A 61,204-nucleotide genomic window follows, 5' to 3' on the forward strand; every position below is an offset into this window, starting at 1 on the left:
TTGCCTCAGTGGGTAAGGTGAGGGGGAAGAGAATGCCAGGTGAATAAGCAGGTAACTTGGTGACATTCTCCAAATAAATCTTTATGCTGGCATGATAAACTGGAAATATCCAGAATGAACTCAGTTTTCCTGTATTTGATGTAAGAATAGGCAATACCTGTGCTCAGCTATTTGTGATGTTGGAGAAAGAGCTCTGGAGTTGAAGTCAAGGGAGATCTGAATTTAAATCTGGCCTCTGACACTTACTAGTTATATGGACCTCGACAACCAGTCAATCAATAAAAAAGGATTTATTAAGTACTGGCTGGCAGTTGGGTGGTGCAGTGGATAGAGTACTGGGCTTGAAACCAAGAAGACTCATCTTCCTGGGTTCAAACCCAGCCTCAGACACTTACTAATTATGTGACCCTGAGCAAATCACTTAACCCTGTTTGCCTCAGTTTCCTCATCTGTAAAATGAGCTGGAGAAGGAAATGGCAAACCACTCCAGTACCTTTGGCAAAAAACAAAATAAAACAAAATGAGGTCATGAAGAGTCAAACATGACTGAAACAATTCAACAATAAACAATAAAAATTTTTAGCAAGTCATAACCTCTCTGAGGCTATTTCCTCATTTGTAAAATGGGTAGAATAATACCTGGGGTATTTCATCCACACAGTTAGGTAAGCATAGAAATGAAATTTGAAAATGAACATAAAGCACCTTTAAAACATCAAAGCAATATGTGTGTGTGTTTTAAAAAGCAACTATTCTAGTAATAACCTGGAAACAAAGTCAATACTTACATATTGTATGAATAGTTAAATTATGATAAATTAACAAAATGGAATATTGTTATATCAAAAAGTGATTATGAAGAATTCAGAGAAGTGTGAGAAGATATATGAATACAGGTAAAGTGAACTAAGCAGAACCAGGAAAACAATATACACAAGGACAACAACAGTGAAAATGGAAAAACAACAAATAAAACCAAATGTTATTTAATTATAATAACCACACTTGGCCCTAGAAAAGGCAAAGAAAATACACCTCTCTCTCTCCATTGTGGATGTGTAAGAATATGGGTAAAGAATATTGCATCTACTATCAAAGTAGTTTATGCATTGGCTGGCTTTGCTAAACTGATTTTTTTTTCTTTTCCTTCTTTCTTTTAAAAAAAAATCCTTGTTACAGGGGATTGCTCCCTGGAAACATGAGTAGGAAGAGATATATTTGAAAATGAAAGCAGTGTAAAAACTGAAGGTATCAATAAAAATGGAAATGCATTTCAAAATAACCACCACCTTTCGGTTACTAAGGTTTACCCTACTACCAAGGTTGCTAAGCGCTGGAATAACTTAGCCCTCTCTTGCCCTAGGCTGCTTACTCTTATAGAGTGGCAAAATCCCAAAAGTGTCCAAATTATGCATAGTACCTTACAAGGAAAAGAGGAATTTTTCCCCTCTGAAAGTTGTATCAAATCCTCCTTTGCTTTAATCACCAGAGACCATGAGCACATTAGGAAATCCCTTTCATAAATGGTTTGTCAATGACAAGACTCACTCCTATCCCATCGTCTATTGTGAACTAGGGATGCACAAAAGAGATAAAAAGGGTAGAGTCTACTCTCAAGGAAAATGTTTGTCTATACCAAACTAATTTGTTTTCACTGGAGAATGTATAGTCATACCATGAATCATGCTCATGAAACATTAGAGAATTTGAAGAATTTAGAATGAGTATCATTCAGATGACAGTAGAAAGATTCATAGTGGGCATGAACAAGTTGCAACATCTAAATAAAAAATATCATCAAGGAAATGTATTTCAGAAAATAAAATGGTCTGCTCATGTACAGAATATCTCTACATCTAACATGTAGAGATAACACGTGTACAACACAACATGTCCTACTGGTATCCTCTCAATATCAAAAGATAGCCAGGAAGGAGAGTCTGGCACATTAAGTTAATTACTTGGAATGAACTTATGGGAGGAAGGGCATGAATAAGAGTTGATGGTATGAGAAGCCATTGATGGGCTATAATTAGCATCACTGGAGAAAATATCCAAATGATGAGATCATAGATCCATTTTGGTACACTGAAGAAGAGAAAGCTTAGAGGGTCATTTGGGCAGTCCATTGTTGATGCTGTGGTGGTGGTGGTGGTGGTGGTGGTGGTGGTGGTTTGTCCTTCATTCTCAAAGAGGACCATGATATCAGGAAGGAGATGTTATGACCTGGAAGTGAATTGGATTTAAGTGAGGGGAGGTTGTGCAAAGTCACCAGCCTCACTCCCTCCTCTGGAGTCCTCTGGGTCCAGTAGCAAGACATGGATCAAGAGGACTGAAGATGGCCCTGAATGCAGTGGGAGACCTTGGCCTTTTCAAGCTAAGAAAGACCTTAGCCAAGATCTTCCCCAGGTCTCAGTCTGTTTGAGGCAACACCCATTCAGTGATTAAGGCAAGGTAGAAATGAGTCAAAGAATGGCCTCTTCTACCTAGTCAAAAACAAATAAATAAAATCAATCTGGGAGGGGAAGATCCTCAGGGTTTCTGGCCAAAACAGAAACAATTGCTATTTATAATAACTTATAATAACTATAAATAAATAATGTAATAAGTACTTCATAATAACTGCACTACAAATCTCACAGAGTTTGTGAGATCAAATAATGACATATATGAAAGCAGTCTAAAAATTGGAAACATAGTATGCTTTTTTTCCTCTTCATTTCCTACTATTTCTTACTTGGCTGCACTCTGGAGCCCCAAGGCAAATATCTTTGTTTTCCTTCCCATACCCTTTTCAGCTTCCCTTTGTGTGTGGTCTTTCATCTGCAATTTTTACTTCAATAAAGTCACTACTCCTTCACTAAGGAAAAAGATCACAGATTTAGAGTTGGAAGCTTTTAAACTTAGGTGTTTAGGTTCTCTTACAGTTTAAAATAAAGCAAAGTAATGAAAATTATATGTTGGTGACTGATTTTTCAAGGTTATTGTTTATAAAGTGAGAAAATTTAAAACATTTATCCTTAAAAGTCTTACAATTTATTGTTGTAGATATTCCTTTCATCAGAACAGATTTCCCTATTCTTATTCCTTACCTTCCCTTTCCCTATCTTAGTGATGTTTTTTATGAGTTGATCTGACCAGATAAATAGATAAATGAGTTTAATATCATGCTTTTGAAATTAATATCTTTAAATTATGAAGTTTTTGGTCTAGAGAGGCCTACTGAGGTTATGTTTTGGTTTGGTTTGGTTTGGTTTGGTTTTTTAGTGAGGCAGTTGGGGTTAAGTGACTTGCCCTGAGTCCCACTGCTAGTGAGCGTTATGTTACTGAGACCGAGGTCCTCCTGACTCCAGGGCTGGTGCTCTATCCACTGTGTCACCTACCTGCCCCTTGGAGGTTATGTTCTACTGGCATATAAATAACCTTGGAGAATCCAATGCCATGATGAAACATCACAGTGCCAGCCATCTTTCTTATGTGATGTCGGGAAAAGAGTTTTGGATTTGGAGTCAAGACCTGGGTTCAAATTCCAGGTGTGTTTCTTACTACTTGTGTGACCTTAGAGAAATCATTTCACTTCTATGGACTGTAGTTTGCTCATCTGTAAACTTAAGAGTTGGATTAGATTATCTCTAAGGTCACCTACAACTCTAAATCTGGGCTATGTCTATACATGAAACACCTCCACTTAAAGTGGAAATTTCAGTCACTCAAAAAACTGTTTAGTCTATACACACTAAACAGTGGGCCTAATAGACTTTAGCATTGACTTGACCATTTATTTCTCCTTAAAAATATTCTTTTAAAAAATAAATAAATAAATAAATAAAATATTCTTTAAGTACAGGCAGTTTATCACACAAAAGTCAATGAACATTGGGTTGTTTGTTTTCTTAAGTCTCTGGCAAGGACTAAATAATAGTAGCTTAAGTTGGAGTATGAAAAATTTAGGGTAGGCAATAAAAATAGAATATTGAGATGAACAGTGTTAAATGCTGAAATGGGCAATTAAAGGAGGTTTTTTTCAAAGATAGATTTGAATGGAGAAAAGAGAAGTATGTGTATGTAAAGAGTAAAGGAATGGGAAGAAAGCAGATAGGTTGTTCTTACCTTGATGAAGCTTTACATTCCTGTATTATGTGAATGCTGTGAGTGGTCATACCCTTTTGGCACTCTAAAGTTCGAGACTTTGTGCTTAGAATGAAATGTATATGATAATTGAAGTCAATCGCACTTACTATGTGTCAGGACCTATGTTAAAGTAGAAAAGTGATTTTCATTGTTTTTAAAGTGGCATTATAATTAGGATACTTAACATTCCTGCCTTAAAGGAGCCCTAATGGAGGAGACAACATGCAAATAGCTATATACTAAGGAGATATGTAGGGCAGATAGCTGGTGCAGTGAATAGATGCAGGGTCTAGAGTCAGGAAGACTTGAGCTCAAATCCAGCCTCAATTACTTACTAATTTGTGACCCTGGGCAAGTTATTTAGCTGTTTGCCTCAGTTTCCTCACCTGTAAAAGGAGTTAGAGAAGGAAATGGCAAACCACTCCATTACCTTTGCCAAGAAAAGCCCAAATGGAGTCATGTAGAGTCAGACATGACCGAACAAGATACATACATATATGTGAATATGTATGTATGCATATATATGTACACATATACAGATATACCCTATATATGTCTATGTGTATATATGTGTGTGTGTGTGTACAACTTGGAAGTAATCTTAAGGGAAGTAAGGTCAGAAAAGACTTCTTAAAGAAGGTGGGAATTTTAGCTGAAATTTGAAAGAAACCAGGAAAACCAGGAAGAAAAAGGGAGAAGAGAGAGAATTCTAGGCATGGGGAATAAGAGCCGATGAAAATGCCCAGAATTGAGAGATGGAGTGTCTTGTCCAATGAACAGCATTGAGGTCAGTGTCAGTAGATTCTAGAATACATGGAGGGAAGCAAAGATTATGACTGGAAAGGTAGAACACATGATAACTTCAAAAATGAGCCTAAAAATTATAGCAGCACTTGGTATGATGGAGAGGGACGCAGAATCAAGAAATAGAAAATAGCGATGAGAGATGTGTCCACAGTCTAACGATTAGGTTCTGTGATCAGAATCTTCCACATAGATTGTAGATAGCTCAGACCTACCAGATAAAAACCAACCTTCAGTTCACTTTGTGACCGGTAGACGTGATCTTATCAGGGGAGTGATCTGGCTGAGCTCTTTTCTAGGATGGATGAGGAGTTATTTGTAATTAATAGTACTCTGTTAACATAATATTTTAAATGGTGTTGTTAGATATGCAATGTATAACCAAAGCGTGTGATGCCACTAAACTAGCCCCCCTTTCAGTTCTAGATCTACGACATAGGAAATCTGTCTGGTCCAATCTCATTTTACAGATGAGGAAAATGAGGACCCCAAAAGTTAAGTAAATACCCAAGGTCAAAAAGGTAGTAAATATCAGTAGTGAGGTTTGAACTCAGTTACTCTGACTCCAGAGCCATTGTTATTTCTGCTTTATAATATCTCCTCCCTTCCATGAGATGGCAGGCATACTTCATCAAAGTCATGATTGATCCACTAGTCTTTTGTTCCTCCAGTTGAACCTTAAAATTATTTTTCTATTTCTATAAACAGCCTCTTGGTAGTCTGAGATATGTGACATTGTCTATAAATTAATTTCAATAGTGTCAGCATTTTTAGTATATTAACATAGCCTAGACTTAAATAATTATTTCTACAGTTATTTGTCTCCCTTTATTTATGTGAAGTGTATTCACACTTGTTTTTAAAAGGGCATAAAATATAGCATAAAGCAAATCATTGCTGTAACTTTTAGTTATTGACTCTAAAAATATTAATTTTGTTAATGTCTTTTGTTTTTACATCACAGAAATCTCTAGATATAAACCACTGACCATCAAGCCCATCCTCATAACAACAACAAAACATTAAGCAAGACCAAACTTCTGACAGGGCATGTGACATTATCCACATCTAATCTCCCACCATTCTCAGGACAGGAGGAAGTTAACATTTGTCATATGTTTTCTGGGACCAAGACCAGACATTTTTTCAGTTGTTTTTCAGTCATGTCCAACTCTTTGTCATCCCCTTTAAGGGTTTTCTTGGCAGAGATGCTGCAGCAGTATGCCATTTCCTTCTCCAGCTCATTTGATGGATGAGGAACTAAGGTGAATGAGGTTAAGTGACTTAGCCAGAGTCACACAGCTGGTAAGTGTCTGAGGCTGGATTTGAACTCAGGAAGATGAGTTTTTCTGACAGCCCTGCACTCTATCCATGCACCAGCTAGCTGTCCCAGACTGGACATTACAATTGCTCAAAGTTTGGTCTTTTTTTGGTGTCATTTTGTTTTTTTTAATATGTTATTATGATCACTGTGTACATTTTCTCCTGGTTTTGCCCCCTTCACAGCAACATCAATTCATGAATGTCTCAGCGCATTTCTCTGAATTTTCCCAATTTGTAGTCATTTCTTACAATATGACAGCATTCCATTGTGTTTTTAGATGCTACAATTTGTTCAGCCATTCCTCAACAAAGGGAAATCCCTGTTTCTGGTTTGTGTTTTTTACAACAAAAAAAAAAGTGGCACTAACATTTAAATGACTCCTTTTTCTGGGAAATAAGCTCATATAGAGTAAAGCAGCATGCTTTGTGAAATACTCTGTTGTCAAGCAGTGATTTGAAATCTTATCTTCGGGCCTATCCTTATACTAAAACATCTATAAATTTCTAATTACAGGAGACCATTGAGCCTGTAAAAGCAAAGCAACTAAACGCATCAGTACATGAGCAGTGCACCCAATTATAAGAGGTGGAACAAATGAATAATCCAAAGGCAAGTGGTATGGCGCACACACACACACACACACACATACACACACACACACACACACACACACACACATACACACAGAGCTGTAGAGTGTTTTCAGATAGCCCACACGCAGAGATCCTGTAATAGCCTTCCTAGAAAACTGTTGCTAACTGCTCTTGGTCACAATATGAGCACCAATAAGTAATATCCTAGTGAATATGATAGGTAAGACTTTGGTAAATCTTTCATAGCACATGTGCAGAATTGTGACTGCTTCACACTCTGGGTGGCATTATGTTGTCAGTGCTATGGGATAAAATCCCAATTCTGATCCTAAGAAATACCAGAAATGTTCGGGGCTGGAATCTTCTACATAATCGTGGTGGTTAAAGCTATGAGACTGAATGAGATCTTCTAGGGTGAATGCATATACAGAAAGAAAAGGGAAAGGGGATAAGGATGACAAAAGCTCAGCTTCCTTCAAGGATCATCTCAGGTGCCATAGTCTTCCTTTCCTGTACCCTTTAGTTAGCCTGCAAATCACATTACATTCACTTTGCATACATTTTGTAGTATCTATGTATCAGTATTCTTTGTATCCCCAAAGCCTGGCTTAGCACGTTGCATATATGTTAAGTACTAAGTAAAAGCAAGTTAAGTGAATGCACTGATCTAGAGAAAGATCTCTAGCAGCAGATCTCTGTCCTTGGTCCTACTCTGCTCAACTTTTTTTTTTTTAATCAGTGGACTGGATAAAGACATAGAAGGCATGGTCAAAACTGGATAGCAGAACTGGCAAGATCTTGAGTACTGATTCTAATAAAATGACATGTAATGTGAACAAAGATAAAGTCTTATCCTTAGGTCCAAAAAAATCAATTAAACACACATATGAGGTGGAAAATCTGACATAATAGTTTATGTTAGAAAAGGACTATTAGTTTTAGATGCTTGAAAATTTAATATGTTTTAGGATTATAATGTGGATAACTAAAAAATCTAATAATAGCACAGTGTCTAAAGGTGATAGTTATACTGTATTCCAAACTAGTATGACCACATCAAGTCTGTTGTATTCAGCTCTGGTTTCCACATTTAAAGAACATTGACAAGCTTGTGATGTTTAGCCAGGAAAAGAGAAGACTTAGGAGGAGTATAGACTCTTACAATAGGAAAGGACATGAAGAATCACTCAGGCCAAGCATTACCTCCAACATGAATAACTATCTTCAAATACTTGAAATGCTCTTCTATAGAAAAAAAAAGGCTCTTATGAGGTTCTTTGGGTGAAGGGAGGGCAGATCAAGGACTGATAGGCAAAAGTTTCAGGGAAGCAGTTTATTTTGACTCAATATATGAAAGAACTTCTTCAATTATTAGAGTTATTTTTAAATTGAATGGAAAATTATAGTAATTGCCTTGTCACTTAGAGGTATTCAAGCTGTAGCTAGATGACACATCTGCCACATCATTACATTTTTAACTGCTGGAAATAGTGTAGTTTCCTAAAAGAAGGTTGAATTAAGTAAACCCTAAGATTCTATGAGTCTATGATTCTCCCATCTTTTTCTCTCTTTGTCAAAAAAATTACTAAATAAGAAGTAAACCTCAGAGATTTTTTTAGTATCAGGCAGTATTATTCCTTATAAATCCCTCTAGCTTTTATCTGATAGCCCACTAAGTCAGATTACCTTAGAACATAGATGTATCTCATGATAGAAATTAGATACTCTGTAAATTGCCTTCACTCTCTCCAGCTAAAGGTAATAGAGAACTAATTCAGCTCCCCAACGTGTCTTCTTGGTACCCAAAGAATAGCCAAAGTTTGGAGACATATTTAACTAAGTCAAAGAGGGAGAATGGAGTTGGCATTTTGCCAAAATGTCTGACCCTAAAGTGGGAAAAACTTGAAATTTTAAATCAAGATAACAATAAAAAGTTCCATTCTGTAACATCAGCATGTGTATTGATTTTATATATTTTATATAGTATTTATATGCATAAACATATGTATATGTGTATAATAAAATTTTCTGAATTATAAACTCTCTATATAATTTTTGAATTCTCTTAGAAACTCTGAGAATGAAGAAAAATTTTCTGAATTATAAACTCTCTATATAATTTTTGAATTCTCTTAGAAACTCCGAGAATGAAGAACTATCTCTTGAGAAAAATACTGAAAGCTGTTATCCCACTTACCCTTACAGATAGCCAACAACCTCAACACTTCCCTCATTCTAGTCAGAAATAGTAAAACAAATATAAATTGTCTTCTGAGCCCTGGAAATAGCTATCACAAGCATCAGGACTGAAACGAGACACTTTATTCAATAAGACAGGGTATAAGCTCTCATTCAATCTTATTGATCATTATTTAATATATACTTCCAAATGAGCTTGATTAATGATTTTGCCTGCTGAAGGGAGGTTAGAAGCAGCAAACTGGAAGGGGAGTAAGAATTGAGGGGCAGGCACAGTGACACTATGAGAAAGGACAGTTAATAGTTTTTGATCTGATAGCCCCCTATGTCAGATTCCCTTCATACATAGGGGTGTGTCTATGAAGAGGAGACAGGAACATTAAAGAGCAGATAATCAAAACAATAACCCAAAGTCATCAAGCCAAAGTTATGTTTATAATTTTCTGCTTCAAAAGTCAAAGTGTGCACCAGAGAAATATTTTCACCAAAAAAAAAAAGGCTCAAATGGATAAAGTTTGAAAAAAATAGTCTTCACTTATCTGGACAATTTACTTATGTATAGCATTTCATTATCCAAAGATCTCAGAGAAACGAGGCATCACTAGGGCTTATCAACATATAATGTCTTATTTTTTAAAAATACTTATTTCCTGGCAGCTTTGAAATCTCAGTGTTTCTTCAAACTCTTGCCATGATACACAGCATTGAAGTAATCAATAATTCCTCACTGTTACCTGGAGTTAAACTTGGGTATGAGATCTATGACACTTGCACTGAAATCACAATAGCAATAGCAGCCATGCTGAGGCTCCTCTCTAAATTCAACTGCTCCCAACACGTTGTGGAGTTTCAGTGCAACTATTCCAACTACACACCAAGAGTTAAAGCTGTCGTAGGAGACAGCTACTCAGAAATAACCATGGCTGTTTCCAGGATGTTGAATTTACAGCTCATTCTACAGGTATGTCTTCTCTTGAAATCTGTCTTGCTTTTCTATTTGTATCTACAGTGGTTGGCATAATGCTTTGCACACAACAAGCACTTAATGAGTGCTTTTTCATTCATTTGTAGTTTACTTTCGAACATGCATGATATAGATCTTCCCTGGGCAAGAGGACCTATGAAGAATCTGGGGAAATGAGTTAGCCAGTATATCATTTTTTAGTTAATGGAAATGCTGATTCCCCATTAGTTTAGAAAGGTACTTGTGTTGCCTTTGCACAATGTAGTATAAATTTGGAAGATCTTGTTTCCAAGTCTGTCTTGGCCTCTTACTAGGTATGTGGCCTTAACTGAGTCATTTCATGGCTTTTGGGTCTCAAATTCCTCATCTACAAAATGGTGAGGATAGATTAGGTGCTCTCTTCTAATGCTAAAATTCTCTTCTAATTTATGAAAACTATACACAGCAAAGGCTTTCTCTTACTCCCAAGAGGGCCAAGTAGCATGAAGCATGAAGATCAGAGGATTTTGAAATTTAAATCTAGAAAGGACTCTAGAAGTCATGAATTTAAAATATATTACACATAGAAAATGCTGAAAGATCTGTTCCATTGTTCTTCCACTTTTACAGTTTGTCTTTAAATAGTTCTGGCTATAAAAGGTCATAAATAGTTACCCGTCGTAATCAGATGTCATGGCAAGTTTTCTGTAAACTTGTTTGCTCTTTCACTGTTTTTCCCTCTGAGCTTATAAGGGGATACTGTTCATAGTTTTCCATCCTCCTCAGTAAAGTTTTTAGTGAACAAACTTTCATTCTAACCTTGTTTTGCCCTTGTTTTTCATGTCCCTTCTTTTGATAAAGATCAAATATTTGCTATAGCTGCAAAGCTTCACCTCCAACAAGATTTCTCCCACTCTTGTTTTAAGATCATACAAAATTCTTTGATAGACGTAACAAGGATTTTTTTTGGTTCAGTGGTTCTCTAGTTAACAATATCAAGTGAGATACAAAATAGAAAGACATATGCTCATCAAAGGTATTCATCATTGTCATGAAGGATGTCTAACATGAAGTCCAAATGTATGATGTACTGCCTACAGATCATAAATTCACCTATATGCTGTTTGCTTTGTGTTAATTGCTTGAAGTGCCAAAATATTACAGAGTGTACTAAATGAAAGACACAAACACTCGAGAGTTCAGTCTAACAATCCTCACAGGAAAAAAAAGTAAATAAGGAATAACTATTACCCAAATTATGAGGTCCAGTTAGAAGTACAATCTATTAAGCTAGTTGGTCCATCGATACAGCTTAGATGGATATTGTATTGGACAGATATCATACAACGGGCTGAGGCCCAAACTGAATGGAAGAGAGAATGATAACATGATCTGACAATTGACATTATCAGTGATGATGGGAGGCAGTGTAGTGCAGTGGAAGCAAAAGTTTAAAACTCATTTTTCAAAATCTCACACAGAGCATTCTGGAGCAGCAGCTTACGAAAATCAGGACATGGAAGAGTCAAAGGAATTTCTAAAATAATAATAATTACTTGAATTAACTTGTTTGAGTCCTTTGTTCTCACCTTATAAATATAAGGCCTTTAGGAGAATGAAGTTAAAAATTACAAGGAATTACTAAGGCTAGAAGCCAGGGTCATTTTTTTATTGCACACTAGCAATTCTCAACTTCTTTTTGTTTTGTTTTTGCTAATGGCACCACATTCTTTGCTACAAGACATCCGGGTACACTAAACATTTAAGCTGGCAGCAAAGAAGGATTCCCAGAAGTCTGGTCTCTAGACCCATTACTGAAGCCTTGAGATTCCTCTTCTTCATTTATTTCCCCAGGATTCCCAGCAGAGGAGGCAAATTTACATACTGATTTGCAGCTGTGAATCAAGGTAGGACAGGAAGCAAATTACAACCAGAGTGAAAGTTGGGAATTATGGAAGTCTTAAGGTTTGAGGAGGAGTTGAATGGCACACCTGGAGAAATTCAGGACCTGCTAATGTGCTGTGACACATGATTGTATGTATATAGAATTACATATAGATGATAATTATTTGAAGTATCATATTGCCAACACTCTTGAGGAATTGGGCCTATAATAGGAAAATAACTTGAGAAACAACTTCTTATAATACAGTAATAGAGCCCAAAAGGTTTTGACTTCTACCTTTACCTGTTCCTTCATTTATTCCTTGGTGCTTGTAATGTGTGTAGAGTTCAGACTATAGCAAACAATGTAGATGTAGCTATGTAGCTATGTAGCATAGTGTGACAAACTTGGAGTTAGAAAGACCTGAGTTCAAATGTCACCTCAGACACTAGCTGTGCAGCCCTGGACAAGTCATTTAAATTCTTTCAGCCTTAGTTTCCTTATCTGTAACATGGAGATCACAGGGTGGTTATGAGTATCAAATAAGATTATATATGTAAAGCACAGTACAAATGTTAGCTATTATTACTATACATTGCTTTCAGGTAGATTCAGCTTTTCTCTCTGATGGTATCATTAAAGTGTGTATGTAAGTTCATATGTACATGTGTGTCCATGATTGTATGTAGGTATGTATATGAGTATGTAAAAAGATGAATACTTCGAAGCAGCATATTTGGAGGTATTTAACTTTTGAGGAGAATGGCGTCAAGTGCTAATGATCTAATTTAGTCACTACAATTCACAATTTCCCAATTTCAGTCGAATTTAATCCTGGACTTGCATAGTTCAATATAATTGTCTTAAATCGATGTGTTAAAGAGCAACACACAAAATTGAAGAGGAAAGTAGCGTGAAACAATCTATCCTTTTACACTAAGGTATCAGTGACAAATAGATTTCTTAACCCTCCCAGTGGCATATGCATTTTGTTTGTACTCATGTGTGTTTGTCATATTCAAAGTGATATTATAAACATATCTCTCCTATTAAATTATAAATTCCTTGAGGGCAGGGAAAGGCTTATTTATCCTTTTATTGCCTCCAACACTAGCACAGTAGATCTTTAACAAATATTTGTTGAATGAATCAGGATGCTAATGATTCATTAACTCAAATGAATCTCTAAGATGCCTGGCAGCGTAACAAAATAACTTGAAAAAAAAATAAGACATATGGGAAGAGCACTTAACAAAGCATTTAAGAATGAAGTCCACAACAGATATGTGAACTCACAATATATTGATGGACAAGATGGAGAGATATGAGCCAAATGATGGCACAGCTAGGTGAATTTGGAACTGGTTGAACAAATAGACCCAAAGAAGGTTGATTAATAGATTAATGTCATTCCAGAAGGAGATCTCACCTAGAGACACACTATGGGACCTAGTCCTTGACCCTATCCTTTTCAATAGTTTATCAGTGAATTGAACAAAACTTTGTCAAGTGTGGAGATGGCCAATGGAAGAATAGTTACTATTCTGGATGATAGAATCATAATCCAAAAAGATCTTGAGGGACTATATACCCATGTACCAAATCTAACATACCAATATACCAAACAATATACCAAATCTAATAAAATGAAATCCTAAAGATAAATGGAAACCCTACACTTTAGTGAAAGAACTCATGAGGGAGATAAGGCCAAATAGCAGCTTATGTGAAAAAAGAGTCATTTTAGTGGTCTAAATCTCAACATGAATGAATACTATGAAATGGAAACCAAAAGAGTTAATGTAGCCTTAGGCTTCATTGATGGAAATACTTTGTTTAGAACAGGGAAATAGATAATCCAGTAAGCAATAAGTATTTAATGAGCACCTACTATGCTTCAGTCATCATGCTAAGTGATGGGGTTATAAAGACAAAAATATAGCAATCCTTGATAACAAGGAGCTTACAACATCAGAAGAGAACATGTACACACGTAGATATGCAAAACTATATATCAAATTGACCCACCATGATTTTTTTTCCAGGGGGAGAGCAGTAACAGGTGAGAGAATAAGGACAGACCTCATGTAGAATGTAGGATTCGAGCTGAGTCATGAAGGAGACTAAGGATTCTAAGAGAAAGAGGCAATGGGCAGTATATTCCAGACCTGGGGGACAGCCAGTGAAAGGCATGGAAAGAAAAAATGGAGTTCCATATATGGGAAACAGCAATAGGCTAGTTTGATGAAACTGTAGAGAAAATGAAGAGGTGTAATCTGTCATTTAGCTGGAAAAGTAGTCCCACTGTTTCTTTGCACATTAGCCAGCATCTTTATATATTAAATTTGTAGATCCTGAATTTAAGCAGTACATAGACAAACTTATGTATATCAGGAGGAGACTGACTAGGAAGAATCAGGGCCCCAAAACATGCCTCTTCCTAAATGACCATAAGTATAAATTATTATTTTAATGGTGGTCACTTTTATCATGGTCTAATTTTAGAATGCAGCAAGTCCTGTGTGGTTAATGCAATTAATGACTTCACCTGAAGTGGTTGCATGTGTGCAAATTTGCACCATTCAAATTTGCAATTATATAAAATATGATCATTGATTCCAGCCCAATGGAAATAGGTGATGAGAATTTGGATAATTCAAAAACTTTGAGAAATTCATTATTTGAACTAACTGAGACCTAGCTATAATGGTACTAGAACTCTGATGATATTAGTTGGAGACTCTCAACTCTAATAGACTTTCTCACTGGGACTGCTTACAATAGCCTCTTAAACAATCAATAGAATTGTAGATATTCTTTCTCATTCTGTGTGTTCTGTCTTGGGCCTGACTCAGGCCAGTCAGTCCCCTGGTAGTTTATGTTCAATATTGGGGGAAAAATTAGATACTTGTGGATTATTAAACACTTAATGAGAGGAGATTCACTTAGCCATAACAAGAGAAGAATAAGGATAGGTATTGGTGAACCCTTGAGCTGAAGCAAACCTCTCATCACATCCACTAGTCACACATCTGAGGACCCCTCCAGGTGTTCCTCATGGCCTCTTCATACTGAGGATAAGAAAATGGTGTCAATAGAGTCATTAGTCTCCTGAGCAAACTAAATCTCGAGAAATTTACCTTTTAAGGAAAAAATTAGTTTAATGTGTATGTAAGAGGGGTCAAATATATTGCTCATACCACACTGTGTGATTCTGGAATTCTCCAATGTGCGTAATGGAAACAAAGCACCTGGAAGAATCATCTGTAAATATCATCTCTGACTGAGATCATCTAGCCTAATAGTATAGTATAGTAGTGTAGTGTAGTATAGTATACTACATATAGTCTGGTATGGCATCGGCATGGCATGGCATGGTATGGTATGGTATGGTATGGTATGGTATGGTATGGTATGGTATGGTATGGTATGGTATGGTATAGAATGGTATAGTGTAGTACAGTACAGTATAGTACAGCGTAGCCATAACTTCCATTTATACAACACAATTTCCTATTATCTCATCTTATCCTCACAGCAATTCTATATATCCTCATGACAATTCTGGAACATAGTTGGGTCGGGTCATTTTATTCCCTATTTGACTGATAAGCAAACAGAAGCCCAGAAGTTAAGCCCAGAAGTTAAGCAAATTGACAGCTATTATTAGCAAGTATTAGCACTGAGGCTAGATTCCAGGTCTCCAAGTATCCAGTCTCTGACTCTTTCCATTTCTCCACAATGAGCTCTCTCTGCCTCTGATGAAGACAGCCATTTTATGAGAACATTCAGGCTATAGTGAAAGGGTCCCAAAGTAACAATAGAATTTCTGGTAAAGTGCTGCTGGAAACAAATGTATAATGTTACAATAATGGTATGGTTTGAGATTCCCTTCTCTCTTTAAAGTGCTAATAAACATTGATATCCTCTGACAATTGCAGGAAGATGAGGCAGAGAGCCAGAATAATGTACAAACTAGATAATTAACCAATCAACAAGTATCCATTAAGCACTTACTATCTTCCAGGCACTGTGCTCGGTGCTGGGAATACAAGTCCCTGGCCTCAAAGAGCCTAAATTCTACTAGGGAAATGTAACATGCTCTCAGATAAGTAAATACAGGTTACATATACCATGAAGAGGGTAGCGTGGAGTGGTAACTGGAAGAAGCAGGAAAGGAGATACTTGAACTGAGCCTTGAACTGAGCTAGAGCTTCCAAGAAATGGAGGTAAGGAGGAAAAGTATTTTAAGCATGAGGAGCAACCTATGGAAAGGTATGGATGGAAGAAATGGAATGTCATGTACAGGAAATAGCAAATTGTCCAGGTCACCTGGTGCACAGAGTATATGTGAGAGAAATGCTTAAGCAACCTGAAAAGATAGGATGGAGGCAGATTATGCAGGACTTTAAATTTCAGACTAAGAAGTTTCTATTTCATCCTATAAGCAATGGGGAACCATTTAAGTTTCTTGAGCAGAAGAGTAAAATGATCAGACTTATGCTTTAAGAATATTAATGGAACAGCTGTGTAGAATACAGTTTACAAAAATTGAGATTATAAATAGGGAGACCAATTATTATTGGTACGCTATTAGAGACCAATTGGTGTTGGTCTATCTATTGCCACAATCCAGGAAAGGAGTGAAGGGCCTCAGTGAGAGGAATGGAAGTGAGAGATATTGAGAAAGTAGAATCTATGACACTTGACAACTAAGAGGAGTTAGTGAGAATAAAGGAGTTGAGTATGGCTCTTAGGTTACCAACCAGGAGACTGGAAACATGGTGGTACAACTGACAGAAACAGAGGAAGGGAAAAGGAGAAGCAGCTAGGTGGATAGAGTGCTGGACCTGGAGTTAGGAAGATCTGAATTCAAATCCAGCCTCAGACACTATGTGGCCCTGGGCAAGTCATTTAACCTGTTTGCCTTCATCTATTGGAGAAGAAAATAGCAAACCATTCTAGTATCTTTGCCATGGAAACTCCATGGAGAACATGGTCCACCAGGTCATGAAGAGAGGTGGGTTTAGGGAGAGAAAATAAGTTCTGCTTTGCACGTGTTGAGTTTGAGATCGATATCCAGCAGTTGGAGATGTGGAGCTAGAGCTCAGGTAATCAGATGATGACTGAATATGGAGATCTGGGAGCAATGCTCAGAGAGATGACAACTAGGTCCATGAAAGCTTTGAGCTTCCATGAAATCTCTGAGAATGTAAACAATTTGTAGCCCATTAAAATCACTGATTTTTTTTTGTAAACTGTTTTCCAGCTAGGCCTTCCCAATCTAGTACTTACTTATACACTTAGTTTTTAAAATCCAAATGTATAACTTTACAGTTATCTTCATTAAATGTCATCTTATTAGATTTAGCCCATCATTCTTGCCTTATTCTAGTCTTTTTGAATTCCAGTTCAGTCATGCAATGTAGTAGATACTCCTTCCAGTTTTGTGTCATCCACAAAGTTTTAAGCATGACACTTGTAAGGTACTGTCACTTTAAGATACTTCCTTTTCTATATGCAACTATTTAGGGTTGGGGGGGCAAAAAGAAAAAGTGCTTTGTGAAAAAAAAAGAGTTATACCAACTGGTAAAGGGTATAAGATATTATTGTCTCTGACATAGATGAACATTTTGGTGTCTGAAAGGAATAGGAAAAAAAAATTGGTTTAATAAAAATTCCTAAAACATATGTAGGAAGAAATAGTTTTCAGATGGGATTTGAGCAGTTTGGAACAGAAAATAAACCATGGCATAAATATAATGACTCAATCACTTTGTAAAAGTTGAAAGATGATGCCTTCTTTGTATGTGAACAATTTAATGGTTTAAAAGGGAAGAGAAAGAACATATTTATTATGAGCTGGATAATGTAAGTACAAAGACACACAGTTTCAAGGACACAAAATGAGATTGAGGGTCATGTTGAGAACGTAGAGCTTCAAGGCATCATGGTCTCTCAGAACATTTATATAGAGCTGCTTTTATCACATCAAAGGGTAAAAGACAGACAGGGAGAGAGAGAGAGACAGAAACAGAGAGACAGAGAGAAACAGAGAGAGAGATCATAAGATCATACAATGTCTGAATTGTAATCTTCAACAGATTGTTGATTTCTTAGGAGAATTTCATGACTCACAAAAGGTGAGTCATTGAGGACCAGGGAGTTCTGATTTAAGCCACTGATAACAATCAGGGATAGGAGACTGAGACCGAAGAGGGAAGAAGTATGAAAATGCATATTGAAGAACCAGCAGGGAATCAAAAGCAGCTCTGTCTAAGATTTTCATTAAGGCACTGCATCAGGAAGTCAACATATAGAAGGCTTCACCTATATGATTCTTCATTGGTGGAGAGAAACACAACCTCATTGGACAAGAGCTTCAGTTCCAGACATTGCATTTCACTATCACTTAAAGTTTAAGAGAAGTAAAGCAAATGTTGCTATTTGCTGCCCCCATCTGGTTTGAAAACAAAAGGCAGAAAAGTGAAAAATATTTTTCAGTCACTTTGCTGATGCTGACAGTACAAGTACATGATACAGAATCTTGGTGAATGAAGAAATGGTTAGGCTTGTTTGCCTTATGCAGAGAGTCTTCTTGAGCTGTTTGCTATGAACTCTGTTCAAACTGGACAATTCAGAATCCTGGTTGGGCTGGTATGTTTAGCCCACAAATAGCCAGCCTAATGAGCAGTTCTTTGACTTAAGGGTAACTGCTATTAAAATTAAGAGGTAACCTTTATCAACACATTCTTAAGGGTGATTACAAGTTGTAAGAGTTTGCAAATGCTGCATCAGGTCCAAATATAGAAGAGAGTGGTGAAGACCCACAGAAAAGCAGCTACCAGAGAAGTAGTTCCAAGTGAGCAGCTGTTCCTGAATAGACCAATGACATCAAAGTCTGAAGTTCTGAGTTGTGAGCACATGGGTTTTCCTCTTTTATAGGCTTCCCTGATGGGTTCCTGTGTGTACCTACTCTCTCACACCGATACTCAGTACATTGATGGGACAGTATGGTCCAGATTTATGTATACATTGTGATGCATTTTACTACTCATGCCATTGCTTAATACACAAGTGCCTGTGATGTTGCAATTATTTCTTTTGCTTTATTGGTGGGTAAATTGTTATGTTTAAGACCTAAAATTGTCATCATTGTGAGTATGTGGAAGTAGAAATGCATCAGTGGGGGCTCCAGAGCTAAAGTGGTATGTAAGAAAAGTACATTCTCCAATAATAGGGTTATTCTGACCCCAAGAAAATTTGAATCTAACCACAAGGTGATAGTCCTTCTCTGGGAACACAGACCTGCCATCATGAGAGCAAGTTGAAGTAAGTAAGCCAACCCAGTGAACAAGTTGTTATCTCCACATCTAGGTAAAACATGTGAGGTGCTACACTGTAGATAGCCACCCTACTTGGGTATAACACATTTCTTTATCCAAGTCTTTCATAAACGTGTTGAACTGCCCAAGTTCAGGGCAAAATACCCATGTTAATCCCTCCATGTTAATGTTGATCCATTTTCACCACTATTTGAATCCGGTGATTCAATCAGCCCCTGAAATAAAATACCTGTTTCTTTTAGGAAACGATTATGAATGTAGCGGGGGGAAGTAGCATAAACTAAACCATTTATTGGAGTTATTTCTTGTTTGGTGAGGCATTTGGGGTTAAGTGACTTGCCCAGGGTCACACAGCTAGTGAGTGTTGTGTCTGAGGCCAGATTCGAATGCAGGTTCTCTTGACTCTAGGCCTAGCTCTCCATCTACTGTACCACCTAGCTGCCCTGGATTGGAGTTATTTCTAATTCTTCTCACTCGGAGAAAAGCAATTTGTGGGGACAAGAGGTTAACGTACTACAGTAAATCATATAGTACCAGAAATGTACATTCCAAATCTTCATATCTGTATAAGCCTTATGGTTTTGAAATACATAGTCCAAGTGTTAAAATATGGTAGCAGAAATGTAAGGGAAAATAACTACCTATAATACCTGGAACATTAATAATCAGGATTTACGATAAATAATACTGTGTGAGAATTGATGAGTAATATGTTTTGTTCACCTCAGTATTTTTCCCCATGGAATAAACAAGAACATAATTGCTCTAGTTTATTTATATTACACAAATGTTATCATTATTTATAGAACACACAATAATCAAATCTTTACCGCTTTAAATCTAATTAAATTAAGGTAAAACAAGTAACTATTACAGTTCAAACATGAATGGAAAAGGATATGATTAGTAATGAACTAAATCAGTGGACCTTGTACCTCTTTATTAAGAACAAAAAAGAGGGGCATCTAGGTGGTGCAGTGGATACAGCACCAGTCCTGGAGTGTGGCCCTGGACTAGTCACTTAACCCTAACTTCCTCCAAAAAGAAAAAAAGGAAGAAAACTGATGGACAAATTTTAGCAGGTCTTGAAGGCACAGTATGAATTCTTTTGCTTTTGCTTCTTTTTTTATTTCTTTGAATAAGATTTACTCCACTACTTGTGAGGGCTCACCAGAACTGCAAATAGAAACTTTTATGTTGGGACAAGTAACACAAACTATGCCCTCCACTGGCAGAGGTGATGGGGTAAAGCAAAATGGGACTGAGGAAGATCTCACTCCAACCTTTCCATCTTATATTTTCCTAGTTTATTTTTTTTCTTCCTAACTAGACGTTAAGTGTCATTGTTTCTACTCTGCTGAAGGAATACAAGTACTGTCAGAGCTCTCTAAATTTGGCACTGGAGGGACTTCTATGCAGCACTTATAGTTCTGCATCTCAGATCTGATCTATTGTTCCTCTAGATTGGTCCAATAATGTCACAAATCTACCCAGTGAGGAAACAACTAGAATTGACAGAGAACAAGGGCCCCCAAATTGCCCAAGCTCTTAACAGAGATCATTCATTGGCAGTCTATGCTTCTGCTCATGAACCTTCATCTCGGCAGCTCAATAGTTTGCTCCTATATTGAGATAGATGCAGTCAGAATGGTGGACTTGGAGATGGCTATGTATTAAAATATTTGGAGGTAAAGCTGTATTATAATCAATCAATAGTACCACAGATATGGATTTACTCAAAATAGCCACATTCAATTATGCTGCTCACATTTCTTTTATTCCCTCATATGTTTCATTTCAGAAGAACATGCTTTGAGCTCTCTATATAGGATTAAAGAAGAGTTTTCTAAAAACAAGTTAGTTATTGACAAAGGAAGAATTAGCATTTTGCCCCAATGCAACTGCAGAAAGCACATCGATAATACTTTAATTTATATAGTTAAAATGATAATTCACAACTATACCGAGCTTCAAGGTTAAAAGGTTAAAAAACTGCCTCTCTTATAACTACCACCGTGATGTTGTTCTTCATACTTCATTCTCGAAAAGGACCAATGACATCATGAGGGTGATGTCTTGACTTCCAAGTGAATTGGATTTAAGTGAGATAGAGCTGTGCAAAGTCATCAGCCCCACTCTTTCCTCCAGAATCAGCTGAGTCCAGTGGCAAGACAAAGTCAAGACATAGGTAGTATATCTAATGCAAAGTATTTTACATCTGCAAGGGCAGAATATGTGAGTCAATCAGGAGACCCTGCATTCTATTCCTAGCTCTACCACTAACTATATGTGACCATAGGCAAGTTTCTTCACCTCTCTGGGCTTAATTTTCTTCATCTTCAGCATCTAGCTTGCTTTTCCTTATACCATGCTGCACCCATTAAAAATTTCTGGTATCAGGGCAGGTAGGTGGTACAATGGATAGAGCACCGGCCCTGGAGTCAGAAGAACCTAAGTTCAAATCCGGTCTCAGACCAGACACTTGACATTTACTAGCTTTGTGACCCTGGGCAAATCACTTAACCCCAATTGCCTTGCAAAAACAAACAAACAAACAAAAATTTCTGGTATCACACTGTAATAATGCAATTATTCAATAATTAAATTATTTATTAATTAATTTAATTATTGTTAATAATTTAATTTCTAATTAATAATAGATAATAACATAATTAATAATAAGATAATTAAAGTAATTATTAAATAAATAAATTGCTTTGTGTTTTTTTTGCATAGTTACTTGAAGCACTTAAAAACGTGACATTTACTGATGGAGAGAGTGAATTTCAATTTGATTTGCAGGGGGACATTAACATTGGATACAATGTTCTACTTTGGAAGGAAGTCAATGGACACATGACCATTATCAACATGGCAGAATACAATCTAGAAAAAGATGCTTTCATTTTTAAAGACAGAAAAACTGAAAAGGAATTCAGGAATCTAAAGGTATTTTAATGCTACCCTGTACCATAGTGCCCATTAGATTGGATCCATGCCTAATAAGACTGAGTTTTAAACAACATTATGGTTTTAAACAACATTCCTTATTTAATGTTCATTCCCACTATGAAAATGCAACAGAAAAAGATGGTATTTTCTTTAAAGAATAATAGTAATGATATTAGTAATAATTGATATTGCTATTACTCTTCAAGGCTTACAAAGTATTTTACATCCATAAGTGAATAAAAAGAAAAGCATTTTTAAGCACTGTTTTATGTGGCAAACACTATGCTAAGTGATAGGGATAGAAATATAAAAGATAACCCCTTCTTTCAAGAAGCTTACCTTCTAATAGAGGGAAATAACACATACAGTTGGGGCGAAGAGGATTGACCAGGAAGGGATTTTTTTGGGAAGTTATCTGGATGAATAAAACCATAAGAAAATTGATTAACATCCCTTCCCAGTAACAATAACAGTATTGATTTTCAGTATAGTTGCAGGGCTGGAAAGCAAAGAGGTTGGAGTAGGAGGGATATTGCCAATGCAGAGTCAGGCAGATGAAAAGAAGTTACCTGGGGTGATGCAGGGCTTTGACTAAATAAAGGCTAACCAAATATGGTTGGCCATGTGATACACTCACCAATTACCCATCATCTTATTCAAGCCCTAATAGCAACTCTGTGATATAAGTTCTACAGGTATCATTAGCCCTATTTTACAGACTCAAAAAAATTAAATTATTTGCCCATAGGCAAGGATTTCTAGCTTCGAATCCAGCACTCTTTCCACTACACTATGTTAGAAAAAACAAAAGGAAATAAGCCATAATGTTGATATTGTATTTTTCTTGTCAAAACTTGCATTTCAGAAGAGGGTCAAGAGCTGCCACTAAAGAAGTATTTGATTCATTCATTCACCAAACATTTATTGTATTTAGCTGAAATTGCAGAGGCATATTTAGATTTGCTCAAAGGAAAATAATTCTTATCTATTAATTATTCCCAAGTAGAATGGACTACCTGCAGGGTCTTCAAGGAATGAACAGATGACTACTTGTCAGGTGGTATTCTAAAGTGGCTTCTTACTAAGATCACTGATGCAACTAGGTAGAGAAGAGAATAGAGCTCTGGACTCGGAGTCACAAAAACTTGAGTTCAAATCCAGTCTCAGACACTTTGCTATGTGACTCTGGGCAAATCATTTAACTTCTCAGCCTCTGAGACAATATAAAGCACTTGCAAAGCACTTTCGCTACCTTGTGATACTATTTAAATACTAAATCTTATTATTAACATATGAGTTGGACTAGATGGTCTGAGGTCCCTTCCAACTCAGAATTTCTAAGACTCTGTTAAATAGCCTGTATACTTCCAAGTGACTTGTCTTTATTATGGTTTTCTGATAATCATAGTAGCCATATCAAATACATAGCCATCTATCTTAAATGACTAAGAACCCACCAGGTGAACTAATCATATCTTTGTAAGCATTGCTTGACCCCTTTTCTTACTGTGTATAGCAGGATTGTCCAATCTTTTCTAGCTTTTCAATCTAATCTAGATTAAAGATAATCTATCTTTAATTCTCCTGAAATCTTAAATTCACTGGGTGGGTGAGAGGCAGGGATGAAATGTGAGTCATTGGCTACGTTACAGTGGGGGAAATGTGCTTTGAGCAGCCTCATTGGAGGGAAGGGTCTAGTTAGTGGTGGTAGCTACTTTGGGGAAGGAGTATGGCAGTATCTTCTCTCCCTCTCAAACCATTTTCTCCCATTCCCCACCCTCCTAAACATATCTTCAAACTATGAACAGGGATGAGGCAGTATCTATGAATTTTTGTTCCATGGCTTCTCATGGCCAAAGAATTTAACACCAAGCAATCAGCCTAAAGGTAATGTCTCTCTATACTTAGCTAGGCTGGCCCTCGGAAAACAAGCATCGTCTGTTGTTGCTGGGGAACACTCAAAGCTTTTCCAACATGACAGAATCTTTCAGAGCTTATGCTTCGCTGGAATAGCCTTCAAGAACCTAGAGTCACTTCCACACTATAATGAAGTATTAGAACAGGCTCTCTTCAAGACCAGTTCTCAATCTTCATCAACTAGTTGGGAAGCCAAAATTTCTGTAGATTTGCCAAAATGATCCTTCAAAGTAGTAAACAATCTAAATGCAACCAATTCCTGCTGAATAAACTAAACACAAAGATAGGAGTGGGAAGAGGGCCAGCTCTATCTCCTCAATGATTTTTTGCTCTGGTTAATAGAAAAATTATCTTCTGTTTCCTAAGCATGCAATGCCTGGGATGGCACTTTAGATGATAAAGGGGTAATCCTCAAATCAGATAACCTACATATAGATAATCCAGAGTTTATCATAAGTATGTTCAAAGAACAAAAGAAATTATCAGTCAGCATAAAGGCACTGAACTAGAAGTCATCCAAAACCTAGGCACATTTCTCCTAGAGTCAGTTCACTTTCTTCTCCACATAAAAACAGATGAGTACGTCAGTGGAATGGATTCAGACTTCAATTTGTTATAGTAGTGTCTCAGCAACAAAAATCTAGATAGCTTTGAAAAAGTTGCATTTAAACTCTAGATGTTATTTTCAAATTAAAATGAATATGCTGAGATTGATTTATCCTGTAGCAAGTATCATGAAGATTTACAGATTAGCATAAAGAAGATCTGACTTTAAACTTTTAAAAAGACTTCAGAAGTAAAGTGTGGTATAATTGCAAAAGTTAAAGTATATCAGTTGAGTGAGTATTAGAGCATTGAGTTAAATCTAATTATATTAAATTCAATAGGGATAAATTCTTACACTTGAATTTTAAAAAGTCAACTTGACACATACAGGATGGGGAATGTAAAGTTAGTAGTTTGTCTGAAAAATATATGGAAGTTTAAGTAGGGGGCAGCTAGATGGCTAAACCATTCCACCTCTAGTGCCAGAGATAACACCATAAAAAATGTCCAAAAATTCTACTTCTAATTCATTTTATAATAGAATTGATTGGCAGCTAGGTAGCACAATGGATGGAGCTCCAGGCCTGGAATCAGGAAGACCTGAGTTCAGATCCAGCCTCCAACACTGACTATCTGTGTGACCCTGGGCAAGTCACTTTGCTCCTGTTTGCCTAAGTTTCCTCAGGTGTAAAATGCAGCTAATAATAGCACCTACTTCTCAGGGTTGTTGTAAGGAACAAACGAAATATTAATCATACAGCCTTCAGCACAGTGCCTGGCATATAGAAAGTGCTATATAAATGTTAGCTATCATAATCATTAATATGCTAACAATAATAACCTTGGTGTTTCCAAAGTGTTTTCTTCTCAACTACTCTACAAGGTAAATTGTGAAAGTGTTTTTAGCTCCATTTTACAAATGAGGAAACTGAGACTCACAGAGATTAAGCGTCTTGGAACTGTGTGAGATGAGCTAACCTGTATCTGAGTTAGGATGTGAACCCACATCTTCAAACTCCAAAACCAGAGTGCTCAATACACATATTTAAATATTGTTTATATCTTTAGGGTTGGGAACAAAATTTTAAAAATAACTGCAACTGGGGTCAGCTAGTGGATACAGCACCAGCCCTGGATTCAGGAAGACCTGAGTTCAAATCAGGCCTCACACACATGACACTTACTAGCTGTGTGACCCTGGGCAACTTCACCCCATTGCCTCGCAAGAAAATAAAAATAAAAATAACTCCAACTTAAGCCTAGAGTGGGATACTTTCACCACTTTAATCTTGACCATTTTCAAAATCTCACTAGTACTCTATCTTCAGAACCTTCCCCTCTCCCTTTACCCCAGAAAAAAAAAGAGTCTTTAGCACAGGGGATTTTAACCTTTTTTGTATGCCATGGACTCCTCAGAATAGTTTTTAAATAATTGAATGAAATGCTAAATTTCAGTTAGAGGTTAATGATGTATTTTTTTTCCCCATCAAAGTTCATGTACCCTTTAAAATCTATCCACAGACCCTTAGGGTTAAGAATCCCTGATCTAGGGGGGCAGCGAGGTGGCGTAGTGGATAGAGCACAGGCCCTGAAGTCAGGAGGACCTGAGTTCAAATCCAGCCTCAGATACTTGACACTTACTAGCTGTGTGACCCTGGGCAAGTCACTTAACCCCAATTGCCTACAAACAAAAAAAAGAATCCCTGATCTAGAGGATACCATATACCAGAAAATAACCTGTAGGAACTAGAAGGACCTCAGAGACCATCCAATCCAACCGCCTCATTTTATAGACGTTGAAACCAAAGCCAAGGTAGGTTAACTAACTTGCCAAAGTTCACAAGGATAATTTGCACCAAAATAAGGAATCCACGTCCTTTGACTCACATCTGGTGTTTCTTCCACTGCACCACATTGTAACTGGCTAGGAATGAGAAATGAGTCAGGCCTGCATCATACTTTCATCTCTACTACTGCCTATTTCTCTCCATTTGTTTCAGTCATTTTTCAGTCACATCTGACTCCATGACCCCTTTTAAGGTTTTCTTGGCAAAGATACTGGAGTGGTTTGCCACTTCCTTCTCCAGCTCATTTTATAGATGAAGAAACTGAGGCAAACAGGGTTAAGTGACTTGTCTAGGGTCACACAGCTAGTAAGTGTCTGAGGTCAAATTTAAGCTCAAGTCTTCCTGACTCCAGGCCTGGCACTATAGCCTCTGCACCATCTAGCCACCCTTATTTTTCTACATATTTAAGGCCTTTTAAAGCAGTTAACAGTTGAAAACTATGTTTATGTATAATTGGAAAAAATAAAATACTATTAAGAAAAAAGTTAACAATTATACAAATATGCACAGAAAGTTTAAAGTGTATGAAAAACTAGATACCGCCTTTAAAAAATATTCTCCATTAATATTTTATTTGTTTTAGCTTTTTAACTTTGTTTGCAGTCTTCCAGGTGTCATGAAAATGATGCAAAAACACATCTAAATCTCCAGCCATCATATCTACATTCTAAGTTAAAACGTTGAAAGTATTTTTTCCTTTTATTTTTTTCTAGCAAATTCAATCTAAATGCTCCAGGGAATGTGGTCCTGGTCAAATGAAAAAAACCACCCAAAGCCAACATACATGCTGCTATGAATGTGTGAGCTGCCCTGAAAATCATTATAGCAATCAGACAGGTAAGAAAAACATGTCAGTTTTCCAAAAACTTCAACCTACGCCACTCCTTGCAAGTCTGACATTTTCTAATGTGTCCTTCCAGCTCTCCCAAAACCCCAGGTAGGTCTATTTTCCCTCAATCATAGCTTTCTTTGAGAATAAGGAAGAGCTATATCCAGTTAAGGGTACAGACTGGAAAGAAATATAACTGCTGAGCAGGATGTAAAAGAGGTATAATAACAACACCTATATCATAACCTACATCGGGTAGTCATGAAGATAATGAGATAAGATTTGTAAAGCGCCTTAAGAACCTTAAAGCCTTACGTTAAAGCTAGCTGTTATTATTGTTATTATCATTATTATCATTCCCTAGATCACACTGTCTCTCTAGCAACCCCTGAATGACAGGGCCGAGCACAAGAGCAGCCGGTAGGCACCTGGGAGCAGCAGGCAGGTGTACGTGGGAGATCTTATCATTCTCACCAACCAAGAGTAAAAAATTAAGACATGAAAGAAGGAACTTTCAACAAGGACAAGGAGGCTGACTCCTGATAGCAGAGAGTTGCTAGTAACTTATTGTTTGTCATTCCAGAATGCAAATTAAAGGATTAGGGTGAGGTCAGCAGCCATCAGAGCCTTAAAAGGACAACAATTCATGATCTCAGAAGCTGAACTTAGGAGAGGAGCTTGGCATTATCCTGCTGCCCATTGTGTCTTGTTTGTAATGGCAACCAAGCCCCAGCACTGAGACCTGGACTAGACATGGAGAGATAATATGGCCCAGGCTACCCTTACTTTTAGGCAAGGGTGACATCAAAATCTTCCATTTTCTTTTTTCCTGAGAAGCTCTAGGACATCATAGCACCTCCCTCCCAGGATTGTCAAGAGGATCAAATGAGATAACATTTGTAAAGTGCTTACAAACCTTAAAAAACTATAAAAATGCTATTATTATTTTTCTTATCATACCAGTTTAAATAACATATTGTAATTGCTTTATGATCTCTTCCCTTTTTTCATAGTATGAAATTCCAACAGCTTTCATATTCCACCACTTCAATTCACTCTAATTCATTTCAATAAGCACTCAAGTGCCACTACAAATGCAAGACATGAAGAAGTATCCACCCAATGTCTAATGAGAAAAAATTCCAGGGCTAGAGACCTATCCTCTGCAGCAGAGATATCAAACATGGAGTCTGGCTCTTGGACCCATAATATTCCCTAGTGGAGCCTAAATCACATTAAAATGTAATTGGGAAATATTTAACAAAATAAATAGAAATACAATTATGCAACGATATGTATCTTTAAAATTAACAAAATATTTTTATTTTATAACAAATATATATAACATGACAAATATGATAAGATAAATATCTTACAATGAAATAAAATTTAAAATTAACAAAATAAATAAAAATACAATTATACAAAGAGAGATAGATTTTAAATTAATATGCACCCACAGGGATTCTTACATACAAGTTAGTAGGTTGTATCTCCATTCAAATTTGATACCATTGCTCTATAGCAATTTGCAGTATTTAGTAAGGTATAAGGGTAAGGTAAGTATCCACTAAGGCTCTACTTGGACGTCTCCTTGTGGCATGGAGTTGACCTGGGCTCTCTAAGGCCATGACAGTGGAACATAAGTTCCTGAAAGTCCTATCAAAGTAGAAAGGCTTAAAGTACAGATGTGGTCTATAGACCTTGCAGGTGTTATCAGAGTTGTCTAGCCACATTCAAAGACACTCATCTCCAGGTTGACCCCTGGGTAAAGAATTTTCCAGCCACTGCATCACAAGAAGGCTGTCAACTGTGATGTAGAGGGGGTATAGTCTGTACTGATAGAGGGAGTACCGATGCTGACGAAGGTACAGATTTAAGAAGTAATGGGAAGGGGAGGAAAAGACAAGAAGGAAAGAGGAAGCCATTTTCCTTTTCTTTGTTAATGAGATTGTTTTTCTAGATTTGGCAGGGATGGGAATAGACATCATTTACATTGAATATCCTGATGCCGTTGTAGTATAAATCCAGTGACTGGCATCCTGAAGTTTTCAGAGTGAACCCCATTTCCAGCACCTAACTGTTACAGAAGGAGGTATGAGACATTGAAGCATAGCAGATAAAAGAGTTGGCCTCAGGGCCAAGAAAACCTGAGTTCAAATCCCACCTCTGACACATACTGATTATGATCCTCATTTAACCTTTCAGTGCTCTAAGTAGCTCTTAAAGACTATAAGTTTCAGAAAAAGTGCTGGCCTTCACTAGTAGAAAGAATATATTCACCTGAGAGTTTCCTATACAATGAAATCATAGGTCCAGTCCTCTGTAGAATAGTCTAGCCAAGTGATGACCACTGTACTGCCAGGGAAGGGTCACATGCACTTTCTGAGGTGGCCTGATATAATTCCTCTGGTTTCAAAACTATATAATAATTAATTATAATAGCTAGCATTTACATAATGTATTAAGGTTTACAAAGTGCATTACATGTTGTCTCGTTTTATCCTAACAGCAACCCTGTGAGTTAGGTGTTATTTTTATTTCATTTTACAGATGAGGAAACCAAGGCAGGCAAAGACTTAGTGACTTGTCCAGTCACTTAGTCATGCCAAATAAGTGTGTGAGGAAGGATTTGAACTCAGGCTTTCCTGTATTCAAGTCTAGCACTCTATCCACTGAGACATCTAGCTGCCTCCACATCTTTAATTATTATACATTCATAAGAAACTAGGCCCTCTGCAATATATTCCTTCCTTTCTTCCTGGAATCTAGGTTCCTTCTTTTTATCTTCTTTCCTGGGTTTTAGGTACTCTGTTACCTTGAGTACAGATGTGTTATACATACACACACACACACACACACACACACACACACACACACACACACACACTTTGTCCCTAAATCCCAGCTAAATCTCCATCACCCCATCTCTGTGTTTCCTTTCTTGTCCCTTCCCCCTCATCTGACTCTCCTCTTTTTAAGGCTGCTGTATATTTTTATATGTAGCCCCTCTTGACCACTGTCTATGTTTGAACAATCACCTCTCCTTTTAGAGTCAGGACTGCCAAAATGATTCTTTACAGTAACCTGGCCTGGCCTGTCCTACCCATGCCCACTTGCATGCTCCCAATTCCAATGCCTTCTTCTCTATTGTAGATATGGATCACTGCCTTTTATGCAACAATAAGACCCACTGGGCCCCAGTGAATAGTACCATGTGCTTTGAGAAGCAAGTTGAGCATCTCAATTGGAACGACTGGTTTGCCATTCTGCTCCTGACCCTCTTGGCACTGGGGATTGTCTGCACTCTTGCAGTTGGAATAATATTTACTAGAAACCTGAACACCCCTGTGGTCAAGTCATCTGGGGGCTTGATCATCTGCTATGTGATCCTCCTTTGCCACTTCTTTAGCTTTGTCAGCACCAGCTTTTTTGTGGGAGAGCCACAAGACTTCAAATGTAAAACCAGGCAGAACTTCTTTGGTGTGAGCTTTGCCCTGTGCATCTCCTGCATCCTGACCAAGTCCCTAAAAATTCTGCTAGCCTTCAGCTTTGACCCCAGATTACAAACATGTCTGAAGCGCCTTTACAAGCCCATACCCATCATAGTGATTTGTACAGGGGTTCAGATGATCATCTGTACAATATGGCTTACATTTGCAGAGCCTTTTGTGGAGGAGAATTTCTCCATACCCCGAGTTATTATCTTAGAGTGTGACGAGGGCTCCATCATGGCCTTTGGTACCATGCTAGGCTACATAGCTATCCTGGCATTTGTTTGCTTTATATCTGCCTTTAAAGGCAGAAAGTTGCCAGCAAATTACAACAAGGCTAAGTTCATAACATCTGGCATGATCATTTACTTCATCGCATGGATAATATTTATCCCCATTTATGCCACAACTTTTGGCAAATACTTACCGGCTGTGGAGATCACTGTCATTTTAATATCTAACTATGGAATTCTGTGTTGCATGTTTTTTCCTAAATGTTACATCATTCTCTGTAAGCAGGAGACTAATACAAAATCTGCCTTCCTTAAGACATTGTATATGTACTCTTCCCAAAGTGAAAGCAGACTTAATGTGAATATTTCACTGGATTCCAGGCCTAATGAAGTCCCCCTTCCCAACCACAACTTCAATCGCAAGTCTCCAGTCACACTTGAGCAAGGCAAGGCCAGCCAATCACAGATGGCTGAGCATGTACAATCTGCAAGGAAAGGAATTGCTAAAAATACAGCTGGAACACTCCCAAGAAAAAGAATGTCAAGCATATGAATGGAGAATTTCCCAGTGCATGAATGAATTACTTTCAGGAAGGAAGAATAGGACCACTTGAGGTTAGGAGTCACAGTCTCCAAAGAATTCTTTCCCTGGGCCTTTCTGTATCAAAATCACCATCAAACATAAATTAAACTCACACTCTATTCGTAGCACTGAATCACTGTATTGTCCCAATATTTTCCTGGCCTCAAGATTTGGCTTACTCCTTGGTGGAACTCTAAGATGGGCCTTCCCAGAATCTTCACTGTAGCTCTCTTTGGGACAGGTTGGTCAGTAGGACCATCCACTCCATAACAAAAGTAGCTAAAGGAGAAAGAAAATGTAAATTATTTATACTTGCCTGAAATGACATACAATTCTCATCTCTACCCATAAAATGGGGAGAATGACTTTTTATTTTATTTTGTTTTTGTTTGTTTGTTTGTTTTCAGACTGGGTCTTCCTATATTGCCCAGGCTAGAATAGCTGTAGCTATTCATGGTCCAATCCTACCACTGATCTGCATAGAAGTCTTGACCTTCTCTGTTTCCCTTCCTTAGGCAACGTGGTGGCCCTCTGCTTCTCAGGGCTTATCAAAATGGTGCCAGACTTAGAACGGACACCTGACCAGCTTTGCTCTGTGCAGCTCAGAGCTCCAGAGCTCATGATCCACCAGAACGGGCCTCCCCCATAGCAAGGATAATGGCTGTGTCCCATCCCACCTGGCACAGAACAACTTGTATAAAAAATGACTTGTGTATTTATGGTTGTGACTTTCTATACTCTGTTGCAAAGCATTTTATGTTTATTTTTATAACAGCTCTGTGATGCAAACCAAAAGACGCACTCATAAAATGTTTCGTAGAGATTTATAGGCTGTTGATTTTTATGGTCGTTCAGCAGAACTTATAAAGAATAGGTTGAATGTTAATTACCTGTTGGGACAATTAAGAATTGAGTGTGTTAAAGGATACCAAGAAGGAATAACTCTGAGCCAGATACTAAATGGGAAGTGTGGGTGTTGACACACCATCTTAATCTTCAATCTAAAGAATTACATTTAACTGTATACAGCATGTAATTTGGTGAAAGTAATATCCCTCCTTAAGAAACTTCAATGACTCCCTGTTTCCCCTAGAATAAGGGCTAATTCCTGGCAACTCCTCCTGAAAACTCCTCAGCTGGACATTTAAAGCCTTTCAAAATCTGGCTTAAGTGTATCTATCATTCCAAGCTATTACAAATTTCATGTTCCAGGCAAACTGGCCATTTTCAGTTTCTTTTTTATCTTAATTTTTTTTTCCATTCTAAATGTATTAATCATCAACAAATACAAACATTTCAATATATAAAGATGGATAAGAAAACAGATAGTATCGGAGTAAGGAGGGTGGTGGGTGGTGGGTAGTGCGGTGGGTGCAGGTGCCGCATCCTAATCACAGGACCTCTACCTTGGAAACAACGTCTGGAAGCTTCTACTTTGTAATTGTAGGCCATCAAAATAATACGGTTTTCGAAATGGAATTTTCACCAGCTGGAAAAATGGAATCTAAGGATGATCATTGTCATCTGAACCAGTTCATAGCTCATGCAGCCCTTGACCTAGAAGATGAAAATATGTGGCTATCTAACAACATGTACCTGAAAACTGTGGACAAATTCAATGAGTCGTTTGTTTTTGCTTTTGTTACTGCAAGCCATATGAGATTTATTATGCTTCATGATGTAAGACAAGAAGATGGAATAAAGAACTTCTTTAGTCATGTCTATGATTTACATATAAACTTTGCAATGAATCCATTTTATGAACCAAATTCACCCATTCAATCAAGTGCATTTGATAGAAAAGTTCAATTTCTTAAGAAGAAACACCCTCAAAGCCAAATACAGAAAAATTCTTAAATATGTGATATGATGGTATGCATTGTAAGTAAGAGCCCATCAAGCCTACTGCCTAGTCTTGGGTTTCTAAGCTTCTGTAAATTAACCTTCTTTCTAGTTAGAAAGGCCATAGGGCACCTTTTGTTGTCATTTTTGCAGATCATCCAACCAAAATAACTTACACTTTTGAAAAATACCGTATTTATGAAGAATGTTAGATAAAGTGCCCTGACAATTATTTTGGCTTTAAAAATTGTTCAGAAGATTCTACTTTGACTAGTCTAATATAATCTTAATTAAATTGTAAATTGGGCAAATGTCATATTGTTGATTTGGTTAAAAGATCTTAAAGTGAAATATAAAAATTGGCTCACAATAGGAAATAAAATTTACACATGGATTTTTTTATTTGTAAATGTAGGTAATATTCACAGTGCTGAAGAAAAGACTTTTTTTTGTTTGTCAAATTTTGTACTAAGTATTTATCTGAGAGCATCAAGCATCAAGCCTGGCAGTAACATCCACAAAACAGAAAACTTAGAGCACGAATAGAAGATTCTACCTATACATGAAATGAAGTGGTTGTGGAGACTAAAAGTTAAATACGTAAACAGTGCATCTTTACATAATCCTTTATCTTTGTTGTTATTTGGAATCTTGAGGATGTTTTCTTTCCTTAACAAGTGTAACAAGAATGATAACTGCATTTCCTCTTGATAAATTAATTTCATACTTTTGTAAAGGTGTTTGAATTATTGGAATCTTTTAGCTTTCAAGAATAACCTGAATTAAATTAAATTTTTTCAGCTTGATAGTAAGTATATGGAATAGACTATAACGAGGAAAGTTGCCTGGAGGGGTTTGCATTGTACCAAGTATGGAATCTTATTCTACAAATTATGTATTACGTTTGTTACCAGATGACATGAAAATAACCCAAGAACCATAGTTCTTGGAAAAACTACAAATGTCTAGAAAAGTATTATTGAATACAATATAATAAAAGGGAACTTTTAAGTAAAAAAAAAAAGTATAACAAAGCGAACTGTTGCATGCAGGTTATTTTTTAAATAACCATATATATTACATATATATAGGAAATTAACAAGGTATTAACAAAATTCTATTTGTGGCTTCAATACTTTTTTTGTTTTCTTCTGTACATTAAAATTTTTGTAACATTTTATTGATGATCTTTTTGCATCACTAACATTTCTGTTCCATACAAGAGCAAATAGATGTGTATATAAGGCAACAAGACAAGACTGTTTCAACCCACTTGCTGATTCCTGAACTCATCCTTCCCTCTCCCACCCCAAGTCCCCTGTGCAGGTGTGGGGTCCAGAATTGTCTATTCTGCAAGAAAAACTGCTGAGGCAGAGCTTCAAACCAATGGTATTTTATTAAAGGGTCCATGGCCCCCTCTAATAAAGTGAACCTTAGATCTTTCTCATAATCTGAGAAACCTCCTTTCCCCAGGGCCTTACTTTTAAAGAGTTTGGTACCCAAATACATAAAAGAGGCATGGTAAAATACGGAGTATCATTGGTTGATAGACCTTGCTCTTAAGGACCAAAACAACATAATAGTGGAAGAGTCATGGATTGGGCAAAGCACTGGACACCTCTACTGACTAAGTGGTTATTAGATGGGCAAGGCAAGAATCATCTCTGGTGACTAAGTGGTCATAAGATGGTTACCTCCTTATTTTGGGCAAGGAAGAATGGTCCCAAGGTATAAAAATAAGTTGGAGGATTTCCCAAAGAATCAAGGCATCCTGCCATGGTGGATTTGGATAGGGAATTTGAGTAAAGCAGAATGGAGATATCTTTGTCAGCATTCTTGTCATTGTGCAAGTGAACTTCATAACTGGTAAACAAGTGGCAAGAGTTGGATTAAAGTTTGAGGCCTACTATAAGAATTTATCTTATCTAATTATCCCTATATGATTTATGTAAAACATTAATGTAAAACACTAATACTGATTGGAATAGAGTAGGCATCCAAATGAATCATTTTTCACATAGGTTTTTCCCTGTGACTCTAATGCATTCTTTCCTCACTCTACCTCTTACTATCCCTAGCCTTCTGTAAGGTTCAGTCCAGGTGTTAATACTCTCCTTCTCCTCAAATTGACATGGATGTACTCATCTGTTTACATGCTGTATCTCCTTCAAAAGAGTGTAAGCTCCTTGAGGTCAGAGCCTATTGTAAGTTTTGTCATTGTGTCCCCAATGCTTTAGTAAAAGTAAAAGCCTAATAAATGCTTGCTGGATTTGGATTATATTAAATGACTTTTTGCTTTTCTATTACTTTCTTTGAAAAACTAAAAAGTACTTTATATAGCTAACTACACCGTAAATTGTGTGAGAGTAGAAATCACATACTACATAAATGTCATGGCTTTCCTCATGCCTAACATAGTGTCTGTACAAAGTAGGCACCAAGCAAATGTTTGTTGAATGAATGAATGAATTCACTAAGAAAATGTTTGTCGAATTTATTTAGAAAACATGTCACAGAAACAAATAGCATTGCTGCTGTCTGAATTTTACCTGAGGTAAATTTGCCCACCCTCACAGGCCAAATGACATAAGCCAAGAGTAAACTCAGCTCGAGCTCTCTCTCTCTCTCTCTCTCTCTCTCTCTCTCTCTCTCTCTCTCTCTCTCTCTCTCTCTCTCTCTCTCCCTCCCTCTCTCTCTCTCTCCTCTCTCTCTCTCTCTCTCTCTCTCTCTCTCTCTCTCTCTCTCTGTCACACAGCTAGAGTTTAGTGTTTAGTCTGAGACCACATTTGAACTCAGGTCCTCCTGACTTCAGTGCTCTATCCACTGTGCCACCTATCTGCCCCTCTTATTTCTTAAATACATGGATTTTCATCCCAACAGGGACACATGATCAAAAAGCACCAGTGGAAAACCTGTATGTGAATTAAGGCCACATTGCCTATACAAATCTTTGGGAGGGAAATCTGTTCATTTTAGGAAAGAAGAAAAGAAGAAAGGAAAGAAACAAGAGAGGGAAGGAAAGAAGAAAAGAATAAAGGGAAGGAGAGAGGGCAGGAAGAAATGAAAGAATGAAGGAAGAAAGGAAGAAGAGAGGGAGGGAGGAAATAAGCACTTATTAAACACCAACTCTGTGCCAGGTTATTATGCTAAGCACTTTAGAAATATTATTTCATTTGCTCCTTAAATCAGCTTTGGGAGGTATCAATGTATCCTTCAAAATCTCTAATATAGATTCCTAAAGATTACTTCATCAGTTATTATTATTATCATTATCCTTGTATTGTTGTACACACAATAAATACAGATTGATTGATTACATTGCCTCTTATCTCATTAGGGACAGCTAGGTGGCGTGGTGGATAAAGTGCTAGGCCTGGAGTCAAGCCAACTTGAGCTCAAATCTGGCTACCAACACTTATGACCTCTTTGACTCCAGGCAAGTCACTTAACCTCTGTTTGCCTCAGTGCCCTCATCTATAAAATGGGGATAATAATAACACCTACTTCTTAGGGTTGTTGTGAGCTTCAAATTAGATGATTGTAAAATGCTTAGCATAGTGTAATGCACATAATAAACACTATATAAATGTTAGCTGTTATAATCATTTTTTCTTTCTCCTCTCCTCCCTCCCCAAATTTGTCAGGATCAATATCAATCCATACACGCATTTTCTACATAAGTAAATTTAAATATCATGCTATACATGTTAGACAAATGTATATTCTTTAGCTATAAACATTTGGAATATATAACCTTTAATGGAATATATGGAATGTATTCCATTTAATGTAACATATAACTTTTCTTGTTTTTAAACTTGATTCTTTACAGCTATGTAATTTATCAACTAAACCTTGAGTGAATAAAAAGTTGTTGATGTTACTATCCTGTTTCTAGTTTCCCTGTCCCTTATAGCTGTGCTGACATGAAAACACTTTCTATTACTGACAAGAGGCGAAACTGTGGGAAAGCTTCCAGGCCTTTGGCTGTGGTCATACAAAACATCGACAAACACCACTGTTATGTCAACGAGATAATAAAGTAAATATTGTACCATCAACGCCATTTGACAAATATTTGCTGAACTTTCTTTGGGAGGCACAGGCCCAGCCTGGACCAGGGAAAGCTTGGCACTTTAATACTAGCAGCTGCACATCTGTCCACATCCAATTCAAAGTGGAAGAATTTTGCTTACTCTGAGAAATGAAATCATACTTATTTAACTTTCATAAATCACATTTCCAAGAAGTACCGAATTTGCACGATGCCCAAACAGGCTAATCCAGGGGTTGGGAACCTGCAGCCTCAAGGCCACGTTGGCCTTCTAGGTCCCCAAGGGTGACTTTTTGACTGAATCCAAATTCACAGAATAAATCCCCTTAATAAAAGGATTTGTTCTATAAAACTTGGACTAGACCAACCTGGTTTTTTTTAAATACTCTTTCTTTAAGGGAAGAAGTTTTCATTCTTTCTTGAGTTGTCCTTTTTGACATGGACTGATGTTAGACAAAGCAAACCCACTTTTCAGAGATATGAACTAGCCCTAACTTGTACTGACTGCCATTATCTGATTTCTTTAGCATAAGTTTGATTGATAGCATCAGAAAGCCCAGCCTGAATAGCCTTCACACCCAAAGCCAAGCACATAGCAATGAAGTTATCATAGCTTTCTCAAATACAAGTATTTTCATTCCAGCCACAAGGCCAACATTATGCTTGTTAACAGTGGTTTGCAACTGTTATTAAAGCATGGCTTTTTTCTTTGATCAGTAATTTTAAAGTACTAATTCTAAGGCACCATGGTAAAGTAGTAGTAGTTCCTATTTAATGGTACACAGTCCCCTAGGAAGTTCACGATGATGGTCCAAGGAGAGCATTTAATGGCACTTTCAGCAGTCAGTAATGGCCCAATTATGTTACAAATATAATTTTCCTCCACGACAACAAGCATGAGCATGTTTGAAGCACTGTAGGTTTCTTTTTCTGCAGTGACTCAAAACTACCATAATACTAGCTAATATTTAGCTAGTGCTTACTGTGTGCCAGGCACTGTGCTAAGCTCTTTACAATTATTATCTCATTTGATCCTCAGAACAGCCTTGGAGGGTAGGTGCTATTATTATCCCCATTTTACAGATGAGGAAATTGAGGCACACAGAGGTTAAGTGATTTGTCCAGAGCCACACAGTAAGTGTCTGAGGTCAGATTTGAACGTAGGTCTTCCTAATTCCAGATTCAGCACTATGCCATCATGTATAACATGTAATAACAATTTCCATGTTTATGCAGCGTTTAGATTAAATTTTGACTGCTTCTGACTAAGCATGTATTCTTATAGTTTCTCAATTTGCCATCAAATGGTATACAAGCTGTGACAAGAGTTCAACATTCAAAGTGCAAATCAATTCCCAACAGATGGTCATATGCATGCACGTGTCCTCATTTGTATTTTGCACATTGCATCAGAGCAGCTCCCTCATTTCTTTCTGTTATTCTGTAATCATACATCATCAGCTTTTAATAACATGATCAAGATAGCTTGCATTCTTGCAGAGCAAACGTCAGGCTGTTTGAAAACCATGATTGCCGGGCATGTGCACTGTAAGTCATCTTAAAAACATAACGGACCATTACAAATTTCTACAGAAACAAACCTTATATTGCCTCTCCTTCCAATTTTAATGCTGGGATTTTTTTTTGTTAGTTTTTTGGCAAGGAAATTGGGGTTAAGTGACCTGCCCAAGATCACACAGCTAGTAACTGTCATGTGTCTGAGGCAAGATTTGAACTCAGGTCCTCCTCAGCTCCAAAGCCAGAGCTCTAACTACTGCACAACCTAACTGCCCTTTAATGCATTTTTCTGATTTAAACTTACGCTCTGCTTATGTTGCCATTCTTCACTCTGGCAGATTTTCAAATGAGCTGGTTGGCAACACTGGTCAACTGTTTGGTTACAATATCTGTGAAAGTATAACCAGAACGGCAGTGACAGAAGAGAAGGAAGTCACATCTGAAAAGACTCTTTTCATAAAAAGAGTTTAAAATATAAGTATTGTTAGAAATGAAGCAAGATATGAAATTTTGCTTCATGTACATTGATCATGTAACAAAACACTTGCCATTAGCCAGTAGAAAAACAAATACTTTATATCATAACTAGCTATTCATTTTTATCACTTCATCAGGTAGATTAAAAAAAATAATGAATTTCCATCTCTTAGCAAGAAAGCTTGTACATTTCTTTTATCAGTATCTACCACACATTTGTGGGAGCAAGCTGCTTTCACTTTATTCTTGTTTTAAATCAAAATACAGAAATAAACTTGATGTAGGACCAGATTTAAGACTTTGTTCGTCCTGTGTTGAGCCAAATATTTTAAGTCTTTGTTCAAATAAAAAAGGCCAACATTGAAATTGTTTATATATGATTATTATATTATGTTAGACATCTTCCAAATTGTAACTTATTTCACCAAAAATGTCATTTATATTCAATAAAATTTGTCAAGTAAAAAATGTAATATTAAATATTGGAGATAATAGTAAGCGTATGAGTTCTTGCTGGATTACTTCTTTTAATTCTTACAGATGTCACATTTAAAACATTCGTAATTATTTTATGATTTTAGTTTTATAACTTTATATTGAGTTTTCACAATTATAGATAGAATAAATCTCATATTTTATCATTTTAATTATATAATATAGGAATTGAATTCCCCTAAAATTAGAATAGGCCAAACAGAAAATCATTTCATAAGACAACAAGCAATATTAAAAAATGAAATCTTGGGGCAGCTAGGTGGCGCAGTGGATAGAGCACCGGCCCTGAAGTCAGGAGGACCTGAGTTCAAATCCGGCCTCAGACCAAACACTTGACACTTACTAGCTGTGTGACTCTGGGCGTGTCACTTAACCCCAATTGCCTAAAAGCAAAAAAAAAAAAAAGAAAGAAAGAAATCTTAACATTAAAAAAAAGGAAGAGAATGTAAGGTATATGTTATCAAAAGTAACTAGGGGGGCAGCTAGTGGTGCAGTGGATAAAGCTCTAGCCTTGGAGTCAGGAGGACCTGAGTTCAAATTTGATCTCAGATACCTGACACTTACTAGCTGTGTGACCCTGGGCAAGTCACTTAATCCCAATTGCCTCAACAAAAAATTTTTTCAAAAATTTCAAAAAAACAATTAAAGAGGAAAACAGATTGAGGATAGATAATCTAAGAATCATTAGACCAGCCAGAAATAATGACCAATAAAAAAGCTTGTATGACATATTTCAAGAAATCACAAGTGAAAATTGCTTATCGCCCTTAGCATCAGTGGTAAAAGTAAAAAAAAAAAAGTTTTAAAAAAGTACTTTAATAATACCAACCTGAAAGAAATTCCAAAGTGAAAATTCCCGGGAATGTCATAGACAAAATCTAAAGCTTCTAGCATACAAAATTATTCAAGTACTAGTAAGTGAGAGTTAGGATCACATAAGACGTGGCAGCAGTCACCTTAATGGAGAAGAGAACTTAGAATATGATATTCCAAAAGGCAAAAGATAAAAGTTTGGCACCAAATATAATCTCTCTGGCAAAATTGCAAATAATTTTAGAGTGAACAAATAGACCTTTAATGAAGGAGAGGATTTGCAAGCATTTTTGATGAAAAGGTCAGAATGAAATAGATGGAAATGGAATGCAAGAGACAAGAGAAGCATAGAAAGGTATGTATATTTATTTATTTGATCAATTGAAAGATATTATGTGAGAATTTTTATTCACCTGATATTAAGGAAGGAAGAAACAAGTGTCCTCTCAGAGTCTTAATGTCTTCAAGTGTCACAGAGAAATCTAAATAAAATGTTGCTCTGGCCCTGCCTTTTGCCAAGGATAGGAATGGGACCCCTGGGTTGTATCATTCTAGGCTGAACCTCTCTCCTGCTATGAGACTAGGCTGTTTTGCACTTCCCCTTCCACCTATACCAGGTCATTTCCACTATTTCTGTTGAAGAGACAGAGAATTGGGAAAGGCTTCGTGGAGAAGATGGCACTTGAGATCACCTTGAAAGAAAGCAGCTATTCTAATAAGCAGAGAAGGAGAAGGGATGCCTTCTAGGCAAGGGGGAATAGCCAGTACAAAGGCAAGGAGATTGGAGGTAGAGTGTTGTGTGTAAGGAACAGTAAAAAGGCCAATTTGGCCTTCAAATGTATGTGAGGGGGGCAGCTAGGTGGCACAGTAGATAGAGCACCGGCCCTGGAGTCAGGAGGACCCGAGTTCAAATCTGGCCTCAGACACATAATACTTACTAGCTGTGTGACCTTGGGCAAGTCACTTAACCCCATTGCCTAGACCAAAAAAAAAAATGTATATGATGGGGAATAATGTATTACAAAGCTGAAAAGATAACAGTGCTTCTTTCTACAGGATTCTGACTGTCTTCTTGTGCAGTCCTGGATGGAATGAATGAATTTAAGATTATTCTGTGGTTTTCTTTATATCATTCCTTTAGGTGAATTTTTAGAGTTTTGCTGGGATATTTGTGGGCAGTACTCTGGGTTCCTCTAGATCCTAACATGTTGCCATCTTCCCTTCCCAATATCTTCTACAGTTTTTTAAAAATAAATCAGGATGCCTACTGATGTGAATTATCTATGGGCTATGTAGCTGCTTTGGATACTAAAGGTGTGTAGTATTGGCTTAACTACTAAAATACAAGTCAGGATAAATGTGAATTTGAAAAGTGATCTGAGCAACTAGGTGGTATAGTGAATAGAATTCTGGACTTGGAGTCGGGAAGACTTCAGACATTTATTAGCTGTGTGACCCTGGACATGTCACTTAACCTGGGTTTGCCTCAGTTTCTTTATCTATAAAATGGAGATAATAATAGCATCTACTTTGCAGGGTGGAGGTGAGAATCAAATGAGATTATTATTGCAAAGTGCTTAGCACAGTGCCTGGCACATAGTAGGTATTCTATAAATGTTAGCTATTTTTATTGTTGGCTGCCTGCATATTCAAATATCTCTAAACTTCTCTGTAGGAAAAACTTCATATTGTCTAAACAGATCTTTTATTTTCTTACTTTATATTCCAAAAACTATACCCAAATAGCCTTCCTTACAATCTTAATCTCAGAACTGAAAGACATCTCAGACACCATTGAAACCTGTCATCTTCAACTCCTCACTCTTACATTTCCTACATATTTAACCTTGTCATCTCTAGTCATTTCTATCCCCACAATATTTCTCTCGTCTGTCCCCTTCTCTCCACTCACTCAGTCATCACCCAAATTCAGGCTTTCATCATCTGTTACTTAGTCTGTTAGAATAACCTCCTAGCTGCATCTAGTCTCTCCCCATTCCCATCCACAGAGCTGCCAAAGTGATTTTCTAAAGCTCATGTCTGATCCTGTCATTTCCCTACTAATTTATCCTAGTGGCTCCCTTTTGCCTCCTGGGTCAAACACAAACTCAGACTCCTCTGTTTGGCATTTAAACTCCTTCACACTCTGTTACCATCCTATCTTTCCAGACTTATATTAAACATTACTGTTACACATTACTCCCCTCCACATATACTACAATTCAGCCAAACTGGCTTTCTTACTGTTCCTTACACACAACACTCTATTCTCAGTCTCCTTACCTATGTACTGGCTATCCCTCATAGCTAAAAGGCATTCCTTCTTCATCTCTGCTCATCAGAATAACTACTTTATTTTAAGGTCTAGCTCAAATTCCATCTTCTCCATGAAGTACTTCCTCTTCAATTGCTAATACCTTCCTTTCAAAATTACATTGTATCTACTCCTGTGTGTAGATGTAGATATATATGCATGTATGTATTTTATACTATGTGTGTGTGTGTGTGTGTATATATATATGTATATATATATATATATACATATATATATGCAAGTAAATGTGTGTCTTTATGAATGCATATGTTGTTTCCTTGACTATAATATTAATGCTACCAGGACAAGGATTATCTCATTTTTGTCTTTATATTTCCAGCACCTTTTGTTCCTGACACAAAATAGATGCTTAATAATTCCTTATTGATTGATCTCATGTACTTATCATGGTCTGTTCCATAATATAATTAATTTATGTACACATCTCATCTCTCCTTATAGGAAGAAAAAATGATATATCCCATTGTTGATAAAATATAAAATTTTACTACAAAGGATATCAAAGACTCTCTGACGATGACAAACCAGCCCTCAATTAATTCCTTGAGTTCTGGTACTCTAATTACAAAAAGGTATGTGGTTGCTTGTAAAACCCATTGTGCAATGAGTTTCTGCATAGCTAAAATATCAGCTCTGGCTTTTTCAAAGCACTGAGAGGATTGTTGATATTTTAAAAGGAGCAAGGGGTCAGAGCACACTTAGAGCCTCAAGAATTATGATCACACTGGCTTTGACATACTAAAGCTATCTTGTGTCTGACTCACGGTAAACTGCAGTTGAACTTCTTTTCAGAACATTCTGAGGATGTCACTGCCATCTAGTGGATAATTATAATGTAACTTTTCAATGACCGTTATCTAAAAATCAGAGTCTGTGACCAAAGATGCTAATAAAAATATTCATGATAACTTTGGCTTAGCAATAATAGAGACTCTTCAGGACCCAGGAGGTATGAGTTCGGTTGTATTCTTCCCTCATCTAAAGTACTGTGCTTGATAAAGAGTGCCACATTTAAAAAAAAAACAGTGATAAACTGTACTTGCAGGGAGAAGGGCAGAAAAGCTGGTAAAGTGATAAGAAATCAGGTTGTATGAATGTGGGTGGAAATGTTTAACCTTGAAAAGAGAAGTCTTAGAGGAAAGAAGTCTTAGAGGAACAGATACAATACACATATTTCAAAGGTTCCATCTACTGAGGGGCAGTAAGTTTCAGGGAGGCAGATTTCAGTTTCATATTGGGAAGCTTTTCCCAACAATTACAGCTGTCCAAAAGTGGAGTGGATTGCCTTAGGAATACGTCTAAAGGTATTCAAATGTAGGCTGGAGAAGTGTTGCAGTTCACAGAATCACAAAACTCATAAGGGATGTCAGAGTTCAATTGATATTTTTTTTGGTTAAAGTATTTTGTTAAATTTGTATACTTTAGTGACTGCATTTTTACAAAATCCACAATCATACATCCCTATAAGAATATTTCTCTTTTCACTCCCGCATGGGAACAGCTTGGGCTCAATTTTTTTTTGTAAATAGTATTTTATTTTTTCCAATTATATGTAAAGATAGTTTTCAACATTCATTTTTATAAGATTTTGAGTTCCAAATTTTTCTCCCTCCCCTCCTTCCCTCCTCTCTTCCCAAGATGGCAAGCAATCGGTCAATCTACACTTCTACAACAGCCTCAATAAATGGTCATCCAGCCTTGCTTAAAGATCTCATCTGGGTAAATGTAAAACCTTATACTTGGCTCTCCACCATGAGTCCTAGCTACCAATTGACTCTAGAGTTTAGGAATATCATAGTAAGTAAATCTATTGTCTCTCTACACTCTCATTATACACACATTGCTCCAGTGCTCTCTTGTTGTTGTTGAGTTGTGTCCAACTCCTTGTGATCCCGGGGACCATACTGTCCATGGAGTTTTCTTGGACAAGATACTGGAATGGTTTACCATTTCCTTCTCCAGTGGATTAAGGTAAGCAGAAGTTAAGTGACTTGCCCAGAGTCACACAGCTAGTAAGCATCTAAGGTCAGATTTGAACTTAGGTCTTTCTGACTCCAGGCCACAGCTTCACTCACTTCTTCCCTTCACCTTCACTATTCTCTGCTGAGTTAAAGTGGAGGGCAATGACCAGGGAACACTTGGTGGGAGAGGAAATGGCTATGGCTAGATTTAGTCAATAACTCTCATATTCCTAAGGCAGGAGACAGTTAGAAAAGTGTCTTCTGCTTTACATTACTCTTGTACAGCCAAACTCTTCCATATGGCCCAAAAATGATTGGAATTGAATGTTTCTGTACAGAAGTATCTAATCTAGTTTTCTTTTCTTTTGATCTTATGGACAATAAACTATGTGATCACAATCTGCTAAATCTCTGAATACATATTGTGAAGTGAATGGAGAGAGGGGCATGCACTATGGAATGAGGTCTCTGATCTAGCTATAGACAGTATATTTCACATATTAATATTTTGAGCATCTCCTAGGTTAAATTGGGACCCTGCCAACAAAGGAGGAATTAATAAATGCTGCTCTAGCACCTCTGCCTCCTTCTAGGCTTAGCTGAGCAGGGAATAGCAGCCTAGGCATTTTCAGACTGAGTGCTCTGGGGGCTATCAGGAATATTTTGCATGCTCTGAGAAATGAGCTACCCTCTGATCCTGTGTTGGAGAAAAACTAACAAAGCCTGAATAGGTGCCTTACATAGAACACCAACACCTGGTGGACAATTCAGATAATGCACTTAGCTGATTAATATTCCTGGATACATAATTAACCTTGATCCCATGCCACTAAACTTCAGAAAGTCAATACTCCAGCCACACAAGCAAAGGGGTCCATTTGTGACCAGCGTCATCTTTTTAAGAGGCTATTCTTTGCCTTATTTTTTATTAAGCCTTAATCACTGAATGGGCACTGCCTCAGTCAGACTGAGACCTGGTAAAGACCTTAGCTTCAAAAGGCCAAGGTTCCCCACTGTATCCCGGGCCATCTCCAGGTGTCCTGATCTATATCTGGCCACTGAACTCAGATGACTTCAGAGGAGAAAGTGAGGCTGGTGACTTTGCACAGCCCTCCCTCACTTAAATCCAGTTCACTTGTGTGTTATGGCATCACCTCCCTGATGTCATAGTTCTCTTCAAAAACGAAGGACAAACAGCAAGCAGCAACCTCTATGAGCAGCAGCATATGTAACATTAATCTTAATGTTCATTACTATGTCAAATCATCTGGTTAATATTTTTATGATGCGAACGTCAAACCTCATGAAGATTTCTAACAAGTTAGAAACTTAAAGACAGATCACATAAAAATGGTTGCAGAATGATATGTAGCAGCAAGATCACTGGATTTGTGCTTGAATGCCAAGCTTGTTTAGCCTTGAGCAAATCTCTTAACTTCTCTATGCCTCAACTTTCTAAGTAAAATTGTTAAGACCTGTACTTCCTTTGTAATTATAGACATTCCCAACAGGCAAAACCCACAGTGCCACTTTTGCCATAATTGGTCAGATCACAGATTCTGTAGCTGGATCTGGATCCAGGTAAACCATCTCTTCATGACCAAGATCAAAGTTTTCCTAACTTACAGACCAAACTGGTTACAGCCCCACAGCTGCTCTTGGATTATTCTCTTTTTGCTCACAACATTCTCTATAACTGGAATCCCCTGCCATCCTCCCTTTCCTTCTCCTTTTGTTGAAATGGAACTCAGAATTCAAGGCAACCTCAGTCCATATTGCTATCAGGATACCCTTGTCCTTTGCAGCTTCCAACCATATTTTTCTTTACCAAATCTTGAATATCTTGTTTTAAGAAAGGATATTTATTTGCAAGAGTAAATTCAAAAATTATATAACAGAAATAAGAGAGCAGTGAGCTAACCAAGTAATCACCCAGTAAATATCAGTGGACAGCTCTCAAGCTTCTGAAATCAAACTAACTTTTCTACAGCCCATATCATGTCATCTGACTTGATACATACTTGGCATCAGCTGTATTCCGATCAGAAACCAGAATCCGCCTAATCTACAACTGTAATTATTCAAATCATGAAAGACCTTGAAGGGGGAGATACAGGGAATCTGGGAAGTTATAATTCTCAGTCTTTTAGTTTCTCAGCCAGGGAAAAGAAACATGTCAAACTACAAGCTGAGTGGTACAGTGGATAGAACATAATAGCTGGAGTCAGGAAAACCTGAATTTTAATCCTGCCTGAGAAAATCCCTAACTTTGTGACCCTGGGAAAGTCATTTAACCTATAGAAGCTCCAGTTTCCTCATCTGTAAAATGGGGTATTAATAACACCAACACCCTAGGCTGTGAGGATCAAATGAGTTAACATATGTAAAACATTTTGCAAACCTTGAAGTGCTATATAAATGCTAGTTATCATCATCACCATTATCATCATCAACATTCCCATTTGTTTTTCAGTAATTAATTAGAAGGAAACATTTAATTCAACATCATATAAAGTTATCCTTTAGGCTCTCTACAAATTGAACTATCTTTAGTCTACTAGGAGGTCTCACTAACCCCTATCTTTCTCCTCTAGTCTAAACTAACCACCACTGACATATTAAGCTTCCCAATGCAGAGCTTTGATTATGTTATGCTTCTTTTCAAAAATGTTCAGTCCACTGCTCACTGAATAAAGTCAAAAGTCCTTGGTCTTAGAATTCCACACTGAATAATAGGATTCCAATCTATCTCCCTCTCTAGTTTCACTTCACACTTCTCCCTTTCCCATACGTCATGCTCTAGTTAAACTGGTCTATCTCCTTTTAGATTTTGCTCACACCATCCTCTACAACTGGAATTCCCTTCCACCCTCCCTCCCCTTATTTTTTGCTAAAAAGCAACCCAGTCTTCATGACACAACTCAAATACTGCCTCCTATGAGAAGCTCTCTCTAGTATCAAATTTCACCACCCCAACCCCACCACCACCAAACAAGCTTTCCTTGAAATTCTAAGGCAACTTTATAAGCACCTACTTATTCATTCAATGCCTTCATTCAATAAGTATTTTTAAGCATCTACTGGTGCCAAGTCTGAGGCATAAGGGGAAAAAGTAAGTGCTATATCAATCAATATTTATTAAGTACTTATTAGTATTAGGTACTGTGCTAAGGATTCAAAGGATTCAAAAAGAGGCAAAGGTTAGTCCCTTCCCTCAAGGAACTTACAATCTAGTGAAGGAGACAACAAGAAATATGTGCAAACTATATGTGGGATAAATAGGAAATAACAGAAGGAAGACACTAGAATTAAGAGAGATTGGGAAAGGCTTCCTTTAGAAGGGGGCCAGGGAAGCTAGAAAGCAAAGATTAGGAAGGAGAGATCTAGGCATGGGAGATAGCCAAAGAACATGCCCAGAGCTGATAGATGGATTGTCTTGTTTGTGGAATGACAAGATCGGTATTATTGGATCAAATAGTATCTGGGGAGGAACAATGTGAAATGATAGACAAGAAAGTGAATTCTGTTAAGCTAAGGCAGCAGTGTGAACAAGTGGAAATAGCACTGACCCTTAAATCTAGGGATTTAAGTTCAAATCTCAACTGTGATGATTACTGTCTGTGTTAACCTCCCTATGCCTTGGATTGGTAAATGAGGGGATTGGATTATTTGACTTTTGAAGTCTGTCCACCTCTACATCTCTGCTTCAAGAATGACTTAGGGGTAGCTACGTGGTGCAGTGGATAGAGCACCAGCCTTGGAGTCAGGGGGACCTGAGTTCAAATCCGGACTCAGACACATGACACTCATTAGCTGTGTGACTCTAAGCAAATCACTCAACCTCAACTGCCTCACAAAAAAAAAAAAAGTGACTTAGTGTCCATGACTGAGGAGGCCACAATTCCACTGGTCAGTCCATATGTGCTCAGTTATCGGCACTACATTTTAGGAATAGCATTGACCAACTATAGGACAACCAGGATGGCTAATGGCCTAAAATTCATGTCACGTCCACCAAAGGAAGCAAGAGTGTTGAATGTGAAGAAGAAAAGATTTAGGAGAGGGAACAGTAGGCACTGTTAAATATCTGAAGAGCTGTCACACAGAAAAGATAATAGATTTCTTCTACTTGTGGGCAGACTAGGAGTAATAGGTGGAAGATGCCAAGGTTGAGAAATGAACAAATTTGGACTTAACATAATGAAAATCTTTCTAATAAGTAGAGTTCCAAAAGTGGAATTATCTGCCTCAAGAGGTAGTAGCTTGCCTTTTACTGGACATCTTCAAATAAAGACTGGATGCGCACTTGTTGAGTATGATATAAAAGGGATTCTTGTTCAGGTAAGGCTCAGACTAGATTGATAGCCCCTGAGATCCCTCCCAAAGCAAAGACTGGAATGCTACCCAATCTTATGGTATGACTGATAGCATATCACTGATGCTGTCAGTTTGGGAAGCTTACATTATAATAGGGAGCAACTCAGTTCTGCACACATAAAATGACCTCAGAAGTCCATTTTTCTATAAAATGCCTTTATGCGGCTAACAAAAGCTTTGACACCTTTAACAGTCTTCTGGGAGGGTCAATGAACTAGCCTTTTAGCTCTTACATCAATTTTAGAGGAAGTTAGGAAATACTTAAGGCAAGAATATAGTAGTTATATTAGCAGTAATGACTTTTTAAAGGCTGAGCACACAAATCTCCACTTTCATTTAATCTTTATTGAATGATCTAACCTGAATCTTTAACATTCAATCAATATAGCCCATCCTGTCAGCAGCATAAATACTCTTCTTTTAGCATGGTGAGCTCCACTCAGAGTAGAGTTAGAGTTGCCAACAATAATTAAGTATGCAGCCTGTACCCGGTGAGTGGTGCCTTTCATCTTTTTAACTCCTGTGTTTTTTGATGTGGACAAAGCTGTGCTTTAGTAATATTCCTTGGTAGTTGTGTAGCTGATGGATTGTAGAGAGGTGAGACTTGAGGTAGGGATATCAATTAGTCCCATATTGAAATTCCAAGCCTCTGAGATTTACTAGTTGAGTGACTCTGCCACATGAACTCTCCAAACCTTCTTCCTTATTTGTGACAGGAAATAACACCTACCTCCCAGTGTTGTTATGAGGTTCAAATAAGATAAAATATGTAAAGCATTTTGCAAACTTGAAATCAGCTATGTAAATGTGAGTAATTTTGAATATCATGAGAGAATCAGTAGATTCTGATTCAAAATTTCTAATAAGACATTAGGGTTGGGTTAAGGGTTAGGTTATGTGGGAGGAAAGCCTGCCCTTAAGTCAGAAAATTTCAGCTGTAACACCCTCAAAAAACACAGGCTGGGCACAAAGAGTCCATATAAACATTTAGGGTAGAGATGCCTCTAAATTTGTTCACTTCACGTTTCTTTTGAGCTACTATAATTCTGCTTTGCTGGTAGAGCACAGCCCCTTCTTTGATGCAGCACACCATGCTGGGTGTTAACTACTCCAATGTCTCCCATGTCACACAATCAGTTCCAAAGTTCTTCAGAGAAACCTTGAGAGTGTTCTTGTATCTCTTCTTCTGACCACCATGTGAGTACCTTCCTTGCATGTAAAATAGTCTTTTAGGCAAATGCGCATTTGGCATTCAAGTAATGTGGCCAGCCCATCGGAGTTGTGCTCTCTGCAGTAGAATTTGAGTGCTTAGCAGTTTAGCTCAAGAAAGGACTTCAGTGTCCAGTACCTTATCTCACCAAGTGATCTTCAGAATCCTCATTAGACAATTTGAATGGAAGCAATCCAGTATCTTGTCATTGGGCTAGCATACTGTCCAGATTTCGCAGGCATACAGCAATGAGGTCAGCAAAATGGCTCTGTAGACCTTCAGTTTGGTAGGCAATCTAATACCTCTTCCCTCCCACACTTTCCTTCAGAGCCTCCCAAACACTGAATTAGCTCTGGCAGTGAATATGTCCACCTCTTCATCTATCTATGTGTACATCCCTGGAAAGTGTACTGCTAAGGTAAATGAACTTATCCACAGCATTCAAAATTTCTCCATTTGCTGTAACCATATGGATAGTGTGGTGCTGGCTGGTGGAGTTTTCTTGGTGTTTGTTGTTAGGCCAAATTAGCGCAAGCAACAGAGAATTGATCCATACTTGTATCTCAACTTCAGAGGCTGCAGTGAGTGCACAAGCATCTGCAAACAAAAAAATCATGCACCAATTTTCCCTCCACTTTAATCTTGGCTTGTAGCCTTTTCAAGTTAAATAATTTACCATTAGCATGGTAGCTGACATTAATGCCATGTTCATCCTCATTGAAGGCATCTGACAACATTGCTGAAAACCTCATGCTAAAAAGCACAGGAGCAAGCACACAGCCTTGCTTCAGTCCATTGACGACTAGGAAAATGCAAGAACATCGTCCATTATCCAAAAACCCAGGCAAGCATGCCATCACGAAATTGATGTATGATACTGATAAACCTCTCCAGGCAACCAAATTTTGACATAATTTTCCATAAGCCCTCATGACTGACAGAATCAAGGGTGGAGACGAAGTATGAAGGAGTGACAACCCTGCTCACAGTACAGTGTAGCAACACATCATCTCAGGACTATTAAGGAGGTTTGGAAGACTACCAGTTCACATGACTGCCACAAGATGGTCTAGACATTTTCTCCGATCCTCTCAAACCTCTTCAAAATAAGAATTATACGCAAGAGTTAAAATAATTTCAACTATCTCCATAGTTTAGGACACCAAAAACCCAAATGTGGTAACAGTTCAATAAAATAACAGCAAAGAAGGTAATCCCCTAACCCTTAAATGCTCTCTTAGGACCCTCTCCTATTCACTGTGCTCCAGCAAGCAGCAGGGCTGCACAAGCTTACCCACATGCCTGCAACAGAACTCAACTTTATATGCCATCCTCCCCCCAATTCCCCTATCCCTAAGTCCAGTGGCAGAAAGCCAAAATCAGAAGCTTACCCAGGCTGGTAAAGCAAATGGAAGCACTTTGTGCTGCAACAAAGCTCAATCAGAGAGCTTAAGAACAGAGGGAACTGGAGCAGGACATGTATGGGTATCCGTTTGTCACTCCACTAAGCCTGACAGAAAGAGCCCACATCTAGCTAGGTCAATTTTGTCCCCTTTGATGTTATTTGGGCAGAAAATGGTGACAGTGAAATGTGAATTGCCCAGCATGGGAGAAAGCTGACACATTTTTTTAGGTTCAGTCCCCAGGGAAACTGTCATCACAGGGGAGAAAGTCAGAAAGTGAGTAATGGGGGACAAATTTTTTTAAGACTAAAATTACCAAAGATTTCAAGATGAAGAAAAATCAATTAAAGATTTTAGACATAAACAATAAACCAACAGGGAAGATATTAGTCGCAGATTATGTAAAAGAGCTCAAATATCTATGAATAAGTATTGCAAGACAAGGCAAAATAAATTCATACCTGATGAAGGAGGCGAACCTGTGGATTTTCATGAGAGGATAGAATCATGGTGGGATGCTCCTGACTAGTTTAAAAGAGAAGTATTGTGAAAGCAGAATTTATGTCCTGCATAGCAGAAATAATTGGCAGAATAATAAAAAGAAAAAACTTAAATCCATGGTGTTAAGTCTCTCCAATAAAACAAAAGAAAGAATAACTGATTGGGAATACAAATATATAGAAGTCAAGGACAATGTGAAAAAAGATACAAAATGCAATAATATCAAAAGAAAACATAATCTTTGTGCAAATGGTACACTGTTCTTGAATATGGGATATGTAGAAACAACTTAAGGATTATAGCTCTTCCAGAAGTATACAAGTCAAAAAAATCCTGAATACCCATAATGCATAAAATAATACAAGAAAATTGCCCAGAACTTCTGAACACAAAAACAAAATGCAAATCATAGGAAATCCATAGATTGTCTTTGCAGGGGGTGGAGGGGGGGCGGGCACAAGACCTATGAGGCAAACTCCAAGATAAGTACTCATCAAATTTAACTAGTCTAAGGACAAACAACAAATTCTACAAAGGACCAGGAGAAAACTTTCAAATATAAAGAAAATGAAACTCAAATGACACAAGACTATTCTGCACCCACCTGAAACACCAAGAGAGAAAGGAATTATGTGTTCAGAAGAGAAAATGTGCTTAAGATGCAAGACAAAGTAACATATCATGCAAACCTAAGCTTAACTATTAATGAAAAATGATGAACATTCAATAAAAAATGAAGTGTTCAAAGCACTTCTAGAATGAAAAAAAGACTTGAAGAATGTATTTTCTTTTCAAACACCTCAGACCACAGATACACAAGAAAGGTAAACAAGTATAGCAACCAAGCAAAGACAACAATGAATAACACAGAGTCCATTAGGAGATTTCTATCTAAATGCACACAAGGAGAAGAGTAAAAGCAGAAGACAAATAGAAATAATGGAGGAGAAATAGAGGTTTGTTCAGAGATGAGGAAGGGGAGTAGTGGAACAATATGTGCATATAAATTAGGCTGATAAACAAGAATTTATTGAGATTCTACTATGTGCTTGTAAACACAGGGCTAGGACTAGGTCTAGGTACTAGACATGTGATTTCATTGGTATGGAGAACACTCAAGTGATGAAACTCCCTCTACCATACATGACAATTTCTTGGGGTATGGTGGGGGGCATTTTAGGGTGGAAGTAGGGACAGCAAACAGACAAAAATGTCTCTGCTTTTAAGGAGCTTACTTTCTAATTAAGGAAACAGTGTGTACAGATATATGTATGTATATACACATAATATACATACATATACAGGGAAGAAGGGACCTGGACTGGCCCCAGGCTTTTAGCTACATGTGAAAAACCTACAGGGTAATTGCTACAGCTGCATCCTGCCACCTCCTCCCAGTGGAGAGGCTCCAAAGTGGAATGGATTGTTGTCCCTACCTTTGAAGAGAGTAGGCAGAGACATGCTGGCTATGGCTTGGGGCCTCCTGCATCTCCACTTGATCAGCCTCTTTCCCTCCACTGTTGGGGCAGTCTTGGCCCATTTGCGACATTGGTACCTAGCATTCCCTGCCTATTCCAGCTGTGGGACCCCTTCCAGTGTAGGCCCCTCCACCAGCTGTCCAGGTAAGCTGTCCAGAAGGGGAGAGACACTGGTCCTGGGTTCCCTGATCCTGGCTCTGAGGACTATCTTTCCAGGCCCTCCTAGGCTGGGTGTCTGCCTAAGGGTGGAGAGTGGGGAGCATCAGGAATGGGCAGGGGCAAATGAGAAGGTGAGTGCAACCAATGCCAGGTTGGGTGAGCATTAGGGAGAGGATGGCAGAACAGTAGCGGTATCTGTTCTCAGCTCAGTCGGTGAGGACTCCCATGAAGGGTCAGAGAGTCCCAGACTAACACAAGTCTTAAAAGTTTGATGAGAAAATCCTGCTTTGGACATGACAGTTCAAGTCTATGGAAGGGGATACTAGCCTGGATCCCAAAAGTGTTGCACAGTAACTCCTGCTTTGGCAGGTAGGGAGGAAAGAGGTGCTGTATGTTTGGAGTTACATAACTCAAGCGTTTCAGGATCAATGAGCCAGGTTCTCAGAGGGCACTCTAATAACCCCCTTATTGATGAGGAATTTAAGAAAGAAAGAGAGGGAAAATAACTTATTCAAGTGGGTAGCAAAGAAAGAAGCAAAGCCAGGACTGGAACCCAAGTTTTCTTCTCCAAAATCTACTACATTATACTTTTATAGTTATGATCTGACAGTGTTGCTGTGTTATGTGGTCCTCACTGACCTTTAGCCATCACCTGCTTCATTTGGAAAGTGGATCATTTCAGGAATTTGGTTTGTGGCTTCTTTGGTGAGGAGGGAAAGGGGAGAGGTATGTCAGCCCGAGGGAAGAGTGAGGTTGGTTGAAGAGACAAAATAATGGCCATCACCTTAAGTCCTCTTTTTAAGATACACCCACTAGTCCCAAAGGAAAATTAACTTGCAGTAGACTACACTGAACCAGAACAGATCATGATGATTCAGAGGCAGCTTGCTATAGGCTACAAAGTGTTGAACTCGGACCAGGGTTCAATTCCTATTTTAAACTTTTATAGCTGTGAGACATTGTGCAAGTTTCATTCTCACTGAGTTTTTGATTTCTTACCTGTAAAATAGAGATTACATTGTAGATACCTCACAGAATTAGTTGTTGTAAGATCAAATGAGATAATGTCTTTAAAGTGCTATAGAAATAAATGATAGCTATTATTGTTATATGATCAGCAAAAATGGGGTTGGATGGAGGAAAGAAGGGAAACATGTTTTGTGCTTCCAACTGAAAAAGTGGAGCACCGTCTTGATTAAAGAAAAACTAGGCCAGAGGATTTTAGCCAAGTCCACTCCTCCTCCTCCCCTATTCTGTCCTTAGAAGAAGCCCCAGAATAAGCTCTTTGAACTAGCAATATATATGTTATTTGTCCTTTCTCCAGAACCTGGCATGTCATCATGCATGTGGTAGGCACTTAATAATGATTTACTGAATGAATGTAGACTGTGACTGCACTGTTTCTCTCCCACATCCTTACCCCAGGACTCAGAAGAAGAGATTGACTACATACTGGTTGCCATTGGGAGACATCTTCCCTTTGGCTGCCCCTAATCATTTTCTTCACCTTATCTAGCCGCTGGAGTCATCTGAGCATAAACCAGTTCCCATTTCATCTGAAAAATACATTTTAACTACCTCACCTTAAAAAAAAAAGTAGTTTTGATATTTCTAATGTTTTCAGTGACCTAATACAAATAGACATGAGTACCACTCCTAAAATGATCAATCTGGCTTCCAACATCATCACTCAACAGAAATTTTGTCTCCAAAGTTGCCAATGATCTTTTTTTTTATCCATTTTAGGTGGAATTTCATACCATTTTAATGGTTATTTTGTGACATTTTTAAAAATTCCTTTTGCAGAAAGAGACTGGAGAATTCAGAGGTGAGTATATTTCCACTGATGGTATGAACAGTCATTTCAGTCATAGACAAAGAAATCTAAAATAAGCCATGCACCAAAGGCTCAGATCCTTTGGATTCAAACTTTTGCATCAAATAATATAGCTGAGTACACAGCTGTTCAATGTCAGGTTCTTTATAACGACTCATTTCTGATGATGGGATATCTGAAATGAGTTTTATCATGTGATGAGAAGCTGATATTGCATTTTCCAGGATTTGGCCAAACACACAAAATACTCAAACAGATCTGTATGACATCAATCTGAAAGCCCCCTCTATTCGTTTCAATCAAAACCTATCCATGCCTGCCCAACCTGTGTGACTCTTATTCATGTCCTTCCAGCATTTTGGCACAAGGAGTCAGTCCAACATGGTGGAGACTTTTTTTTTCTATTTCTCCTAATATTGCCAGAGTTCTAGTGGAACCCTCTGGTTGTCCGCCTATTATCCTCCATTCTTGCCATTGTGACCAGTCCATCTTGTCTTTCTGCCACACAATCTCTTGATTACATTCTTTAATTGTGTTATTCTGAATTCTTTATTGGATATATATTATAGCTTGCTCACAGTTGCCATGTGCCTTTTGTGTGATAGTTATCTTTCATTTTTAGAGACAGTAGTGTTATAAGTCTTGCTACCACGTAGCAATACAGGTAAAATGCCTGAATTGAAAGAATGGCTTTTGCTTCCACAGGAAATTTGGACTCAAAGACCTTTGCAATTCTCTGAAAGCAATTCGAGTTCTCTTCCTTTTCAATTCTGGACCCAGATAATTTTCTATCTGTAATATCTGTCCCATGGGCACAGATTGTTGAGACAAGCTGTATAGAGTGTCTATTCAAATGCATGTTGAAATACAGACAATAGACATTCTTTATCTCCCTGATATTTCCCGTGTGAATGGATAAATCAAATTTCTTTGAGTCATTACTGATTTCTTCCAAAAGGCTCTGAAATATTTTGGAGCTTGATAAAATTAGCATAATGTCATCCACCAACCAGACAATCTGGAAAGTCCTACCATCCATAGGGACTCCCTCCTCAACCTGGACTTTGCATTGGATATCTTCTATCAAAATGACAAATACCTTTAATGACTCTAAATCTCCCTGTTATGCTTCAATCTTTATTTTCAGAGGGTAATCAAACCAGATTATTTCTGTTATTACATCTCCCAAGGGATCATGAATGTTCCTGATGTATGAATGGAAGACAACTGGTAATAAAAGAGTCTGAAGTGAACTTTTATTCTGCTGAGTTGAATGCTTTTTCATACAAAACAAACAAAAATCACAATGGGATCTTACACTCTGTGTATCTTTCAGTTAATCATAAAATGGTAAAGATATGGTCTATTATTGAATGTTGCATATAGAAGCCCATTTCTTCTTCCCTATTAGGGAATTTAGTCATTCATTTAAAAAAACTTTAAAAAAATTTTTAAATGAATTTTTTACACCTTTAGTTTTTACATCATTTATGTTTCCTCCTGTATCTCTCCATTATCCCCCTCCTAAAGACCCATCCCATCAACAATTTCTTTCTGATCCTCCTCCTTCTTGACATCTCTGAAGCATTTGACATTGATCACCTTCTTTTGGATACTTTCTTTTCTCTTCAGTTTTCATTACTCTACCCTCTCTTGATTCTCCTCCTCTTTTAAACCCTACCTATCTTAACTGTTGCTTCTCAGTTTCCTTTGCTAGATCTTCTACCTCACATCACCCAAGGCTCTATCCTAGGTTCTTCTCTTTTTTTTCTACATACTATCTCACTTGGTGATCTAATCAGCTCCCAACGGTTTAGTTATCATCTCAATAGATAATTTCTGTATCTATTTATCCAGCCCTAATTCCTCTCCTGTGCTTTAGGCCCACATCACCAACTGCCTATTGGATTTTTCAAACTAGATATCCCACAGGCATCTCAAATTCAATACATTCAAAATGGAACTCATTTTTCTCATCAAAATCTTCCCCCAGCCTCTTTTTTTTGGCTGGAATCATGGCAGGTGCAGAAGAAAAGAAGAAGCTACCATCTATTCCGGAATCCCTTCTGAAAAAGCAAAAGGCTTTTGTAATACTGAAGGCCAAATGCCTGAAGAAGATGGTTGTAAAAAAAGCTCCGTAAAATATGGAGGAAAATTATCTATGAAAAAGCTAAAGCCAGGGGCAGCTAGGGGCGCAGTAGATACAGCACTGGCCTTGAAGTCAGGAGGACCTGAGTTCAAATCCAGCCTCAGACCAAACACTTGACACTTACTAGCTGTGTGACCCTGGGCAAGTCACTTAACCCCAATTGCCTTAAAAAAAAAAGCCAAAGCCTACCATAAGGAGTACAGACAGATGTACAGAAGTGAAAAACGGCTGGCTAGACTGGCACGCAAAGCTGACAACTACTCTGTACCTGCTGAACCCAAGTTAGCTTTTGTGATCAGAATCAGAGGTATCAATGGTGTTAGCCCAGTGGTCCAAAAAGTTTTGCAGCTTCTTCGTCTTTGCCAAATCTTCAATGGCATTTTTGTTAAAGCTTAACAATGCTTCAATTAACACACTGAGGATTGTGGAACCATACATTGCATGGGGTTACCCAAACCTGAAGTCTGTGAATGACTTGATTTACAAACCTGGTTATGGCAAGATCAAGAAACAGAGAATTGCTTTGACGGATAATGCCCTTACTGCAAAACCTCTTGGTAAATACGGAATTATCTGCATGGAGGACTTGATCCATGAGATCTACACTGTTGGCAAGCACTTCAAAGCTACGGACAACTTCCTGTGGCCCTTCAAATTATCTTCTCCACGAGGAGGAATGAAGAAAAAGGCTACACATTTTGTGGAAGGTGGAGATACTGGTAACAGGGAAGACCAGATCAACAGGCTTATTAGAAGAATGAACTAAAGGTCCCTTCATGATTATTTTTCTAATGGTCTGCTAATAAAAATGCCTGTGACAAAAAAAAAAAAATCTTCCCCTATTCTGAACTTTTCTATTACTATCAAGGGCACCACAATCCTCCCAATCACTGAGGTTCAAAATTTTATTGTAATCCTTGACTCCTTTCTCTCTCACTCACCTCACATATCCAATCAGCTGCTAAATTTCATGATTTCTTTCTATACATCTCTCACGTACATCCCTTATTTGCTACCCCTTCTCTCCTTTCACAGTTGCCATCAGGTCATCAATTCTTCCTTGCATTTTTGCAATTGTGTCCTAGTTTTTCTGGCTGCCTTGTTTCTCTCCAATACAATGCATCCTCCACTCAGGCTCCAATGTGATTGTATGAAAGGTGGATTTTTGTTATTCTGTCTTATATAGTTTAGTTCCCAGGACCCACAGCCATAACAATCTCTAGTTTAGATATTTCTGATGGTCATGGTTTGTAAACATCTCCACCACACTTGCACAGTGAGATATAAAGATGACATAATGTATGCCTGAGCTGCACTAGGTCATGACGATATTGCTAAAATTAATCTGAGGCTATTGTTGACAAGATGCCTTCTTCGTCTGTTACCCTATAAATCAAGCGGGCACTGGTCAGTAAGTGGGGGATCCAGTTTTGGGATTTGGATGGTGCATAGAGGAATGCATGTAGCTGCCTTGATCAGCCCCCATCGAGGCTTGGGGGGAATGTGTTTACCTCAACAGGCCACATCGAGGCATAGGGGACCGATAAGGCATTGTAGCTCCTGCCATTCTCGCCTGCCCCTGTGAGAGGTGTGATCAGGGAATGTTGTAGAAGTTGGAGCTCCCATTATCAGCAACCCTTTCGAGAAGACTACACTAGAATAAAGTAAGCTTACTTAACCCCTCTGAAGCTGTCTTTCTGTCCTTCTGGCTGCCCAGAGCAAGAGTGAACCCATTAGAGGTTGGAGCCGAAAAAGCTCCAGTGCTTCCTGTGTTGTTACCTGTCCCAACAGTGATTTTTCTAAAGCACTGGTCTGACTGTATCACTCCACTGTTCAATACACTCCACGGCTCCTGTTTATCTCTAGAATCAAATATAAAGTCCTTTGGCATTTAAAGCCCTTTATAACCTGACCCTTTCCTAACTTTCCAGTCTTCTTACATTCTTCTCCCTAACTTTTACTCTATAGTCTAGCAATACTTGATATCCAAAATAATTGCCTACTTTCGAAGACAGAAGTTTCACAACCTCGACCCTATCTTTCCAATTATACATGACTTCCTTTCTTGCACACTATAGTCCAACCAAACTGGCCTTCTTGCTATTCCCTCTCACAATGACTTTCAATCTCCCGCCTCTGTGCCTATGCACCAACCATCCTTTAGCCTAAAAAGTACTTCTTCCTCACCTCTTCCCCACAAAATCCCTTACGTTCTTCAAGACAGTTCAAACGCCATTTTCTATAGGAAGTCTTTCCTGATCCCCACCAACTACAAGAGCATTCTTAAACTACTTATTTATTCTGCATATACTTCTATATGTATTGTCATTTCTAATACAATGAAAGCTTTTTGAAGCAGGGACTGTTTTATTTTCTTCTTTGCATGCTCAGCACTTTACACAGTGCCTGCCACGTAATAGGTGCTTAATAAATGTGTTGATTCATTTAACTTACCAGTAAATATTTCTCTTTTGGCCAGCAACCCCAAGGTTCCAGTTTGATTTTTTTTTTTTTATTAAAGGGGCCATCCCTTGACTCACTTCTTAAAGATGCCTATTCACTGAATGGGCATTGCCTCACTCAAAGTGAGAACCCAAAAAGACCTTAGCTTAAAAGGGCCAAGGTCTCCCATTTCATCCTAAGCTATCTCAGTTGTCCTGATGAATATCTGGCCACTGGACCCAGATGGCTCTGGAGGAGAAAGTGAGGCTGGCAAATCAAAGTCAATTGCAAGTCATGTCATCATCTCCCTGATGTCGTGGTCCTCTTTGAGAATGAAGGACAACACAACAGAGAATGAGAAACAATGAAAGAGGTAGATCTCAGCTCCAAGTCATAATTTAGAGGCAAATTACAACATAGGCTGGTATAGCGATCTCCATGCATTTGAGTGCTTCAGGAAACACTTGTTGATAAACAGAAATGATAGAAGACTACCTTTGACACTAAGCAATTTGTATTCAAAGTAG

General features: G+C 37.8%; 3 protein-coding genes across 3 annotated transcripts; all 3 read left to right on the top strand.

Moving 5' to 3' along the window:
• The first annotated feature begins 855 nt into the window (after positions 1-855).
• On the top strand, positions 856-31,596 carry GPRC6A (G protein-coupled receptor class C group 6 member A). The gene is made up of 5 exons (XM_078155570.1): positions 856-896; positions 9,709-10,012; positions 21,962-22,174; positions 27,201-27,324; positions 30,473-31,596. Exons 1-5 carry the CDS (start codon positions 856-858, stop codon positions 31,594-31,596), a joined length of 1,806 nt encoding a protein of 601 aa, XP_078011696.1.
• Positions 31,597-31,824: 228 nt separating this feature from the next.
• Positions 31,825-33,483, top strand: LOC110197614 (trafficking protein particle complex subunit 2-like). The gene is made up of 2 exons (XM_020971654.1): positions 31,825-31,867; positions 32,990-33,483. Exons 1-2 carry the CDS (start codon positions 31,825-31,827, stop codon positions 33,481-33,483), a joined length of 537 nt encoding a protein of 178 aa, XP_020827313.1.
• A 24,618-nt stretch (positions 33,484-58,101) lies between these two features.
• Positions 58,102-59,001, top strand: LOC110197576 (large ribosomal subunit protein uL30-like). The gene is given in 3 exon segments (XM_078156762.1): positions 58,102-58,223; positions 58,382-58,622; positions 58,624-59,001. Coding segments are annotated over 3 exon segments (741 nt in total).
• Positions 59,002-61,204: the final 2,203 nt, after the last annotated feature.

Source organism: Phascolarctos cinereus, unplaced genomic scaffold (assembly GCF_003287225.1).
Source record: "Phascolarctos cinereus isolate Bilbo 61053 unplaced genomic scaffold, phaCin_HiC Scaffold_5;HRSCAF=322, whole genome shotgun sequence".
Lineage (NCBI taxonomy): Eukaryota > Metazoa > Chordata > Mammalia > Diprotodontia > Phascolarctidae > Phascolarctos > Phascolarctos cinereus.

Coding starts and splice junctions, on each gene's coding strand:
- LOC110197614 (XM_020971654.1), top strand. CDS start 31,825: ATGGGCCTTCCCAGAATCTTCACTGTAGCTCTCTTTGGGACAG. Junction 31,868..32,989: donor TGTAGCTCTCTTTGGGACAG/GTTGGTCAGTAG, acceptor GGTGGTGGGTAG/TGCGGTGGGTGCAGGTGCCG.
- GPRC6A (XM_078155570.1), top strand. CDS start 856: ATGAAGAATTCAGAGAAGTGTGAGAAGATATATGAATACAG. Junction 897..9,708: donor GAGAAGATATATGAATACAG/GTAAAGTGAACT, acceptor ATTTCCTGGCAG/CTTTGAAATCTCAGTGTTTC. Junction 22,175..27,200: donor AGGAATTCAGGAATCTAAAG/GTATTTTAATGC, acceptor ATTTTTTTCTAG/CAAATTCAATCTAAATGCTC.